Source organism: Lycium barbarum, chromosome 6 (assembly GCF_019175385.1).
Source record: "Lycium barbarum isolate Lr01 chromosome 6, ASM1917538v2, whole genome shotgun sequence".
NCBI lineage: Eukaryota > Viridiplantae > Streptophyta > Magnoliopsida > Solanales > Solanaceae > Lycium > Lycium barbarum.
Window position 1 is genome coordinate 118,235,427 of NC_083342.1, and position 72,089 is coordinate 118,307,515.

General features: G+C 37.3%; 4 protein-coding genes and 1 pseudogene across 4 annotated transcripts; 4 read left to right on the plus strand and 1 right to left on the minus strand.

Annotated features, from left to right (window-relative positions):
- Window positions 1-20,493: 20,493 nt before the first annotated feature.
- On the plus strand, window positions 20,494-23,875 carry LOC132645819 (pentatricopeptide repeat-containing protein At1g02150). Its single transcript, XM_060363033.1, has 2 exons — window positions 20,494-20,988; window positions 22,188-23,875. The coding sequence occupies exons 1-2, from the start codon at window positions 20,584-20,586 to the stop codon at window positions 23,421-23,423; spliced, it is 1,641 nt and encodes a 546-aa protein (XP_060219016.1). The 5' UTR covers window positions 20,494-20,583; the 3' UTR covers window positions 23,424-23,875.
- Window positions 23,876-28,565: 4,690 nt separating this feature from the next.
- On the plus strand, window positions 28,566-29,562 carry LOC132644495 (uncharacterized). Its single transcript, XM_060361089.1, has 3 exons — window positions 28,566-28,664; window positions 28,749-28,926; window positions 29,192-29,562. Exons 1-3 carry the CDS (start codon window positions 28,566-28,568, stop codon window positions 29,560-29,562), a joined length of 648 nt encoding a protein of 215 aa, XP_060217072.1.
- Window positions 29,563-38,360: 8,798 nt separating this feature from the next.
- Window positions 38,361-40,960, plus strand: LOC132645820 (cyclin-U4-1). Its single transcript, XM_060363034.1, has 2 exons — window positions 38,361-38,756; window positions 40,446-40,960. Exons 1-2 carry the CDS (start codon window positions 38,416-38,418, stop codon window positions 40,738-40,740), a joined length of 636 nt encoding a protein of 211 aa, XP_060219017.1. The 5' UTR covers window positions 38,361-38,415; the 3' UTR covers window positions 40,741-40,960.
- Window positions 40,961-54,803: 13,843 nt separating this feature from the next.
- LOC132600071 (tyramine N-feruloyltransferase 4/11-like) lies at window positions 54,804-56,231 on the plus strand (annotated as a pseudogene).
- A 436-nt stretch (window positions 56,232-56,667) lies between these two features.
- LOC132644497 (ankyrin repeat-containing protein BDA1-like) lies at window positions 56,668-57,370 on the minus strand. The gene is made up of 3 exons (XM_060361091.1): window positions 57,238-57,370; window positions 56,815-57,149; window positions 56,668-56,748 (listed from the first exon to the last, which is right to left on the minus strand). The coding sequence occupies exons 1-3, from the start codon at window positions 57,368-57,370 to the stop codon at window positions 56,668-56,670; spliced, it is 549 nt and encodes a 182-aa protein (XP_060217074.1).
- Window positions 57,371-72,089: the final 14,719 nt, after the last annotated feature.

Below are 72,089 nucleotides of genomic sequence, written 5' to 3' on the forward strand. Positions count from 1 at the left end.
AAAAAAAAAACGCGTAAAACAGACGTCCGAGCGCAAAGTTATGACCATCTAAAGTTTGACGACTTTACAACTAGTTTTTCTCCCTATATGTTGTAGAATTATATTTATATTCAAAATAAAGTTATGTCTTGACTTTACAACTATTTTTTTTTTTTGTTTATTAAAAAACGAAAAATTGTTGCATTTCGCTACAAGTGTAGCGAAATGCACGGCTATGAACAGTGCGTTGTGTGGGTATTTCGTTGGATAACCAACGAAATACCCATTGTGGTATAAAAAAAAAGGCAGTCTATCTAATGACTGCAAAAATAAGCCATTTTGGCTCCGGTCTCGCTTTTTTAGTGTGCCATATCGGGGAGAATTTGCTGCCACTAGATAGCTCTTTTTTTTTTTTTTTTTTTGGTCATTTTGGAAGTTGTATTTCTGTTGTTTAGTTTATGTGCCAAAAGTTGTATGTTTGTTGAAGAGAATCTACTAATGAAAACTACAGTCCAAGTCTCCAAGCGGTTCAGTCAAATGGTGAATGTTAAAAAAAACTAGGTTTTTTTTAGGCTTAATGGATATGCAACCCTCTAAAATTGTCCCTTTTTTCCATTTTGGCACCTCAACTAAGTGTTGTTCTTATTGAACCCCTGAACTCGTCTTGAACTGTGTCCAACAAACCCCCTAAATTTGATCATACTTCTCTAGCATGTATTGTTATATTATCATTCTATATGGCGTTCAGTTAAATAAAACTATTAAAAAGGAAATGAAACGAAATCAGAATTCTCCTAAAAAATCAGACAACTAAACAGTTGAGAGAAAAGAAAAATGGAATTTGAATAAATAATTAATGTTAATATGTTGTATACTCATTCAATATCAGGTATTTATTACAAAACTTATCATGGTCAGCTCAATAAACTAGCAATTGTCGATTTCTTCTTTCTTGAAGGCACAAAGCTGATGAGTATCAACTAGAAGCAACTGATAGAAGCAAAGCATTTTGAAGATTTGCAACTACACCTCTTTGGATGAGTGTTTTCTGATTTTTATTAGAAGCAGAAATTAAATTGGGAATGAAGGTGGAGTACTATTTTAGACATGTGACAAGTTATTCTTTAGGTCATGGATATGTCGGTTTCTGCTGGTTCTGCTCTTTCCACTGCCGACTTAATTAAGAGCTACTCTTTTTTCCATTCTCAATTGCTACTAATCTTAGCTAAAAGATAACATAATTAAATTAGAATATATATTAGCATGTTGCTACATTGAAGATGGAATACTATGTAAATTGGATTGTGTTTGATAGACACACTTGAGGACGAGTTCAGGGGTTCAATAGGAACAACACTTAGTTGAGGTGTCAAAATGGAAAAAAGGGACAAGTTTAGGAGGTCGCATATGCATTAAGCCTTTTTTTTTTTTTGTTAGCTTCTTTCTAATAATCGAGATTGAGAAATGGTGGAGAAAATGACAAAAATGGTCCTTTATGTTCGGAGGTAGGTTCAAAATGGGCCCTTCAATATACTCGAGTCTTGACTCCTGAGTAATATTTAGTCCTTTAATTTTGTCAAAAGTGAGCAGTTTTGTTCCCCGTCAAATATTTAACTAATTTTAATTATTAGATTTAACAGGAACTAGAAATAATATACTTCTTCCGTTTCAATTTGTTTATCTTATTTTCCTTTTTAGTCCGTTTAAAAAAGAATGTTTCTTTCCTTTTTTCACAATTCTTTAATTCCAACTTTTCATATGGCAAGTGTAAGACCACAAGATTAAAAGATATTTTGGTACATTCAACATATCTTTATTTAAGACCATATTCAAAAGTCTTCTTTTCTTTCTTAAACTTCGTGTCAACTCAAATTCAGACAAACAGATTGAAACTGAGGGAGTATTTAACATGAACTCACATTTGGAAGTTCATTTTTGTAGTTTCTTTTATTTTTGGTCTATTTCTAGAATCCAGTACATCTTTTTGAGATGTAGTTTCTGCTACGTTTTATCTGTTTTTGTTCTCTGATGCAATCTTTTGGGGTTGCGGATAGTTTCTGATTTTTTACGGGACTTGCTTAGTGTTTTTTATTGTAAAAATTACAATTTTTATAAAATCTAACAACCAAAATTTGTTAAATATCCCAAAGAAACCAATAATGTTCACTTTTAGCAAATTTAGAAAAACAAGACTTCTGAAAAATATATTTAAGCAATCATTTTGAACCTACTCTTAACATATGGGACATTGTTGTCATTCTCATAAAATGGTTCATAGATTTTTAATAGGACAAATACTAGCCATATTCAAAAGTTAAGATGAGGTCCATTAATAGGAACTTACAATGATTTTTTACGCTATTAATAATATATTTTGATATGTTACGATTTCTTTATTTTTTTAAATTTATTATATTAGACTTGATCTGGGAATATAATTACCTTGTAGTAAGAAATTTAGCTTGATGGTAATGGTAAAAGAATAACTATACATGGTTAGCGTTTAGAAGTTGAACTCAAATTTAAGGCATGATAAATGAATTTTAGTGCGTGTGGTGAAAATATATTTTGAAACGTCAACACGGTTTTGTGGTGTACGTAATAATCATTTTTGCTTGACGCAAATGTTTGTGGTGCAAGGTCTAGCTTGGACAAGTGAGGGATGGCTCAGTGGTTAAGCACATTCACCCACGACCGGTAGGTCCTGGGTTCGAGTCACACCGGAGGGGAAGTGTGAAAACACTATAAATCCTCCTAAATGGGGTGGGAGAAAAAAAAAAGTCTAGCTGACGTGATCAGTCAACTTCTTGTACTTTATTTATTCCTCGATTAAGTATAAATAGTAAAATAAGAGTCTTATTTCTTACTAAATAATATTCAACACTTCAGATACATGCTAATAATCTCTCTCTTTTTTTTTTTTAAAGACTTTCTAATAAAGGTGAAAATCATGATGCTAATTAATGGGGGAAAAAAGGATAACATTTGTAAGTTTTCTAAGTCATGGAATCAATCATCTTTACACTCCTTCGATATACTTTCTATCTCATTTTATATGATAGTATTACTTTATAGGAGACAAACAAAACGTCAGTTTTACCTTTTGTATTATATATATATATAATATTGTTTATAAATATTCAAATAAAGAACAAAAACTAGAAGGTTTAACTTTGTTATTCCGAATTTCGTAATTTCATTTGGAATTAAGAATATATCATGTCTATATATATATAATATTGTTTATAAATATTCTATTATATTTGATGAATATAATAGAAATCAAGACCAAAGACCACTATTATCCTAGCCCCACGGTGGGCGCCAAACTGTTTACCCCGGAATCGGATAATCAATTAAATTTGTATGCGGGTATAGGATATGTGCTTGGATCTTGATATATGTTAGATAGAGAAAATGTGTATGTGAAAGCTCTTAAATGAAGCGGCTAATGATGACGATTTGTTATGATAGCAATGGGAAACACTTGATGTAAGAAACACAATAATAATGGAAATAAACGGCCTTGGCCGAATCAAATATTGAGAGAGAGATTGGATATGTGAATTCTTCTATTATAAGTGTTCTTGGAAAGTAAAATGAACCAACCCCCACAAAGGAGGAAGATATGCCCTATTTATAGTGTCACCTCCATGGGTCTCATACAATGGGAAATAATAAAATAATAATAGCAAGGACAGCTCTGCACGGATTTGGTGGGATTAGACTGACGGCGCCGTCTGACACACGCATGGTAGGTAGTTGACTGCGGCAGGACGCTACTAGCGCGTGGCCCGCATGCAACGGCCACACGGACCAACGGCTACTCGGACAAACGGCCATGAATGCTCGGGTCATCGGGCTTGGATGCTCGGGTCACCGGGCTTGGCCACTACGACAACGTCTAAGGCAGACCTGTCGGTGCCCTTGCCCAGCACCGGCCCAAGCATTGCCCCGGTCAAGGGCGAATAGTATCCCTCGCATTCTCATTCCTTCCTCTGGTTCCTCGTTCCACCGGTTCGCCTCATATCCGGTTTCCACCGTATACAGATAGCCCCCACACTTCCCGGATCTCCGATCTGTCGGAGTAACGGGGAGTGGTTAAACTCCCAAACCAGTGGTTCTGTCATCCCGGCGTTATCTTCGTATTTTAGCGGGAACGGTTGCGTAACGCATCCCCTTTTATCGGCCACGTGTCTCGCCCCTGGTGGTCCACTTCTGTCAACCGCCTTTTTCACGTCGTTTCGAGTCGCTTCGTATTAATGATGGGGATACGTGGCGCCGTCTGATTGGTCGTCCTCGGTAACCGTTCCTCTCTCATGCCTATATAAGGCCCTTCACCCCTTCATTTTACCATTTTCACGCTCTGCATCCTCTCCAACTTCACTTCATTTCTGCGTTTTTCCCATTTGTACCATACTTAATTAACTTCAAACTTGATCTGCTTATTGATTCATTGTTTCATAGTGCGTGCAAAAGAACCGACTTGGTCACCACTGCTGCCGAATATTCTCTGCTCGAGTGTTGCTGTTTTATACTTCACTCCTCCTCGAACCACCAGTTCCTTCGTTTTTCTTAAATTCCTCTCTCGGACCTTCTTTCTTTCCTATTTCCAAGATGTCCGAATCCACTTCCCACGATGCTCCACCGGTGTCGTCCCCGGGGGCCGAGACTGCGTCTCTCGCTAAATTCGAGCCCACGGCTTCGGATGTCATACCGGCTAAATTCAACTTCAACAAAGACCTTGAAGTCGAAAAGCCTTCCTCCGTTTCGGACAGAGGATTCGACGTGAGGCGGTATCCCTCATCTATTACCGAGGAGAAGCTCGATACAGTCCGGGCCGATTGCGGGTGGGACACCCGTCCAGTTCGGGTTTTCGCCCCTGGACCAGATGAATCCGTTACTGACCACCGTGAAGGGTTTCTATACGTTTACACATACCCCTTCACGCTCAAACTCGACCCTCCGGTGGATCCGGTCATCCTCGACATGTGCCGGACTTACGGTGTTACATTGGCTCAGATCGGCCCAAATGTTTGGAGGGTCGTAGCGTGTCTCCGGTCGTTAGCCAACAATGCCGAGAAGGAGTTCACACTAGCCCACCTGACACACCTATACTCCCCGGGGCTGTTCCGGGGTGGCGTAATGAAACTGGCTAAGCGCAGCCGGAATCCATTCTTCTAAAAAATGGATGAAGACAGAGATCGGGGATGGTTGGAACGATACGTCAGGGTGAAGACCGAGGACATTATCCCAGCCGACCATATGCCTTTCCCGGAGAAGTGGAATAACAAGCGTAAGTTTGAAGTCTCGAATAGTTGACTTAGCGTTGTTTCGTCAAATTTCGATCCCGCTTTCTCACTGTTTCTTCCTTATTTTTGTCAGCCAATGGGTACATTCCTCCGGTCATTCGGAATCTGAGTGACTGGGTCACTGTACTTCTCGACCTGTATCCTTACGACGATCGGACATGGGCCCACCTGTCACGCGGCCGGTGGATCGCCCAAAATCATGGTAACATTTTGTTTCCCTTCATGCTCGTTGTATTTCCCACTGTTCATGGCTTTTTCCCTCTCAACCCTTGCTATCGTCTTTGTTTTTCAGGTTTGCCCAAGGGCTCGGTGGCCCCTAGACCGGAATCGAGGACCGCTCCCCCTGCACCGGTGTCCGATTTTGACACGGCGGGTTCTTCCCGTGTTCTTGCCGATGCTGCAAAAAGGAAACGACCTTCCGAAAAGGGGCCCACGCCAAAAAGGAAGAAGGCAAGGAGCGTTGCTCGGTCTTCAAGGGAAGAGACGGAGCCCGGAGGAGACAGTCTCCGCTTTACCTCTTCCTTCTGTCGGCGAAGGTCTCTTGGTTCCAGCTCCACGTTCGGGTGCGGAAGAAATACTTTCACCGGCTCCTCTTCGGTCGATTGACTTTTTCGACATTTTAGGTGAAACTTCTTCGGAAGACGCTCCCCTGCAAAGGAGAAGATCCGGGGAAGCGGCTGCTGCTGAAGCCGACAAAAGGACCGGTCCAGTACCGGAGAGCGAAGCCCCCACAGGCGCTCGTCCGTCTCCCGAGCATGAGCCTGCCGCAACTGCGGAGCCCCCGGCCTTTGCCGAAAATATTGAGGCTGCTCCAAGTTCATCTACTCCGGTTCTGCGGGTGGATGATTTTGACTATATGTTCTCGAGCACCCCTCCTACCGGCGAAGCAGTGGGCTTTGGTCATCTCCCTATTCCTCGAGCCACGAGGCCGGCCAACCGGATCTCCGAATCGGGCGCCAGGGACAGCTTGGTAAATATCTTCCCGGCCCCGAGCGTGGAACCAAGGAGAACCAGATTGGTCGTAGTCACCGTCCCCGAGGACTGCAGCTTTCTATCGCGTCCGGTGGGCGTAGCGAGCTATTTGCGACCCCTTATTTCTGACTCGGACAGGCGCAAAAATGACCGGGCTCACATGGCAGTGCCTCATTAACGAGGGTATGCATGCAAGCAACCGGGTAAGCTCTTATGTCATCCTTGTATAGTTTATATGTGGATTTTATCCTTACTTCGCCTAAGCCTTCTGACTTGTTTCACCTGCAGAGTGTGGTTCTGGTCAATGAAGCTTTCATCCGTGCCCAACACGAGATAGACGATCTTCGAGGGCAACTGGACGCCCAGGGCCGAGAAACGGAGAAATACCAACATCTTCTTCGGGAGAAAGAGGGAGAGTTGAACCGGGCGGCCGTGCTGGCCAACCTTCGGCCTGAGCTTGATGCGGCTAAGGGCGAAAACCGTCGTTTGAAGAGTGAACTGGCTGCTATGACCGATTATAACCGGAGCCTTGAGGCTGACAAAATCGGCCTTAGCCAGGATAAAGCCCAGTTTTCCTTGAGGCTGGATGAGCTCGAGACCACGGTTTCCCAACTCCGGGGGGAACTGGACTCGGTGAAGGCTGATGCTACGGGCTTGGCCGAGAGGAACCGGCAGCTAGAGTCCGAGGTTGCTTTGCTCAACGAGCGCAAGAGGGTGTCTGAGGAAAAAGCCGAGGAGCGGTCTCGGATATGTGAAGGTCTAAGAGCTGAGCTCGAGGGGGCAGTTATTGCCAATGACGGCCTTAAGGCCGAGCTAGAGGCAGCCAATGGTAGGATAAGTGTCCTTGAGGAGAACCGGGCTGATCTGGAAGCAAAACTGGCCAAGGCTGAGGCCGACTTGGAAGAAACCTGGAGAAGTGTTGAGGCGGGCGAGGCTCATATTGCTATTGTCGCCGAGTATGAGAAGTGGAAGTCTCGGCGAATCACCCTCGAGCAAGCTGAGCACGGCCTTTTGGATCTTCCGGCCCTGATACTTGAAGCAAAAAGGATGGAGGAGGATGACAACCGTGCCCTTGGGTCTGAGTCAGACGACTTCGAGCGGACCGAGTCCGAACACTCATCCTCCTCTAGCCATGCCGGATAGCATAGGGCATGTGCTTCATCCTTTGTTTTTGTTTTTTGCCTTTGTAGGATTTTGGTTTTTGATGTAAAGAGCATCTCTTATATATATATATAAAGAATGTCTTTTCCTTGTTTCTTCGTTTTTGGATGTTTGCTATTATTTTTGCCATGATCGTTGGTCCGTTTTAGGACAAGTCGACTCGTAGTCGTTAATCCATCGTGCCCGTAGGTCTTATCCGATATTTTGGGGCCGGTGGCTTATCAAATTTTAGCTTGGATCACTGTGATCTCGTTGCCTTTGCCGAATTTCGACCATAGTACCCGACGTAGGGTATGCGAATGAGACAGTATCGAAATACTGTGGTTATTAACTGGGCAAAGTGTATTTAACAGAAAGCTGTTATCCCAATTTTTGATAACTTTGTGTTTGCAAAATGTTTGTACATATGAGAATTTTAACCCTTTCTTCCTTAGCCGTAGCAAATGTAAAATGGGACACGGTTCGTTATGATCGTTTGGTCCTTACATCGGAGGCTATGGCCGGTGGCCGGGCCTTAGTTTTGCCGTAGCAAAATGCTAAATGGGACACAATTCATTATGATCGTTTGGTCCTTACATCGGAGGCTATGGCCGGTGGCCGACCCTTAGTTTTGCCGTAGCAAATGTTGAGCTTCTCCGTCTGCTTTAATCGGGGTCATCTTCGGTGTGTCATAGTACTCCCCTAGCACTTATTCGATCTCTGAGGTCGGGTGAGTGCTATTATGTCCCCAATCGGAGGATGCGACACCGGGTATCCGGGTACTCGCCCTTCATATTTGTTGAGTAACACGTTGTACTCGTTGCCTCATTAAAAACCTTGTCGGAAAACCCAATTTGGGACAGAATCGTACTAAGGAAAAGAGTACAACACGTGTTTTCAGATCTAGGTTCTAATTTTGTCCCGCTCTTGACTTCCTGCAAAAGAGAAAAGTTAATAAGAGGATACGGGGAGACCATACCTTAGCAATAGTATCTCTTTAGATGGGCCATGTTCCAGTTATTACGCAGATGTTGCCCGCCTATGGACTCCAATTGATACGATCCTTTGCCCGTTATACCGATTACCTTGTACGGACCTTCCCAGTTCGGACCCAGCTTTCCCTCGTTGGGGTTCTTGGTGTGCAAGGTAACTTTTCGAAGCACTAAATCCCCAACTTGGAAATGTCGAAAGTTGGCTCTTCGGTTGTAGTATCTTTGCATCCTCTGTTTTTGGGCCGCTAGGCGGACCGACGCGCTTTCGTGTAGTTCATCTGCGAGGTCGAGCTTCACGACCATGGCCTCCCCGTTTGACTCTCCGATGGTATACCTGAAGCGAAGGGTCGGTTCACCGATTTCCACGGGGATAAGGGCTTCGGCTCCGTAAACCAATGAGAACGGGGTTTCCCCTGTGCTCGATCTGGATGTGGTTCTGTAAGCCCACAACACCTCCGGCAATATCTCCCTCCAATGGTGCTTCAAGCCTTTTCCTCAGATTTTGAATTATCATTTTGTTCGTGGATTCTGCCTGTCCGTTCGCGCATGGTTGATACGGGGTTGACACGATTTTCTTGATCTTCAATCCTTCGAGGAAATTGTTGACCTTGCCACCCACGAACTGAGGACCATTATCACACGTTATCTCGGAGGGGATGCCGAAACGGTAGATGATGTGATCCCATATGAAGTCGATGACTTCCTTCTCTCTTATCTTTTCAAAGGCCTGTGCTTCAACCCATTTAGAAAAATAGTCAGTCATAAACAAAATGAAACGGGCCTTACCTGGTGCCTGAGGTAACGGACCCACAATGTCCATTCCCCACTTCATGAAAGGCCAAGGTGAGATCACCGAATGCAGCAACTCCCCGGGCTGGTGAATCATCGGAGCATGCTTCTGACATCCGTCGCATTTTCGGACAAAACTTTTAGCGTCTTCGTCCATCCGATTCCAGTAATAACCGGCCCTGATGATTTTTCGAACCAGAGCTTCCGCACCGGAGTGGTTGCCACAGGTTCCTTCGTGTACCTCTCTCATCACGTATTCCGTTTCTCCGGGGCCCAAACACTTAGCCAGGGGGCCGAGGAAAGAGCGTCGATACAATTGGCCGTCCACTAAGCAAAAACGGGCGGCCTTGGTTCGTAGTGACCGTGATTCCTTCGGGTCATTCGGGAGCTTTCCGTCACGCAAGTAGTCGATGTACTTATTGCGCCAATCCCAAGTTAAGCCCATTGTGTATATTTTGGCGTGTCCGCTTTCTATGGTCGTGTTTGATAAGTGCACCGTTGCCCCGGGGTCAATTTCCTCCCCTTCGACCGAGGATCCTAAATTTGCCAACGCGTCGGCCTCACTGTTCTGCTCCCTCGGTATGTGCTGCAAGGTCCATTCTTTAAACTGATGAATCACCACTTGGGTTTTTTCGAGGTACCTCTGCATCCGTTCGTCCTTTACTTCGAACACGCCGTTCACCTGGTTTGCGACCAAAAACGAATCGCACTTTGCCTCGATTATCTCGGCCCCCATGCTTCGAGCCAATTCCAAACCTGCAATCATAACCTCATACTCGGCTTCATTGTTAGTCAATTTAGCAGTTTTAACGGATTGTCGAATGGCATCCCCGGCTGGGGTCCTAAGGACAATCCCTAGTCCGGAACCTCTAAGGTTCGAGGCCCCGTCCGTGTGTAGAGACCAAATGCCCGTGGTCTTTCCCGAAGTCAGCAAAAGTTCCTTTTCGACCTCGGGGACCATTGTTGACACCTAATTTTGGCTCGACGTGCTTAAAATTAACGTTTTGGGGGGGCCCTGATTCGTTAAAGAGCACAAAATACATTTTTTACACATTTTTACACCTTTTCAACAATTTATTGATGATTATCATTATTTTGGGAATTTTATCAATGTTTTGTCATTTTTCAAGAATCATTATTTTGCACATGTATAGCGTAATACTACCATTTTTGTGCAATTACTAATTGCTTCTTAATTTTATAGCAATACATTTTCATATCTTGCACATTAATATTTATACATGTATTAATTAATTATATTTTAGTGCAGTCCGATAGTGCAGAGAAAATTAGAGCAATTAATTTTTAAATGCAGAGCAAAAATTCGATCAAGTCAAGGTCTCGTCACCTTTTTAAAAGTTGACAACATGAGGTGATGGGTTGGGGACAAAGGGGTATGGCTCTATATATTTTTTTTTGGACAAAAAAGAGGTCTTTGTTTATATTATAAGAAAAGGGTGGGGTTAATTTAATTATTGAACACACACACACAACACTTGAACACTCAGATTTTTTTTCCCTCTCTTCTAAAAACCTAAAACATTTTTCTCCTCCCTCTCTCTTTCCAGCCGCCGCCGCCGGAGCTCCGAGCTCCAGCGATGCACAAAAATTATCTCCACACCACCACGACAACACCTCCATCAACCACCATTGCCCCATCACTTCGTCTCCCTCTCTCTCTCACCCACGCCACCGCAAACCAGCACAACCGTTGACTCCACCTCATGGGAAAAAGTGTCATCTTTAGAAGACCAAAAAAAAACACTTAATAAAAATCCAATCCAAAGGTGTGTTATGGAAGCACCCATTAGATCAGAACCGTTCATTAGTTTTCCGTTTAAGTCACGGTGGTGAAGTGGAATCAGACGGTAACTGTTTATTTACTGCATGTGGTAAATCAATTGGGTTAACAAAAAACGGTGTCGTATGCTAAAGATTTGAGGAAAAGGAGTGTTAAGAGATCCTTGGAAGATCTTGGATTGGTTAGTAGTGAAGACAAAGAAATGATAGAAAATGCAATTAGGAATATGTATTGTCCAGATATGAAATGTGGTTGGGGTATACATGTTGTTCAAGAAATGAAAATGTTAGCTAAGAAAAATGATAGAGATAATCTTGATTTGGCTATTAATGAACTTGTTCAGCTAGGGATGCAAAGAGAATTGGCTGCTGAGTCTATATTCAAAGAGAGGTGCATAGCTGTGGGTGATGGGCCAAGTTGGGCCAAGTACATGTCGATCTCTGGTTCACCTGATGATGAATATGATATCATCACTTTGCAGTATACCGAGGAGGGTTTATTAACTGTTGATGAGAATATTGATGGTCATGCGGCTATATTTGGAGACGATATAGCGATTGAGTGTCTTGCAACTGAGTTTAAAAGAGAGATCTTTGTGGTGCAAGCACATGGATTTGATGCAATGGCCGATGAAGAAATTTCCGTCGATTTCCAAGGCCTTCCATGTACAAAGACGGGTTTTTATTTTAAGTTTATTCATTATTTCTTTAATTCATCCGATAGTTATTTATTTTCTTACTAACATTTTTATTAAGTCTCACGCAGGTATCCGGAGTTACTTTTTGAAGATGACACTCAAAAGAAGTTCAAATCGCTTCTTAAATTCTCTGTTTATATTTTTTACATTCTTAAATTATACAAGCATAAAATATAGTGAAACTTTACTTTTTAGGGTGCAGGTTGGTGGTATTTATTTATGATCTGTTTAGGTGATTGAAATGTTATGTGTTTTAGACAAATCAATATTAGGCATTTAATTTTGTAGCTAATATTCCTATAGTTATCATGTTTTGCTAGAGTTTTAATTCAATAGCTTAGCACACTTAAGTGAATAAATAGGGTGATTTGCCTCAATATTTAGGTTTTATAATATACTTTCATAATTAATTGATTAGGCGTACATACTTAGCTAGTTAAATTAGTTAACTCACTTCGAGTGCAAAATAATTTCATGCCCATTTTTTATACCTTTGTCACATACCCAAGCTTCTAAGTTGCACATAACTTTTTTTTTAATAATTATTATAACACATATGTATAAAATACGTATTGCATGATTATTTATGTGAATACTCATATTATTCTTTAGTCTAAATTCTATTAATTTTTGTAAATAATAAAGCCTTTTTACACATCCCTCGTATAGTTAAATTGGTCCAGCCGGGAACCACATTTGTGGATTCTGAAGGATGCCTAACACCTTCCCTTCGGAATAATTTGAACCCTTACCTAGAATCTCACTTATTTTCGTAGATCATGTTAAGCTGCATATATTAATAATTTATAGGTACCCTAGTATACCTTAAATGCTAGGTGGCGACTCTGTACATAATTAATTATTTCAGAGCTCCATAAGTTGTGCTTTGTTTAGCCTTTGGTAAAAATAGGGTGCAACAACCATAGCCGGGGTAAATTCTGCTACAAAATCGGCCAAGATTTGGGATTTGATGGCCGTTCGAGGTTTATACTCGATATCGTAACCGCTAATCTCTACAGCCCATTTTGTTAATCTACCTGACAACTCAGGTTTATGCATGATGTTTTTTAAAGGGCAAGTGGTCACTACATATATGGGGTGACATTGGAAATAAGGTTTGAGCTTTCTGGAAGCGCTTACCAGTGCTAATGCCAACTTTTCCAAATGGGGGTAACGAGTCTCTGCATCCCCCAAAGTTCTACTTACATAATAGATAGGGAATTGCGTACCTGATTCTTCTCGGACCAAAACGCCACTTACCGCCATTTCGTAGACAGCTAGGTAGAGGAAAAGTGGCTCATCGGCCTTTGGTGTGCGCAGCAACGGGGGGCTAGACAAGTACCTCTTCAACTCTCGTAGGGATTCTTGGCACTCCGGTGTCCAAACGAAGTCGTTCTTCTTTCTGAGCAAAGAGAAGAAACGATGACTCTTGTCCGAGGACCTCGATATGAAACGACTCAGCGCTGCTATCCTCCCGGTGAGCTTATGTACCCCCTTTATGTTGTTCACGACCTCGATGTCCTCGATGGCCTTGATCTTGTTCGGGTTGATTTCAATTCCCCGGTTTGACACCATGAACCCCAGAAATTTACCAGACCTTACGCCGAAGGCACATTTCTCCGGGTTGAGTTTCACGTTGTATCTGCGGAGTACATCGAAGGTTTCCTGCAAATGCTTCAAATGGTCCTCTGTTTCCAGGGACTTAACAACCATATCGTCAACATAAACTTCCATTGTTTTCCCTATTTGTTCTTCGAACATTCCATTAACTAGGCGTTGGTAAGTTGCACCGGCATTTATTAGTCCGAAAGGCATGACGTTATAACAGTAAGTCCCATAACGGGCGATGAAGGACGTTTTCTCTTGATCCTCCGGGCGCATCCGGATTTGGTTGTACCCGGAGTAAGCGTCGAGAAAACTTAACATTTCATGTCCGGTCGTCGCATCGGTCATTCTATCGATGTGAGGCAATGGAAATGAATCCTTCGGGCATGCCTTGTTTAAATCCTTATAATCGACGCACATTCGAAATTTGTTACCTTTTTTGGGCACCACCACCACGTTAGCAAGCCAATCCGGGTATTTCACCTCCCGGATGGAACCTATTTTTAAAAGCTTTGTTACCTCGTCTTTCACGAAGGCGTGTTTTGGTTCCGCCATGGGCCTTCTTTTTTGCTTCACCGGGGGAAACTTCCTGTCCATGCTGAGTTTGTGTGATGCTATTTCTGGTGATATACCTATCATATCTATATGCGACCATGCAAAGCAATCGACGTTAGCTCGAAGAAACTCAATTAATTTGCGCCTGAGCTCCGGGGTAAGACCCGTGCTCAGGTATACCTTTATGTCCGGTAAGAACTCGAACAGGATGATCTGCTCCAGCTCCTCTACGGTAGATTTGGTCGCGTCCGAGTCATCCGGCATGACAAAGGATCTGGGTATCCCGAAGTCATCTTCTTCATGCACTGGATCTGGCCCGGTATCCATTGGTTTCTATTGGGGGACCTCCCCACCGGTTACACCCTTATTTTCCTGAGCCGGCTCCTTGGGCCGGAGCGCCACCTCCTCTACTGCGAACATTTCCTTTGCCGGGGGCTGCTCACCTCAGATGGTCTTCACCCCCTCCGGGGTGGGGAACTTCAGCAACTGATGCAGTGTTGAGGGAACTGCCCTCATGTTATGTATCCAAGGTCTGCCCAATAACGCATTATACTTCATGTCGCCCTCGATCACATAGAACACCGTTTGCTGAATGGTTCCATCTGCGTTCACGGGCAACGAGATCTCTCCCTTCATAGTCTCGCTGGCCATATTGAACCCACTGAGTACCCGAGCCACCGATACGATCCGATCTAGCAGCCCTAGCTGTTCGACCACTCTCCATCGATGAAGTTGGCCGAGCTACCTGGGTCAACCAAAATACGTTTAACCTTAGTTTTAAAGATGAGTATAGAAATTACCAGTGCATCATTGTGCGGCTGAATGATGCCTTCCGCGTCTTCGTCATCGAAGGAAATAGAGCCCCCGGTTGAATGGTCTCGGATGCGTTTTTCACGAACAATAGAGACCTTGGTCCGTTTCATTATCGGCCCCCGAGGGACGTCGATACCCCCAACTATCATGTTGATTGTATGCTGGTGTTCAACCGGTTCGACCCTCCGATGAGCTTCCCTTTCCTTGTAGTGATTTTTGGCTCGCTCGCTCAATAGATCTCGGAGGTGGCTGTTTTTCAATAACCGGGCTACCTCCTCTCTCAACTGGCGGCAATCCTCAGTTTTGTGACCATGGGTTCCGTGATATTCACACACCATGTTCAGATCCCGTTGTCCCGGATCTGACCTTAGTGGTTTCGGCCATCGCACATCTAAGACGCGGCCGATGGCCGAGACAAGATCCGAAGTACTAACGTTGAAGTTGTACTTCGAAATCTTCGGTGGACCCTTATTGCTGGCGGAACTTCCAGCATCACTCATGAACGAGAGCCCCCGGCTGTTTGACGGGCGCTTGATCCGCTTGCTACCTCGACCTGAGAGGTGGCTCGGGCTTTCCCTTGACTTTTCCGACCTGAAATTTGGCCTCTCCGAGTGGGAGTATGGCTGAAACCTTTCTTTTGATGATTCGGACTTCGTTTCGTAACCCTTCCTCGGTTTCTCGAAACCTCTATTCACTTTTAACTTTACCGAAGAGAGCTCGAGCTGATCATCCTCCACCTGAATCTTCGACTCATACCGATTGTGGACATCGGCCCATGTCACGGCCTCGTATTCCAGCAAATTTTCTTTCAATTTGGCAGAAGCAGCTGAACTTAGCATGTTGAGCCCCTTTGTGAAAGCTTGTGCGGCCCATTCTTCTGGCACCGGGGGGAGTTCCATCCGTTCCCTTTGGAACCGGTTGACGAACTCCCGCAATAGCTCATCGTCCCTTTGGGTTATCCGGAAGATATCGGCCTTACGGGCCTGCACCTTGATGGCACTGGCATGTGCCTTTACGAAGGCACCGACGAGCATTTCGAAAGAAGTGATCGAATGCTTGGGTAGGTGGTCATACCACGTCAACGCTCCCTTCGACAGAGTTTCCCTAAATTTTTTCAGCAACACTGACTCGATCTCATCTTCCTCCATATCATTTCCCTTTATGGCACAGGTATATGAGGTCACATGCTCGTGCGGGTCCGTTGTGCCTTCATACTTCTGTATATCGGGCATTTTGAACCTCTTCGGGATCAGTTTCGGGGCCGCACTCGGTGGAAAAGGCCTTTGAATGTACCTTTTCGAATTCGGCCCCTTCAGCAAAGGTGGAGTCTCCGGTATCTGGTCCACCCGAGAATTGTATGTCTCAACCCTCTTTTCGGTTGAATCTACCCGTTTCGCCAAAGTTTCGAGCATCTTTAGAACCTCGGTAGAGGAGCCAGCTCCAGAGCCGTCGCTCTCGACCATTCGTGCCTCGTTTCTTCCGTTGTCGGCAGCACCCATTGCCTTTTCCGGCCCTGCTTCACCCTTTCCGTTCTGCAGCCGGGCAATTGTTATTCCTTGCTCGGCGATTGCCGCTCTTTGTTCCTGCAACATTTCAAAAATCAAACGTAAGTTAATACCGTCGTTTGGCGCGTCCGGTTCTCTCCGGCCCCGATCCCGGGACAGTGTAACGGAATTGTGTGTATTTAGAGGATCAGTGGCCGGTAGGGCGGCATTCTCTTGATCCACAGTATTTTGCCGGTTGAGTCCCTCTCTTGAATCGACGGGGTTCGGGTCAGCGGGGTTCGGCAATGCCCGTAGTCCGTTTCCTTCGTTTTCCGCCACAATCTCGGTGTTATTGACATGACCGAATTGTTCGATGTCAGCCATTTAGTCCGTTTTCGCAGAAACGGGCAGGGACGTTTTTGATTTTGATGAATATAATAGAAATCAAGACCAAAGACCACTATTATCCTAGCCCCACGGTGGGCGCCAAACTGTTTACCCCGGAATCGGATAATCAATTAAATTTGTATGCGGGTATAGGATATGTGCTTGGATCTTGATATATGTTAGATAGAGAAAATGTGTATGTGAAAGCTCTTTAATGAAGCGGCTACTGATGACGATTTGTTATGATAGCAATGGGAAACACTTGATGTAAGAAACACAATAATAATGGAAATAAACGGCCTTGGCCGAATCAAATATTGAGAGAGAGATTGGATATGTGAATTCTTCTATTATAAGTGTTCTTGGAAAGTAAAAGGAACCAACCCCCACAAAGGAGGAAGATATGCCATATTTATAGTGTCACCTCCATGAGTCTCATACAATAGGAAACAATAAAATAATAATAGCAAGGACAGCTCTGCACGGATTTGGTGGGATTAGACTGACGGCGTCGTCTGACACACGCATGGTAGGTAGTTGACTGCGGCAGGACGCTACTGGCGCGTGGCCCGCATGCAACGGCCACACGGACCAACGGCTACTCGGACAAACTGCCATGAATGCTCGGGTCATCGGGCTTGGATGCTCGGGTCACCGGGCTTGGCCACTACGACAACGTCGAAGGCAGACCTGTCGGTGCCCTTGCCCAGCACCGGCCCAAGCATTGCCCCGGTCAAGGGCGAATAGTATCCCTCGCATTCTCATTCCTTCATCTGGTTCCTCGTTCCACCGGTTCGCCTCATATCCGGTTTCCACCGTATACAATTGTGTTGTTCAATTGTTCACAATTTTTTAAGGATGGTCACAACATAACCTGATACTATTTCATTCCACCTATCTTGTTAAATTGTACACAAATTTTGTTGTCAGGCCACAACTTGGTATTATATTCATTCGACCTATCTTGCTTTGTTCACAAGTTTTGTTGGGCACCCGACACTATCTTCATTCTACCTAATATTCACAAGTTTTACCGGATGGGAAAATCTTGCTAGTGTTCAATTATTCACAAGTTTTGCCAAGCGAATTATCTTCACTTTATCTACACAAGTTTTGTTGGGCACCCGACACTATCTTCATTCTACCTAATATTCACAAGTTTTACCGGATGGGAAAATCTTGCTAATGTTCAATTATTCACAAGTTTTGCCAAGCGGATTATCTTCACTTTATCTATCTTGTTAAATTGTTCCCAAGTTTTGTCGGATGGAGAAATCTTGCTTATGTTGTTCAATTATTCATATCTCTAATTAAATTCTTTTTTATTCTTTAGTGTATTACGATGCATAGATATTGACTTATTTATGCACATATCCAGTTTTGTTGCTAATCTATGTGAACTTAACTAGTTAGAAGTCTTATACACTGAAATATGATTTCAGCTCCGTTGAGTGTTACGTATATATTAACACAAAATTGAAAATCATTCTGAGGAAAAACTCACGTCATCAGTTGATCTACCTATCTCTGTTTCAATTTCTTCATTGTCTTTTATTACTTCAGTTTTGATCTTATGGATCTAATATATGAAGCTTGATATATATAAGAATAAGGCACTGTTACCCCCTTGAACTTTGACTAAAGTTGCAACGACACACCTTACCTATTCAAGAGTCCTATTACCCCCACTAAACTTTTTTAAAACGGAATAATTACCACCATAAGCGCTGATGTGGCAAGGTGAGTGTACTTCACTCTCTTTGGGAGAGTGAGAAACATAAAATCTGACACGTGTCATTTTTTAATTGAGCACTTCACATTTGATTACACCTAATTAATTATCATTAAGGTTTAAAGTTTTTTTATAAACTGATTTTTTTTAAAAAAAAAATGTGGAAAAACGTACCAATGGGGCAAAAAGTCATGATATATGACCTGGTCAATGATTTTTTTTCATTTTTTCAAAGTCTATGCTTAAAATCAAAGAGAAGAAAATTCCTAGTAATAACTCTGACAGTAACTCATTTCTACTTTATATAATCACTAAATACCCTTAGTCTATCCATACTCTCACTCAGATATTCATCTTTTAAAATGGCAAGTAATGGTGCAGCAGTGCAAAAACCATCAGTCACTTCTGCTAATCCTCCTTCCCAAACTCAGCCTGATGAATCAAAACAAATCCCAAATCTGGAAAAAGACCAACCATTTTCCTTCCAAATTACATGTCCATTTAGTATCCCTGCCACCATTAAATCAGCAGCAGCGCGAATCATAAAAGACTTGAGCGAATTCGGGATATACTATGCTGAATTCGCGTGGATAATCCTTTTCATCATGCTTTTTCCTGAACGTAAGGTTTCATTAGTCTATTTAATTGCCATGAAGGAAGTGACAATTTTGTATTTGCTATTGCTTCGTGCAGTGGCCAATTCTGTCCTATTTCATTGGCTGATCGAGTTCGATACTAGGCCTATTGTCCTGCCACTGTTAGCCATTGGGACAGTACTTGCTCTTATTTTCACTGATGCTGGAATCCATCTTTTTATTACTTTCGCTTTAACGGTGCCTATAATTTTGGCTCATGCAGTTCTGTGTATAGCAGAGGATTTTTCTCTGAATGAGGAAATTACTGATCCAGAATATGAACCCCTTGTCTCTACTGTGTAAAATTAGGCTAATTTTGTTGATGATTTGCTGCAATAAAGTCAAGGATGTTGAGTTTGTGAACTTTTTTTGCATGCCATATGGGGCAGAATTTGCTGCCACATGATAACTGTTTCTTTTTATTTAGTCCTTTTAAATGTTGTATTTTTGTTCTTTAGTTTATGTGCCAAGAGTAGTATGTGGTTGAAGAGAATGTACTAGTAATACAAACTACAGTTCAAGGGGTTCAGTCAAGTGGTGAATGTTCAAAAAAATATCATTCCTTTTTGTATAATTATGTGTCAAATGTTGTATGTAACAATCAATCACCATAATGGCTGCCTCAACCCTGCCATTCGTCATTATGCCTGTAATTTTTTTTACACCATTAGGTCAAGATAACCTACAATAACAAGTAAATTTCAGTAGTAAACCAAATTTGATAACCTATAAAGTAAAGTAACTGATTAAAATACATTGATGGTAAAAAAAAAATTACATTGTCATTTCATATTACTTTAATTGATAAATAATTTAGAGTTTAAATTATATACACCGACGATATAAGAATTATTTAGCATTAAATCACTTAAAATTAGATAATTGTAAGTACCGCAATTTAATAAGTATTGATTAATATAACTAACTTACCATAATAAGTTAAATTACGCTTATGATATAAACATTATATACATTATCTTTCAGTATATATAATTTAAATTCAATTATCTCCTATAACTAATTAAAATATATGGATATTATAGAAATACTCTACATTGTATATAAATATAACTCTAATTCATTTCGTGATTAGCTCTTGGTCTGAAATGCAAAGAAACGAAGGTTTCAAGGACTCATTCGAGATAAAACAAAACCGAGAGGATCACTCTTGTCACTCTTATCGTTGCATGTTGATAAATAATTTAGAGATTAAGTTATATACAACGACTACAAAAGAATTATATAGCATTAAATCACTTAAAATTAGATAAATCTAAGCACCTCAATTTAATAAATATTGATTAATTCTAGTAACTTACCATAATTGGTTAAATTACGCTTATGATATAAAAAATATATGTCGTGCGGTATATATAACTTAAATTCAATTATCTGCTATAACTAATTAAAATATATGGATATTATAAAAATAGTTTACACTGTACATACATATAACTTCAATTCATTTCATGATTAGCTCTTGGACTGAAATGCAAAGAAATGAAGGTTTCAAGGACTCATTGGATATGAAAGAAACTCGAGGGGATCACTCTGTCACTCTAGCATACAAATTCTTCAGGTCGACATCTTATCTTTTACAAAACCAAAAATTTAAGAGAAAAAACTCCGCACCTCCACTTTCAAGAACTCCCATTTTTGTATCTCAAAACCCTACAAACCCCAAAAAAACATGCTTCTACAACCCACCACCACCATTAAACCCCCACATCACAAAACTGAAAACCATGTTTCTTTTTCATCATCCCTTTCTTATTCACTCTCTTTCCCATATGGGTTTTACAATTTTGGTGGTGGTTTTACTAAACCCCTAACGTGCCCAAAAAACCATTCAGTTATTATTAGTTGTTCCTCAATATCACAGGTGCATAGTTATGGGACTGTTGACTATGAGAGGAGGCCAATAGTGAAATGGAATACTATTTACAAAAGAATATCTATGAATGATGGACCAGAAAGAGGCTCTGTTAGTGTGTTGAATCAGTGGGAAAATGAGGGGAAAAAAGTTACAAAATGGGAGCTTTCTAGGGTTATTAAGGAGCTCAGGAAGTTTAGACGTTATAAGCTTGCTCTTGAGGTAGCAAATTTATTAAAGTTTCCATTTTTTTGTTTGTGGGTTTTTATCTGATTATTGTTTTGTGGTCTCTAGCTACCTATACTTTAATTTCTAGGTTGAACCAGTCAAATTTTTAGTTTTTTTGGTTGCTAAGTTGATTTGCTTGGATTCTTCGGTTTGATATAAAATAGTTGGAATTATGTGTATGTTAAGGATAAGTTGGAATTAAACATCATAAACTTGCTGTTGTGTGCCAGAAGTTGCATTCCCCTAAATTTTGCAATTTCATCGAAATAAGTGTCAATGGCATGAAGAAACTTCTATTAACAAAAAGTTTGGAAATTAGTGAAAATTATCATCCTCCTAATTATGTAATGATGTGCATGAGTGGCCCAAAGTTGCGCACTTTGAATAATATATTTCTTGAGAGCTTGTATGAGATGTTGTTGCAACATGTTCTGAAGTGAAGATGCAATCAAGATATAGTACTGCAAGTCTTAGACTGTATCTATGGATACCAAATCTTTGAAGGTTATGAGAGTCTTTTTGCTTATTGCATTGAGGCGATGGGATTATCTTGTGATTATTTTTATTATCTCATTCTGTTTCACTCAATGTGCAAGGCACTGTTGGAATTTACCTTCTTGGATTTATCTTACTTGAAGCTGTTGTTTTTGTTCACCTTAATGATGTCCCATCTTACTTTGTCTTCACCTTATCGGAAAAAAAATGGTGGCTTATCTTATTAGTAGCTCTATCTAGTGGTACCAGCCAAGGAACTCCCTCTTTGCAAGCTACTTCATTTGAACTGTTTACGGATGGATGCATGAAATTGCACTGATCATTGTGCAGTGTGGACAATATCCTATAAGGTTATTCTCTATTTGGTGACCAAGTGAAACTAATGATTAAAAGAAATCAAAATCTGGACATGTTTATCACTCTGTGTACCAAATGCGAAAGTCTGAAACTTGAAAACTTCGAATGAGTATCAACAGACTTCTTGTGGTCAGGACTTGTCAGCCAGACTGGATACAAATGTAAATTGGTATACTAGAGAAATGTGCAATTTTTCTGCCAGTCCTATGATAAGAACTTGATTAATTCTCCTTGTATTGAGTTCTTGATTCCATTAAGTTCTCATTTAACTCATTGAGTCCGCTATATATCTCCATGAAATGCAATTCCGTTGGGGCTTAACTTAATCTTGTATCCTGCAGGTGTATGAGTGGATGAACAATAGAGCAGAGAGGTTTAGACTAACCACCAGTGATACTGCTATTCAATTAGACCTGATAGCAAAAGTACATGGAATATCAAGTGCTGAAGAATACTTCGTAAAGTTGCCAGACACCTTAAAAGATAAGCGGATATATGGGTCTCTTTTAAATGCCTTTGTGCGGGCTAGAAAGAAGGAGCAAGCTGAATCTTTACTTGATAAAATGAGAAACAGAGGCTACACTGATCATGCTCTTCCATTCAATGTGATGATGACACTCTATATGAACCTTAAAGGCTACGACAAGGTTGAGTCAGTGGTTTCAGAAATGAAGGAGAAACAAATTCCATTAGATATATATTCCTACAATATCTGGTTATCATCATGTGGATCTCAAGGATCTATAGAAAAAATGGAAAAAGTACTCGAACAAATGAATCTGGACACTGAGATCAATCCAAATTGGACTACATTTAGCACTATGGCTACTATGTACATTAAATTGGGGCAGTTGGAAAAAGCTGACGACTCTTTGAAAAAGGTTGAGAGCAGAATCACAGGTCGTGATCGAATTCCATATCACTATCTCATCAGTCTCTATGGTAGTCTTGGTAAAAAGGAAGAGGTTCTCCGGATTTGGGAAACCTACCAGTCACAGTTCCCAAATATTCCAAACTTGGGTTATCATTCTGTAATATCTTCTTTGGTGAGGTTGGATGACATTGAAGGTGCAGAAAAGATATATGATGAGTGGCTACCTGTTAAGGTGCACTATGATCCAAGAATAGGAAATCTTTTGCTGGGTTATTATGTGAGGAAGGGTTTTCCGGACAAGGCTAGTGCTTTCTTCGACCAGATGGTTGAAGCTGGAGGAAAGCCAAACTCAATGACAATGGAGATTCTTGCTGAAGGACATATCAGGGAACGGAGAATATCTGAGGCGTTGTCGTGCTTGAAGGATGCTGTTTCAACTTTGGGATCAAAGAGCTGGAGACCGAAACCTGCAACTGTATCTTCCATTCTCAGGCTTTGTGAGCAGGAAGAGGATACACAAAGTAAAGAAGCCCTGTTGGTGGTGTTGAAGCAAGTTGGGTGTCTTGATGATGAAAAGTACATGTCATATATTCCATTATCAAATGGTACATTTACCAGTAGTGAGTCAGAAATAGAGAAGGATACATCTGATAATGATGAAGGATCTGAGATACTGCTCGACCAATTGCAAGGAAGCTTGTGATACTTTTTCAATCACTTGCAACGATTTTTCCAGGTACACACATTGGGGGATAATGCCTCATGAAATCGGATTTTTGGTATGTCGATGCTCGAGTAATGTCTGCGTACATCTACCCTCCCCAGACCCCACCTGCTGGGACTATACTGGGTATTTTGTTGTTGATGATAATGATGCACGAGTAATGCAAGAGTCCGTGTAGAGCTGAGAAGCAATATATTTATGAAAAACACATATCTACTGATTTTGGTTTCTTTTCTTAGGTTTATGAAGATCCATTTCCCTATATATGTAGTTTATTGAACATCTAGTAGAAGTGTATTGTTTTAGCTTCGCCAATCAATACACATATTTTACCAGGGGTGTCAACAAGTGTGTTGCAGGTTTATTTGTAAATATGAGAATTGTGCATTAATCTATTTGAGGTTCAGCTAGAAAATTTCATTTTCTTTCTACACATTGCGTTATGTCACCGACTCATCGTGTACTCTTGAAATTCTCACAAGAATTGTTTTCCCAAATGTTCCTCTTTCTGGTTTCTCTGTTTCATGGATGAGGATACTTTGCACCACTGTATATTGGCTGCTTAACAATTCAACTATAGCTTCTGATGACTTCAACATATTTTGAGGTTTCTGCTTTGCAATGTCTGAGAACAGTTAATGAAACGGGAAAAAACGTTTTTCTTTCATTCCTTTGTAAGTTCTTGCCAATTCCAGCAGTTTGGTATTGACGTGTGGTTGATTGGTTTTCTGTAAGTTCTCGACACTTCGAATTCAATTAAGGATCAATCTTAGAAACTTGATAAAGTGAGAGGCGCAAGCGCGCGTTCATGCTGATGGCCAGTAATACATAAACAACTGCGTGTGGCTTCTAAAGAGATAGATAGTTTCGGTGTTTCATGACAATTATTTTGAGTATAGAAGAATTAGCATATGTTGCTGCTATCTCCTAAATACTTGTACTAGACTTTGTACATAATTTTCTTTCCTTTTTCTTGTACAGTGAGTGGGCTCTTCCAATGGAAATACTTTGTTCATGCTATTTCATTTCTTGTAGAACAACATAATTTATCGTATGAAAGATTCTTGTAATGGGGCTAAATGTTTTACCTACAGTTTCAGGCACACGTCATAGACAAACTCTAAGGATCCAGTTGCAAAAAGGAACTAGGTTGATGACTTTATACAGTAGAAAGATTTCAGATGCCAGACTAGCAGCATTTACTTATCCCCACACTTGAGGTAGTGAGGACTGAGGCCTAGATGTAACACTAACTGCTGCGACAACTAGCACTGTGTGTTACTCTATTTTGTCGATACGGATGAAGGAAAAGACTTGCCCCTACATGCACCAAAACAATAAGTCACGGACTTATATGAAAACAAGATCGAAAAAGGAAACAAGACTTACTGTGTTTTGTCCAATATATTTCACAGAAAATATATTAGATTGTTCATAATAAGGAGATTATTTCAGAATAAACGGCAATATTTAGGTTCGAGTAGAAGCGAGGTCAGTAGATACCTTAGGAAGCTTGCCAAACCCGTAAGCAAGTTCCCTTGTAGCTTCATCTTCATCAACTGCTCAGTCTTTCATTTCAAAAAATCAAACTTTGGATGTCACGCACTTTTTACCATGCCTTTGTTTTTTCCTTCATTCATTTTAGCAGTTACATATTTTATGGTTTTATTCCGATCCATGGTGATGGAAGTTCAAGTTAATACCCTTATTTATCTACTTTTGTCAGAAAATGTAAGCAGTAGTTTGTTAATGTCAACGACAGAGATGCAACACTAATAAAATGTGTGATATTTTTAGACCAATCGTTGAGCCCCACCACAAGGAACAAACCAAGTTGGGGTATCATGCCAAGTTATACTCTCGACAAACTAAGCATTAAAGGCTTAACTTTAGGACTCAATTCTTCGGTAGAAACATATAATAGTAGTAGCTAATACAAGTGATAGGAAAACCGTCGGTGATGGCATCATTTTCATTATCATGTGGCTTCAGCCACATTCCGGTGGCATGTTTTGCTCGTGACAAAATGAGTACAACACGCCAAAAAGGAACCAGCCCTGCCTCTTCAAGAAAGCTTTGCTTGGTAGGCGCTGCCTACTCACTCGGACAATGGTCTGAACACGAAAGTGTGCAGTTTGCCCTATTTTCGTTTACAAAAAAATAATTTAGTTATTTTGACGTAATAAAGTAAAAGTTGAGCGACTATCGGTTAAATTAACACCTAAATATCTATAGATGGTGCTAACAAGTAATTTAATTTGAATTAAAATATGACAAGAAGAAGAAAATATATTGAATCAAAATGGAATTTCCATAAAGGAAAAGGTGGTAAAAGTAAAACAGAAAGAAAATAAAAAGATGCAGAAGGCTATTTCAAGGTGGGCGCTGGGTGAGGCCCATGGTTTTGCGGAATGATATGGACGTAGTTTTCGAAAATATATTTTTTCAAGACAAACAAATATCTATGTTTGTTTTGCGAATAAATATTTCGGTTTTGGAACATACTGTTTTTGTCACTTATAATTCCTTTGGAAAATGGAACTTTAATTTAACTCTTTAGAATTCAAGTTGCATACGTTAATTGGTGGAGCCGCAGTCCCTTTCCCTCTAAACGCATTTGAAGCTAGAATGATATATACACTTTTATATTTCAAAATTTCTAAGTTTTATTGTATTTTAATAGAATACTCTTATAGTATTAACATGACATATTAAAAATCACGAGCTACTTGTACTTGTGGGTTGTGGCATGTTATAAATATTTAAATTAACAACAACATACACAATGTAATTTCACAAGTAGAGTCTGAGAAAGGTAAAATGTACGTGGATCTTACCCCTGCCTTTTTGGGATACAGAGAAAAATTTAATTTATTCATTGTAATTTATTTTTTTAAAACTTTACGTCCAATCAACAATATCATATGCTACAATAAAACAGACTATTATTCTGTTTAGACTAAAACATATCATTGTGACATGACTATTAAATTCAATAATCACACTCACAGACATAGATACAAACAAATATTTGGTGGGGAGGGATGCGGGAAGGCATGAGAGTAGGGTAGCCATGAGGGGATCACAATATCATATGGAGAGGACAGGACACATTGGTTGAAAATGTATCACTTACAAAGAAGCTAATGTATGTAGATATGTTTGTATAAAGTATTGTATACTCTTAAATTTTATAAATAGAGTAGCCCAAAAATATGGAGAACCTCTCTCTTACAAGACATGTTAGCTCTTGTTTCACTCCAAGGCAAAAACTGCCCTTTTCTTAATATCATTTTTCTTTTGGTGGGGTCGGGGATAGGTACCTATTTTAGTGTTTTTCTTTAAAAAAATTATTTTATGATATTCAGAACGCACTGCCAACTAATTTGAATTCGAACGGATACGTCCAGCAAAGGAGGTAATTAATCGCTCCTTATCAAGAGTTTTTCCCATCCTTAAATTCGAATCAGACCTCTGATTGAGAGTGAAGGAATCCTAAATATTCCTAGCTCAATGATGTTAAGTTGTTTCGTTTGTGGGAAGTTATATTGATCTACTTTAAGGGTGACATTTGAAATTTAAAAAGAAAAGTTCTTCTTGTAATTTTTGGACTTAGAAACCATAAGTATACCGTGACTTGCAATTTTTTTACAAAAATGATTATTCATTTTAATACAAAACTAGTTAATTTTTTCATATGTAATAATTTGGCTAGCTTAACATACTTTATCATTTAGATTTGTCTCCGATAAGAAAATGTTACTAGTATTTAGTTTAATTAATAGCAGTTCATGTGGATCACAAAACAACCTTATTCACCTGTGCAACGTGGAGGTGGGGCTTTAGTCCCAACGTCTTATGATTTTCGTCTAAGATAAAAGTTTTTGGAATCCAATTACCCATATAATCCAGCTCTATGCTTGGATGATTGTATATTATGTGAACGTAGATCACTAGATTATTGTAAACGACACGAAACCCTTAAGAGTTGTACGTATTGTACATAAGAACATTCAAAAGGTATTGACAAGCAAAATCTTTGGTGAGAAAAGTGTAATTTACAATTAATTTTAACTTAAATTTTTTATTACACTATCAGCTCACACAAATGATATTTACAGGGTAAGTCTCCTTAAAATGTGGAATTTATTTGAAAATAAGATAGGTTACCTGCTGCAACAGGTTATGTGACATGATCATAAAAATGTTAGATATTTTAATTAATTAGGTTAGTTTTTGTTTTCCTTGTTTTATGGGTATGTGGCCTATTTCCAAGCTACTGGAATCGTGTAGTTAGTGGACTAAGTAGGTTTGTTTTAATTTCCCTTATGGCTAGGGGCAGATCTAAAGAGGGCAGAGGGTGTTCACCCGAACACCCTCGGCAAAAAATTACAGTGTATATATAGGATAAATTTTCTGTATTTATGTGCATATATTAACTTTTGAACACTCTGAATAAATTATATTTAGCTTCTTCTTATTTTCCGAACCCCCTGAATGAAAATTCTGGATCCGCCACTGCTTATGGCTTAGTGGGTGAGATTATGTAGGATGTGAATTGCCTTTATAAATGGCTAGATTTATTATTTCAGTTATTAAGATAAGTATTTTACCTCCCAAAAAGCTTTGTGTGTTTATCTTGTTTACTTTCCAGATTTCTAATAGTGGTATCAGAGCCAGTGAGCGTGCTTCAATTGTGAGTTTGTGATGGCTTCAGAGAATTTTGTTCAACCTGCCATTCCCCGCTTTGATGGTCATTATGACCATTGGAGCATGTTGATGGAGAACTTTTTGAGGTCCAAAGAGTTTTGGGCAGTCGTTGATGGTGGGTTTCAAGAACCTGCCGTTAATGCTGTTCTAACAAATGCTCAAAAGACAGAGCTTGAAGCACAGAAGTTGAAAGACTTGAAGGCAAAGAATTATCTTTTCCAAGCCATTGATCGTTCAATATTGGAAACAATTCTTTGCAAGGATACGTCAAAGCAAATTTGGGACTCCATGAAGAAGAAGTATTGGGAAAATGCAAGGGCAAAGCGAGCACAACTTCAAACTCTATGAGGTGAGTTTGAGACTGTGCGTATGAAGCCGGGAGAGTCGGTGTCGGTGTACTTCTCACGCACTATGGCGATTGCGAACAAGATGCGGATTCATGGAGAGACTCTGGAAGACGTCACCATTGTTGAGAAGATCCTACGGTCCATGTTGCCAAAATTTAATTTTGTTATCTGCTCAATTGAAGAGTCGAAAGATCTGGATACTCTTTCACTTGATGAACTACAAAATTCTTTGATGGTTCATGAGTAGAAAATTGTTCAGCAGGATGCAGAAGAGCAAGCACTGCAAGTAACAACTTCCTCCAAAGATTCTAGGCGTAGAAGGAGCAAGTGGAAGGGAAGAAACTCAGACAAAGCTGAAGAGGAAATAAAAAAAAGAATGGTCAACATGGTCGTGATCAACGACACTTGTCCAATGGGAAGGCGAGGTTTGCAGATAAGTCGCATATTGAGTGTTATAGGTGTCACAAGTATGGCCATTATCGTTCTGAATGTCAGACAAATCTGAAAAATGTACGGGGAGAAAACTCTAATTTTGTAGAAGTAATTGAGGAGGAGGTCTCTTTGTTGATCGAGAGTCAATCCTCAGAAGAATACCATACAAATTTATGGTATTTAGACACGGCTATAGCAACCATCTGTCTGGTGAAAAATCTGCATTTTCTGAATTGGATGAAACTTTTCGCACAACAGTCAAGTTTGGGAATAATTCCCGCATTGCTGTCAAAGGAAAAGGGAAGGTGAAACTCCGAACAAAGTCTTCATTTATGCAAATTATCTCTGATGTTTACTTTGCACCAGATTTGAAAACAAATCTTATCAGTGTGGGTCATCTTCACGAGAACGGCTACGATGTGTCTATCAAGCATGGAATTTGCAGAATTCAAGATTCTAATCATGGGTTGATTGTTGAAGCTAAGATGACTGCAAATAAGCTTTTCTCACTTGATATGCAAAATATTGGCTCTACCAACTTTTGTTTTTCAACAAAGTTGAATAGTCAAGCATGGCTTTGGCACTACATATATGGGCATTTGAATTTCGGAGGAATAAAAATGTTGTAGCAAAAGCAGATGGTTTCTGGTCTTCCTAATTTTGATATTCCTGCAGATATTTGTGAAGATTGTGTCGTTGGAAAGAAACCCCGCGATAGTTTTCCCAAGGGTAAAGCATGGAGAGCTAAAAAGCCCCTGGAGATGGTGCACTCGGATATTTGTGGACCAATAAACCCAATATCCAATGGAGGAAAACGTTATTTTATAACGTTTATTGATGACTTTAGCCGAAAGACATGGGTTTATATTTTGCAGGAAAAATCTGAAGCTTTTATAAGTTTTAAAAGCTTCAAAGCTCTTGTTGAGAAGGAGACAAGATGCTCCATAAAGATTCTTTGTACTGATCGTGGAGGGGAGTATCTTTCACAAGAATTTATAAATTTTTGTGAATCTCATGGGATACGTCGGAAACTTACAGCAACATATACTCCTCAACAAAACGGAGTATGTGAGAGGAAGAATAGGACAATCATGAATGTTGTGCGGAGCCTTTTGCAAAAGAGCCACGTGCCAAATTGTTTTTGGCCTGAAGTAGTTTGCTGGAGCGTGTATGTTTTGAATAGAAGTCCTTCTCGTGCTATTCAGAACATGACACCAGAAGAAGCTTGGAGTGGACAACAACCAGATGCTCAACACTTTAGAGTATTTGGTTGTATTGCATTTGCTCATGTTCCGGATCAGAAAAGAACAAAGCTCGATGACAAAGCCAACAAGTGTGTTTTTCTTGGTGTTAGCAAGGAGTCAAAAGCTTACAAGCTGTACAATCCCATTAGCAAGAAAGTGATTATCAGTCGTGATGTGGTGTTTGACGATGATAATTTTTGGCCATGGGAAGAAAAGCCAAATAACCAACAACTTCCTTTGGATCTTGATGAAGAATACAAGGAGCAAGGGCAACCAGTAGCTGATGTGGGTGCTTCTACCTTGGTGCATCAAGAAGGCATTAGTTCCCGACCTCAAAAAAATCGAAAACAACCAACATAGATGGAAAATTATGAGGTGAGTGGAAATGATCAATCTGGAAATGAAGATTCACTTATATATTTAGCTTTATTTTCTGGTTATGATCCCGTAAGATTTGAGGATGCCTCTAAAGATTTGAAGTGGCAGAAAGCAATGGATGTTGAGATTGCAGCAATTGAAAAGAACAGTACTTGGGAGCTTACTGATCTTCCAAAAGGGCAAAAGGCGATTGGAGTCAAATTGGTTTATAAAACCAAACTCAATGAATCTGGTGAAGTTGACAAGTACAAGGCGCGCTTGGTGGTAAAAGGATACAAGCAAGAGTATGGTGTTGATTACAAGGAGGTCTTTGCTCCGGTAGTCAGACTTGATACCATCAGATTGGTGTTGGTATTGGCAGCTCAAAACAACTGGCCAATTTATCAACTGGATGTAAAATCGTCCTTCCTACATGGAGAGTTGCAAGAGCATGTATATGTTGATCAACCACCTGGTCATGTGAAGCATGGAAGTGATCGTAAATTTTATAGATTGAAAAAGGCATTATATGGCCTAAAACAAGCTCCTCGAGCTTGGTATAGCCGCATTGATGCTTATTTCAATATGGAGAACTTTAAAAAATGTCCATATGAGCATACACTTTATACAAAAATTGAAGATGGGAAGCTAGTTATCGTATGCTTATATATAGATGATTTGATTTATACTGGAACTGATCCCGGATCATTTGAAAAATTTAAGCAATCTATGATGACTGAGTTTGATATGTCCGATCTTGGCTTGATGCATTATTTTCTGGGCATTGAAGTTAAGCAATCTGCTAGTGAAATTTTTATTTCACAAAAGAAATATGTCCAGGAAACTTTAGAGAGGTTTGGAATGCAAGGTTGCAATTCTGTCACGACACCATTAGAGTTGGGACTGAAGTTGGAAAAGAATCCTATGGGAAAGCAGATTGACAACACCTCTTTCAAGCAAATCGTGGGATGTTTGATGTATCTAGCAGTCACCAGACCTGACATAATGTATTCTGTTAGTCTTGTTAGCAGGTACATGGAGCACCCAAAAGAGACTGATTTGCTTGCTACTAAAAGAATTCTCAGGTACTTGCAAGGTACCAGTGATTATGGTATTTTATACAAGAAAGAAGGCAAGTCAGAGTTAATTGGCTTTACGGATAGTGATTTTGCTGGAGATAAAGAAGACAGGAAAAGCACTTCGGGTTATGTGTTTATGCTTGGATCTGGAGCTATATCATGGTGCTCCAAGAAGCAACCAATTGTTACGTTATCCACCACAGAAGCAGAGTTTGTAGCTGCAACTGTGTGTGCTACTCAAGCAATTTGGTTGAAGAAGGTATTGGCTAAGCTTCATTTTTAGCAACAAGAACCAATTCTGATTTACTGTGATAATGGTTCAGCAATTAAGCTTTCAAAGAATCCGGTATTGCACGGGAGGAGCAAAAACATAGATGTCAAATTTCACTTTCTGAGAGATCTCACGAAGAAGAAAGTTATTGATGTTGTCTACTGTAGAAGTGAGGATCAAGCAGCTGATATCTTTACTAAGTCGCTCAAACTATCAACATTCAGAGAGTTAAGGAAGCTACTTGGAGTTTGCACTTTAAGGGAAAGCTACTGTGAATGATGTTATTAAGCTGAAAGTCGTAGACATATCAGTTTAAGGGAGGGTTTGTTAGATATTTTAATTAATTAGGTTAGTTTTTGTTGTCCTTGTTTTATGTGTACGTGGCCTATTTCCAAGCTACTGGAATCGTGTAGTTAGTGGACTAAGTAGGTTTGTTTTAATTTCCCTTATGGCTTAGTGGGTGAGATTATGTAGGATGTGTATTACTTTTATAAATGGCTGGCTTTATTATTTCAGTTATTAAGATAAGTATTTTACCTCCCAAAAAGCTTTGTGTGTTCATCTTATTTACTTCCCAGATTTCTAATAAAAAATTGCTCACTAACAATATATAGTAGAATTTAAACTTTATACAATTTAAGATCACTTTCATTTAGATGTTCTTTGTTCATTAGCTATGGTTTAACTATTCACAAGTAATAAAACATGCGTGAAAAGAGTCGAAAAAAATGAACCTTTCTTCTTTCTAGCACATTTTTCAATTTTGTTTTTGTCTTATACCTTTATTTAATCTTGATTTATATATCACCTATATAAGTTTCACCTTTATCTTGCTATAAGAACTGTTCATTCGTGTAACTTTTGGAGTGAAGTTCGCTAATTGAAATACTATACTAGAGTTTTGTTGTTTCTCTTTTCTATTTGAACTACGTTAAATTTCTTGGATGTAACAAATGTTACGTACTGCTATAATTTTTTCAAAGAATTATTAATTGTTTAGCAGTAGAAACAATCGAATATTCTATGTACTAGAATATTCAGTTTTTAGTTATAGCAAGGATCTAATATTTTAGTTGTAAGAGTCTACTATTTTTTTTTTTTGTGGCTATTTAAAGTCATATTATTATTAAAATTTTAGAGATAATGTTTTCATTGTTGTTTGCATCTTTTCAAAAAATCCTATCACAATTGATCAATGAGAGCCTTCCTACTTTGCTTGTTCAGTTAGTTCTTGCTATGGAAAAAAAAAAAAAAAGTACGTATACTTATCCAAACAATATCACCACTATTATATCCGATGAAGTAAATAATTGTACCATGTTAGAAAGCAAATATTATAATATTGCTATTAAGAGATAATTGGTTCTTAATATATATTTACCTCAAGAAAAGGTAACACCAAATTAATGGTGAACCGTTGGCAAATTCTTAAAGAAAGGTAGTAAAGTAGTTGCATAGTTGGCCTTATATATACTCTTTCATCTTTTTAATTTCTAGTAACCAACTCGTTATCTTCTAATGACAAATTCTGCCAAGGTAGTAATGTCTTGTCTTAGTAACTTATAGGTACCTGAAATTATAGAATAATAGATGGCAGGTACAATTATTTATTAATTTGAAGAGTGTGCTCTCATATTTTCTTTCTGATACTTTCTGTACATCTCAACTATTTCCTCAAATACTTATTTTCCTCGACCAACATAAATGTTAAATATCTCTAACGAATATGCTGCGATCTACTTAAAATGTCCTTATCACTCTCTTTTAAGACAACGTACATGAAAATGAAATGATTCATAAAATTAAGGTTGAGAACCAAATTGTCACATTCTTTCCAGTTTGTTATTCACCAAATTTCTTAAATCCCATCAACCTTGGGTAATAGGATTGATTTACCTAATTTAGAGGAACAAACTTTCTTTTGGTAACAAAAGTTTTATTGGTAATATTTATTACAAATAATCACTTTTTAGTGGCCGGTATTGTGAAATAGTCACTCATTGTTATGGAGTTTAAAATTATAAAGACTGTTTTTTACAAGAACAAAGCCAAAAAGAGATGGTGGGTGCTATTTATACAGTTTTTACCGCATCATAAAAATTATTCCATCTACTAACCAAAATATTTTCTTTACCCCTTGAGCAAAGAAACAAAATATTAGCAAAGGAGTAGTGTAGATAAGATAACGGGGATACGGAATTATCAATAGACAATATTAAGAGTGCAAAATATTTATACCGTCAAATGTCAATATATAAGTTAAAGTCATTCACAAAAGATTTGACATTAATGCTCCAACATTGATGGGAATATGTAAATTTTTAAAAGTGATTTCTAGTAATAGACTAGACATGGTGCCAGTAGACAAAATGAGCACAAACATGCACCTTGGTTTTTTGTGAATAACCAAGAAAATGTACCTTTGCCAACTATGGCTTATAGGGACAAAATTACATTGACATGAACCTCGCGAGTCCGGAGTCAAAATGACTTATTTTTGCAGCCATTAGATCAAAATAGGCTGCCTTTTTTTTTTTATACCATAATGGGTATTTCGTTGGTTATCCAACGAAATACCCACACAACGCACTGTTCATAGCCGGAATTTTTTGTTGCATTTCACTACACTTGTAGCGAAATGCAACAATTTTTTTTTTTGTATTTCGTGAATTAATCAACAAATATGAACGAAACTGTTTTTTTTTTTTTTGCATTTCGTGAATTAATCAACGAAATATGTGTGTTTTTTTTTTTTTTTTTGCATTTCGTGTATTAAAAAACGAAATAGGATAATTTTTTTTTTTTAATTTCGTTCATATAAAAACGAAATTGGAATATATATATATATATATATATATATATATATATATATATTGCATTTCGTTGGTATATCTACGAAATAGTAATTTTTTTTTTGTATTTTGTTTATTAAAAAACGAAATATGAAAATATTTTTTTTTTGTATTTTTGTATTTCGTTTATATAAAAAAATAGGAAAATAATTTTATTTTCATTTCGTTTATATAAAAACTATATATATATATATATATATATATATATATATATATTTCATATACCAATGAAATAGGATAAATATATATATATATATTTTGTATTTCATTTATATAAAAACGAAATAGGAAAATAATTATTTTTTTTCGTTTATATACCAACAAAATATATATTTATATAAAAAAAAAAAAAATCAATTTCATTTTTATATAAATGAAATACAAAATATATATATATATATTTATCCTATTTCATTGGTATATATATATATATATATATATATATATATATATATATATAGTTTTTATATAAACGAAATGAAAATAAAATTATTTTCCTATTTTTTTATATAAACGAAATACAAAAATACAAAAAAAAATATTTTCATATTTCGTTTTTAGATGAACGAAATAAAAAAAAATTCTTATTTCGTTTTTTAATAAACAAAAAAAAAATAGTTGTAAAGTCAAGACATAACTTTATTTTGAATATAAATATAATTCTAAAAAATATAGGGAGAAAAACTAGTTGTAAAGTCGTCAAACTTTAGATGGTCATAACTTTGCGCTCGGACGTCCGTTTTACGCGTTTTTTTTTTTTGAACTTGTGTATTTTTTCGAGATCTATGCGGACAAACGGCCATAAGGCGGTTTGGGCGAGCCGATTTTAAAAAAAAAAAACAGCTTTTATCCCATTCAATTTCAATTTTCCTCCAAATTGGCGTGAAATTTTCAGTTTTATTTACTTATAAGATGATGATACGCAATAGATTTCAACGTAAAAATCTCGGGGTAATGTAGTTGTGAATGTCAATTTCACTTCTGCAGTTTCAATTTTTGAAAATAAAGCTGACTAATTTTCTCGACATATAAAGTTGACTAAAATAACTTTACAGTCAAACACTAAGTTTTTTCAAACAAAACTTACTTCGGCCACCTTTTCAACACCTAAAATGACGATCCGAACGTCTACGTATCCTTGATGTATTGGGCCTACATTACTGTACGTAGAAAAAAATATCAGGTTCTATATAAAATATTGACGTTTCGGAGTCTTGACACACGACTAATGATTGGTCAAGGTATGGAGAAAAACACTAAGTGTTGCAAAAAATAAAGTTGACCAATTTTTTTTTTGGTACTGTTTCTATAACGCAGTATTTTACTGCGTTATAGAAAAAAAAAATTGGTACTGTTTTACTGCGTTATAGAAATATATATATATATATATATATATTCCAATTTCGTTTTGATATGAGCGAAATAAAAAAAATTCACATTTCGTTTTTTAATAAACGAAATACCAAAAAAAAAAAAAACTATTTCGTTGATATACCAACGAAATGCAAAAAAAAAAAAAAAAAATATATATATATATATATATATATATATATATTTTCCAATTTCGTTTTGATATGAATGAAATAAAAAAAATTCATATTTCAAATAAAATAAGAGAAATAAAATATATATATTCCTATTTCATTGGTATATAAACGAAAAAAAATAATTATTTTCCTATTTCTTTTTTATATAAATGAAATACAAAAAAAAAATATATTTATCCTATTTCATTGGTATATGAAATATATATATATATATATATATATATGTATTCCTATTTCGTTTTTATATAAATGAAATACAAAAATACAAAAAAAATTATTTTCATATTTCGTTTTTTAATAAACGAAATACAAAAAAAAAATTACTATTTCGTAGATATACCAACGAAATGCAAAATATATATATATATATATATATATATATATATATATATATATATATATATATATATATTTTCCAATTTCATTTTTATATGAACGAAATTAATTTTTTTTATCCTCTTTCGTTTTTTAATACACGAAATGCAAAATATATATATATATAATTTCCTATTTCGTTTTTTTATTCACGAAATGCAAAAAAAAAAAAAAGTTAGTTTCGTTCATATTTGTTGATTAATTCACGAAATACAAAAGAAAAAAAATTGATGCATTTCGTTGATTAACTCACGAAATGCAAAAAAAAAAAAAATATATTTGTTGCATTTCGCTACAAGTGTAGCGAAATGCACAAAAAATTCCGGCTATGAACAGTGCGTTGTGTGGGTATTTCGTTGGATAACCAACGAAATATCCATTGTGGTATAAAAAAAAAAACCCAGCCTATTTTGATCTAATGACTGCAAAAATAAGTCATTTTGGCTTCGGACTCTGAACCTCGTTGTATATTCTATGCTTTGTTTTTATTTTTATTCTGCTCTTTATTTCTCTCTTTTGTGGATCTAAGATTTATGTATAAGATTTTCTAATAAGAAAATCCGGTTTATTGTTTAAATAGGCTCAATAATATAATTTGAACTTTGGTGGAGAGAGATCTAATCGCGCCGATCCTAACATGATCTGTTGGACATATTATCTGTTTAAGTGATTTCTTTTTGGATCCTTTTTTGCCCACAAACTTATTATTATGGCTGGAAAAGCAAGAACATTGTTGTAATTAAGATGCAAAACAAAATCCTAATTATATAACCTAATTGCTCATAGAATCAAAACACATGAGAGATCATTTTGAAAATGGGACCTACACCAACAGTCAGGAACACTAATCCACATGTAATCACATGATAAATCGAAAAGGCATGCCCATCACTCTTTCCCCATTATCATTTTTTAACAGTTTTTCCACAAGAAAGGGAAAAAAAGGGCTTATAATTAATGACTTTTTAAGTCTTCCAAAAAAAGGTAAGTACTCAACTCAACCAACCTACCTTTCCCTCTACCGAACACTTGAGTTCAAATTAAAGAATCCAAATCCAACTCACTCCCATATAAACTTTCAAGCCTAAAAGACACCCCCAAGAATAACATTCACGAAACAAAAACAATAATTCTTTAAAAAAACAAATTTTTTATTTGTAATCTTAGCACTAAATGTGTAGTATAGCAATCAATATATTGGAGCGAAAATCATAGGAGATTAGGTTTTCAAATCCAATTAGAGAACAAAAAATGAGAACTAATTTAGTCGGCCATCCACATTGCATGAGATTCCAACATGAAAAACATATGTGACTAAAGTCCGTGTGACTAGTGAAGTCAAGGATATCGAAATGTCATGTTTAGGGGTACTTAGGACTAACATTAGTTCGAGTGTGCACTAAATAAAACACGTCAAGTTTAGGGGTCTCCATGTATTCCACAGAAAAGAAAAAAAAAACCAACTTGGACTTAAGTGTCATATTTCAAATTCATACGGCTATATTTGCAACTAAATTTACCCACCAGAAGTAACACCCAACAGTACAGGTTGTTACTCACAAGAAGTAAAGCTAAATAAACTACAAACAAAAAAACAAAAAGCAACAATTCTTTTTAATAAAAAACAAAACATTCAGAAAAAAAAAAAAAAACATCACGTATATATTACAACATCTAAACAACACATTACACATCCAACACACACAAAAACACCTCTTTTCTCTCCTTTTTCCTTTCTTTCTCTGTACCAAACAAGAATGGCAGAACTGGAGATTCAAAATCAAAACTTGATGCCAAAACTGATAGATTACTTGTCTTGTTTGCTCCAAAGGGTAGCTGAAAGTAACGATATAAATGGCAGATTTCAACCACAGAAGATTTCAGTTTTCCATGGACTAACAAGGCCAAATATCTCAATTCAAAGCTATTTAGAGAGGATTTTCAAGTATGCTAATTGTAGCCCTTGTTGTTTCGTTGTTGCTTATGTTTATCTTGATCGCTTCACTCAGTGCCAGCCTTCTTTGCCAATCAACTCCTTCAATATTCATCGCTTGCTTATTACCAGTGTCATGATTGCTGCAAAATTCATGGATGATATGTAAGTTCATTTGCTCAATCTCTCTAATTTTTCTTTTAAACAGACTACTCTGTTTTACATAATTAACTAGACTATAAAATTCAGAGTCGTAGTTAAGATTTTGAATATATTAGTGGTTCTGAATTTTAGGAAAAGACAGCATAATGGGTTTTGGTGAAATTATAAAAACAAATATTATAATGTTTGAGTTAAGGCTATCAGGTATAATTCATTCTTGATCAGCTTTTTTGCCTTCTAGAAATAGAAAATCATCGATCATCATTTTTTCATTGAATTGAGACAGGCTTAAGTAGAATGACATTGATAGCGACAATTCATATATATAGTCGATCTCAATTTGTTTGGAATTGAGTAAAAATATAAAATAATAATTTTTAAAAATATAAAATAATAATTTTTTAGTTTTCTTTTCAACTTGAAAGGGTTGTTGAATTATAGACTTATTTTTGGGTTTTGATTTAGCAGAGTATTTTCATAATTTCGGAAAATTTTGTGGATAAACGGAGTATTTCCATAGTTTTATATGGATTTAGTATTTCTTGGTCATTGATATATTGAATTGGCGAAAAGGAAAAAAAGAGAAAAAAAAAAAAAAGAGAACCAAAAAAAAAAAAGGAAAGGGAAAAGAAAAGAGGCAACGTATTTGGAAGTCTTAGTTGTAGGCCTGTGCACGAATCGGTTCGGTTCGGTTTTGGCCATCATCGAGTTGAAATTTCGAATTTCGACTTTCTAAAATTCTCAATCAAACTCGATCCATTCTAGGTTCAATTTGATTCGTTTTTTATTATTTCGGTTCGGTTACACAAATCGATTTGTTCGGTTTATTCGAAAGTTTAACAAGCAACTATTTCATTTCAGTTTTAGAGTAAACATAACAAAAAATAATGAGATCCTAAACTTGCAGCCTTATAACCAAGACATTAACCAAGAAAAACCGATAAACTTGCAAGCATAATAGCATATAAATAGCAAAACAAGAGTTTGACAACTTGTGCAAGCATACAAATCCCCCAACACCACATTACATATACCAAATTAGTCATATTAATCACTAGTGGCATATAAATTCGGTTTGTTCGGATCGGTTCGGTTGATAATTGAAGCAAACCGTATCCGAACCGTTAAACCGTAATATTTTACAATTGCATTTGTAAATCGAAATCGAATTGTATTATCCAAATTAAATTATCCGAATTGTTTCGAATCGGTTCGGAAATTCGAATTGAACCGATTTGTGCAAAGGCCTACTTAGTTGTATAATCACTATAACACACTAGACCTTGGATATGCATAGGAAGTTGCATTAAGTATTTCCTTTTTTCTTTTTACACAATTGTACAGTAATTTATTTAAAATAAGTGATAAAGCATCTTATATAAGTCATTAATGACTTATAATAATATTCTTATTAGAACTTACCAAAGACTTAATGATTGGTTAAGAGCTCAATTAATGGCAACACTGTGACAACTTGCTTGCTCCTTTTCTTTTGAATTTTTAAAAATCAAACCCCACTTTCAAATACAGCCACTCAATTCTCTAGTTGCATGGTCAAGATTACACATTCTCATTTGAAAGCTACATTCAATTGATGACCCTTCATCTCTTCTCAAAACTTTAATCACATAATATTTATGAAAAAAAAGTGTAAAGTGTAAGCTGATTTTGTTATCAAATTGTATTTTATAGGTACTACAATAATGCATACTATGCCAAAGTTGGAGGAATCAGCACCACAGAGATGAACTTTCTTGAAGTGGATTTCCTATTTGGATTGGGTTTTCACTTAAATGTGACTCCCACTACTTTCCAGACTTATTGTGCATATCTTCAAAAGGAGATGCTGTTGCTCCGGCCACCACCAAAGAATTTAGAAGATTCCTCCTTAATTATGGGAAGATCATCAAAGCTTCAATATATTTGTTTCAATGAAGATGACTCGTCTGCGCAGCAGCAGCAACAACAACAACAATTAGTCGTTTAAGATCAATTAAGTAGTCTTGTTAATGTAGTAATCAGGTAGGTTTAGGGTCTTTTTTTATAATGGGGTTTAGGGGTTAAACCTAAAAATTGTACTAAAAAAAGGATGTATGGTTCTTGTAGTTTGCTTTGGTTTTCCTATTTTCTGTTTGGCGACATTTTGGGGGTGCTTTAGAACTCTTGAAATGAAATGGTATGTACAGATGGGTGCTGCTTTTGCTTTACAGTCTGGCCAAAAAGTTATTTCTTTATTGTTTTCCGTTGTATTAGATAATTCTTGCTATCCAAGTCAAGATTCCAGTGATCTGTATGATGAGGACACTGTCAAAAACACAGGTTGGCATGTTTATAGTTCATACAGAGAGTTGCATAATTTTAAAACATGAAGTGCTCATGACATAGGCTTCTCTCTCTTTTTTATTTCCCACTTTAGAAATGCATGTTATAGTCATATCACATATGAGTGTCTCCCCATGAAAAGTTTGGTGGTCACGAGAGACACCTTGAGCCGAGGGTTTCATCTTTTGCTATTGAGAATTCAATTGAAATATCCATGTGGTTTTACGGCTTATTGAGACTAATAATATGTATAATTAAAGAAGGTTATATATTTTAAGTTATTAACTGATCCACGTGATAGACACTCGAGAACATGCGTAGAAACTAAAAGTGTACGTGTACGTGCTCAATTGAAACAAGTCGTCGTTTAAATATCTAAATGAAATATACTAGCAAGTTTAAGGGATTATCTATTTCACCAAAATTTTAATTAAGTACGTATATCCATAAACTTTATTTCATTTAAAAAGCAATATTAATATATACATTTGACTAACAATAATCGAAAAATAATATGAAGTAACTAAACACCACTTTGTCATAGGAGCAACATTAGAACCCCCCGACTCCATATCCAATAATTAGCACACATGTTGTATTATGATAATATGCCGATAGCCCGATACTACTCACATATTCTGTGTAGGTCACTGAATTTGAACTACAATATAACAATCTTTGAAATAGTGTTCTCTTTGTTACTATTGATCATCTAACGTAAAAATAACATTCACTGACCACTTTTCAACTGTCTTTATAAGAATCACTATCATGAAACTTTAAATTGACCTGGAACCAAATGAGTTCAACGCTTAGAAGCAGATGGACATTGTTTTACATTGCAAGCATTTCTTATGCATGTAATAATAATGACTCCTACATGGAAGAACTTTAGCATCGCTCACCGAAAATACAGAGAAAAAAATAAAAGGCATAGTTTATTAAGAGACACCGATGAGGAAAGGGACATAAAAAGGTGAGGAAGAAGAAGTATGTGGGCGACATTATATTGACAAATATAATGCACTTGAAGAGGGTTACTAACAAAGTGATAAAGTGAAGTGTGTGTGTTATGGTCATTTCTGGTAGTAAAGACAAGTGAAAACACTTGACAGTTGTATTTGATTCTGGGCAGGGAACATACTGCATGTGCAATTAATTGTAATTGAATAAATGCTTGTGCATGTGACCACTTGAGACTGACATATTTTCTCTCTTAAGTGTTCTATTCTCTTCTTTCTTACCTTTCAATATGTCCTGTATCTGTTATGTCGTTATCATCTTTCTGGTACTTAAAGGGAAAATAGGGAGCTAGAATTCAAAATCAACTTGTCATAATATTTGGCTGTCTAGTATCTAGTATCTACGTACGTACAGCTAAAGTACTCGAATTTGCAATTTTGTTAAGAAAACATTGGCTAGTATTTTGAGCTAATTTAAGAGGTCAACAACCCTTTTCCGACAATACATAAGTTTATCATTTTCTTGGTAGTGATAGTATCTGAAGTTCAAATTTAAGTCACATTATTTAGTTAATCATTTAGTTGCCCAATTTTTTTAGACGAAAGGATGTAGAATAAGAAAGTTATGTGTAACTCATGAAAGATGATGGTGATTTGTTTGACAATCCGAATATTATTTTTGCAGTAATTGTGTTAGCATGTTTATGTCCGCATTTATGATCATATATTAGACAGCTCTGGAACAGATTCTATTGTTGCTTAAAGGAGTCCATTGACTTGGCATGTTATGCAATCATGAATATTTTTATATTAAGTTTCCACTTATTACGTGAAGACATGAGGAGAGCAACTAGTCGATTTGTTTACAATTACATTAAATGGAACTCGAATTGATTACCCTTATAACAAGCTAAGCACATGATCAATATCTATGCTCCACCTTGAGGCCAGGAGAGTGTTACAAAATGCATATCATAGACACCATAGAATGAATATAGTACATCCTTTGGTATAAACGTAAACACCGCATATATGTATGGATTCACAAAACTTCTCTTTTGATTCTTTCCTTAAATTATCAGACTTTTAATATATATGTATGTACCTATCGCATTGTAGAATAGAACACAACGAAATTACTATAATACCTGTTCAGTGTGCAAATTGCCATAATTGTAACACATTGAGGGGGGAACCGCTCTTAAGTCTTAACGCCTATTTCTTCCATGGAATTGGACAAATTGAGTGTTCAAATTGCCATGCTTGTGCATGTGACCCCTTGAGAGTTGAGACTGACATATTTTCTCAACAACAGTGTTTTCTTCCTTTTTTTTTTTTTTTTTTTTTTTTTTTTCTGTCCTTTCTTTCTTTCACGAGATTTCAGCCGCGACTTAAATAACACAAAAAAAAAAAAGTTGAACCAAACTAGTACAAAAAAAAAAAAAAACATAAGTAGTATTCACGCACGAAATTCATGCGTTAAAGGACCAAACTGCAAAAACGCAGTTTTGGCCTTTCACGCATAAATTTTGTGCGTGAATGGGGTCATCCAATTTTGTCCCTGAACGGGGTGATCAAAAAGAATTTTGTGGGGTCATCAAAAAAGAACACGCACGAATTTTGTGCGTTAATGGTGTGGCCCTTCTTTTTTTTTCCCGTTACCTTTCCAATCACTTTTTTTTCATACTTTGGGCAAAGATTAGTCATGTTTTAAAATCCCAAAATATCAATATTTTATATAAAACTTAATATTTTTTTTTGCGTACAATAATGTCGGCTCATTACATCAAGTCCACCTAAACGTTTGGATCGTCGTTTTAGGGGTTCTAAAGTGCCCCGAAGCAAGTTTTGAAACTTGTAATATTTATAGGGTTTTTATTTAAGTGTTTTATTATATTTGAATGTACAAATTTAAATATTTGATTTAATAATAATTCATCCAATACGAGAGGTCTATACTAATTAAAAAATAATTCATTTCATTTAATTACAATACTAATTCAAAGCAATACAATAATAAATTACAATAGCAATACAATAATAAATTACAGTAACAATACAATCTTCAAGTTCTAGAGGCTCTATTACTTCGAGCATCAATAACGAAGTAATAGAGCCTCTAGAACTTGAAGATTGTATTGTTATTGTCTCCCGGGGCCTCCTTGTTCTTTGCAGGGGAGTATCTTCCGAAGAAGTTTCACCTGAAATGTCGACAAAGTTGTTGACACCCAATTTTGTCCCGCCTCTCCTCCGAAATACCTATTTACGCTTCTAATATTTTTGGAAAAATTAAAAAAAATATATATATTGTATTTTACTATAATTACTAGCCTCTTATCAATACCGGCGTTCATTTTTCTATTACAGTCACTAGCCATCATTATTATTATTATTATTATTATTATTATTATTATTATTATTATTATTATTATTATTATTATTATTATTATTATTATTATTATTATTATTACTATTCACAATTTTTATCATTTCGGCATTTTACCAGCTTACGCACACGCATCGCATTTATCTTTGCATAATTAAATAATATTGTTTATTTACTGTGGATTTTCGAAATATTATTGCACGGCTATTACAACGCCATTTTTTTTATCTGAGCATTAAGGATTGCATATTTCATATTGAGCAATATTTTAACACAAGTTGTTTAAACAGGTCTTTTATTTAAATTTAAAAGCCAAACTATTTCGTGCATTCGGTCCGTATTTATCGGACTCCAAATCAAAGTCCAATTGACTCCTAAATATTTTTGGGCTTCCGCCGTAGACTCCTCCATTAACCTTTTGTTTTTCTCATCGTCATCTTCCAGGTCGGCACGAAGTGATTGATCATGCTCAAACATGAGGCAAAAAGTGCTCTTTTTTTTTTGTCAGCGGATTTCGCTCATCAAGTTGTTGTTTGATCTGCCGCTGTTAGAACACCACAATATTCGTCTTTTTGGGGTTAATGTTCTCAATGGTGAATCGATCATTCGATATCCTTTTCCTTCTGACCTTCCTCGCGCACATACCATCTTTAGCGAAGTCGGCCCATATTTTTTATCTCAATTTTTAGACCAGTCCATGTTTTTAATTCCCTAGCCCACTCTTTTAATTTTACCCAGTCCATAAATGGACCGGTCCAGCCCATTTCCGTTCAGAAATAAGGGAAACCTTTTAGGTTCCCTTCATTTTTCGCCTCTTCTCCTTCGTTCTTTCTCCGCCTCTCTTCTCCCTCCCATCGTCGCCCATACCTCTCTGACACCCCCACTCCCCCTGCCGCTCCACTCCACCATACTCTGTTCCCCACTCCGTCTGTCACTCCCCACTTCATATTGTCCCCCTCCCCCCCCCACGCTCCTCTCTCTCTTCCTTTTCCGACGAAAACCCTAGTTCAAACCTAAGATTGATGTTATAAATAATGTTTTCCCAAGTCAGTAGCGGGGGGGGGGGGGGGGGGGGGGGGGAGTGAAGAGATTCCCGAAGAGGAAATTCGGAGCCATACAAAATCCCTTGAAAAAATTGAGTTCTTTAGCCCAAAAAATTCTATAGAAATTGAAAGCTTTCGTTTTTGTCGCTAAAAAAAAAACCTCCTAAGCAAAATTTCAGTTTTATCAGTCCTTTTTATCTCTGGGAATCGAGTTTTGAAGTGTTCGGGTGTGAATCGAGGACTCGTACCCACTTCGCTGCACCCGAAGAAGGTAAATTCCCTCCTTTTGAAGTTATTTTAGTGACCGCTGGAATGTTTTAAACTGTCTTTGTCGATTGGTTCGCTTAATTGTATTTTTTGTTTTCGTTTCAATTTTATTCGTAATTATTCTGGTCGAATTAAGCATGACCTGTTTTGTTTGGTTTAATTCTGTGAGTATGTTGGCTTTGTAAGCCAATTTAGATCCATCCGGTGTTTCAAGGGCATGTTTTGTTAAAGGATTAGCTATTGTTCATTTCATCTCTGTGAAGTCCTATATTATTTGATAAGTTTCGTACAGACTTGGTTCCCTGTGATTAGTTGAATTCAAATTAATCCCTCAAGATGATACGCTATCCGCCTATATCAGCTTCAAGGATCATATTTGCATACTTAAATGGCTTAATCTTGCATGTTTAAGGCTCACAGTCTATCTAATTATGTTGATATCATTAGCTGTGTATGAGTCATTAAGTTATGCCACTTGTGAACTAATTAACATCATTAGCAAGAATCATGGGCTCTTTCTCACTATCATAAAAGGATGCCAAATATTACCAAGAATCCATGAGCTAGTGTATGTTTAAGCATAATGTTAAATTGATTAAAGGGTTTATTGTATTCCTTTCCTTTCTTGACAAATATGCTATTGTGTTTGTTTAAGATGAGTTAGGAAAATGAAGAATTATTAAACCGGTAATAATATGCTCAAATGCATTTGAGAGATCTGTTAAAGAAAATAAGGATTAGTTTGTCAAGGCCAGTTTGAAGACTAGATTCAGAGTCAAAAGTTTGTTCCAAGTTAAAAGTGGAAACTGTTAACTTTTAAAATATGGTGTATATGTAAATTGTGTCAAATTCAGGGAACCATTTTAGAATTGAAGTTGACCAGCTAAACCAACCTGTATGATGTTGCATACAGTTTAATAAGTTTACTTTGACTCTGAGAAAGTGTTTTGGTTATGCATGTAATTGTGCTTTGTATTTGCTTTGGTATGTTGAGTTTGGCTTGGGACAGTCATTGATATAGACTGCCAGGATGTCCTTATCTTGTCTTTTCACAGTAACTCAGTTCCTCACCAACCATAGCCTGTTATTTCACTTCATGCTGAAAATATCTCACCTGATGACTTCAACTAAGTTTAGTATGTTCTCCTGCATTGCTTATAGCTGCTTGTCCTCTTTGATTATGTTTGTTGCATGCTTATGCATTTTCCTGAGCCCAAGTTACCTTGTAATATTCATATGATAACTTTGTTTCCTCTTGATATGGGTCCTCTTGAATGCTTTCCTCCCCTCAGCTTCTATTCCAATAGTATACATGCTGTGTGTTTGTCTGTGTGAATCACATGGCCTCTAGGGCACCTCATCTTGATCAGTGATGTTGTCTGCTTCAGTCATGCACCTGATGTCTAGATTTTTCATTCCTTTGTTGTTTTCTTGAGTGATGATAAACATACGACCATACTGTTGGCATTCACTGACACTGAAACAGATTCGATATCGAAGGCATGAATAGTCAATTAGTTGGTGTCTGAAAAGCTGATTTGATATATTTCCTAAGAGCATAACTTGTTTCACATGGCTGCTGCCTCGTTTAGATTTCTTTCAAGTTAACAATGTCTGGCTGTTGGTCTGTAGACTTTGCTTGTGTGTGTGTGTGTCAAAAGCACAAGTCATTGTGTCCTCATTTGAACTTGCAGTGGTCGCATAAAAGATTTTTATGTGCTTATCTGAAAGTTTGTTAAGTAAAAAATAAGTTTAATACATAGGACCTGGTGACTGGTTTAAATACCCACAAAGATTTTAGGAAGATCACTTTTTTTTGTGAATTGGAAGTCAACAGTCTTTTGAGACTGCTGCTATAGTGATTCTGTTGGGATGGTAATACCTCGAAATTATGTGTCATGTTTTGAGTAACTGAGATTAATTTGCCTAACAGCTACTAGGAATCGGAATTGTTGCTTCGCCTTTTTTTTTTCTTTCTTTCTTCCCCCTCCTCTATGTGGGTTTGGTTGTAGATTTACGAGCAAGTATACCACGGATATACTTGAATATACCAGATATAGGCAGTCCTGCACACTGTTAGCATAAGGGAACTTGTGTATTTGGCATGAATCAGGTAGATCATTGGTACAAGTACAAATTTGTAGTCTATGCATGCAGTTGGGTCAAGTCTTGTTAGTTATTTATTATTGGGCCTCCTTTACGTACTAAACTTTCAGTTCATATTGGGCCAGTCTAAATTTGATTTTAAGTGACTTATTTGATTTGAGCCTTCTGTGGGTTGCCTGAATTATTCTGAAACCTTTCTTTTTTCTCCCTGCCTCTATTTCATTCTTGATACACGTGGTATATGTACAACCTATTGATCTATTTCCTAGTTTACAGTTGGTATGTTTCGACCCTATTCTTTGATTATGTACTAATTCTTTTCTTTCCGTTTTATGCATGACCATCGCATATGAGTCCGAGGGACTCGTCCTTCTTCCGCATTCAATGTTGGGCTAAAGCCCAACGAAACTCTTTATCGAGTCAGCCCTATCAGTTGCATAAAAAATAATGTTGGGCCGAGGCCCATACGGCAGCAACAATCTACAGCGGAAAAAGAAATTTTGGGCCAAAGCCCAATAAGCATGAACAGTTCGCAGCAGCTTTAAAATGGGCTGAGCCCATTCCCAACAGCAGCAGTCCTAAAAAATGGGCTGAGCCCATTTAACTTTATTTATGCCTCTGCTTTATTTTATGCCTTTAACTTGTATATTATTTGACTAACACTTTTTCCTTATTCTGTTGTCCCTTGGCTTAGATGAATTATTGGAAATTAGTATGGATAGTTTAGCAATGGGTAGTTAGATTAAAGAAGATTAACAATCAATTCCATAAGTCTATTTTTTTTATGTGTTAAAACTATTTATAATGTCTAATATTATTTTATTTGGAATGATTGATTTGCAAAACAGCACGACTTTATATTTCGAGTTAAGAGAATCATATTTTATTCTTATTATCCTAGAAAATTCCAAAACGTCACTAATATGTAAACATAAATTCAAGTATATTTTATAAATAGCTCTTCAAGTTTGAATCAATCATAAAATTTTAGCGAAGCACAGTTAATAAGAAGTAATGAAAAGGATAAAGAGAGTTTTTATTAGCTATTTTCGTATTTTTATACTCCTAAAATTAATCAATATCCTGGCATTTCAGTTATTTCAAATATTTATTAAACATTGCACAAATTCACATTTTTTCTACTTATATATTAAGCAATCATATTTTTTTAAATAGCATTATTATCTAAAGTTTCGCAACATTTATAAGTTTATTTTAAATGGCATTTGAAGTTTCCTTTTATGCAAATTATTATAATTTCTACAAATCCCACTCTAAATAGTATTTTTATTTAAAGCCCTAGCAACTTTTATAAGTCTTATTTTAAAAGGCATTTAAAATTTTCTTTTTATGCAGATTATTATATTCTTTCTAAATCCTATCTTAAGCAACATTCTTATATTTTCTTAAAAATCTTAACAACATTTCCAAGCCCCATTTCTTAAATTTCAGGCATCTTATTTAAGCATTAATTAATTAACCTAAGTTTGGTCGGATAACCGTAAGTTAACGGATTCTAAAGGATGCCTAATCCCTTCCCTTTAGGATAATATAGAGCCCTTACCTGGAATCACATTGGTTAAGCAGACTATCAATTGAGGTTTAGTTTTAACTTTGCCTTAGTTAACCTCTAGGTGTCCTAATTCACCGTTAAATTAATTAGGTGGCGACTCCTTAAAACAAAATAAATAGGAATCACCAATATGTTGTACTCCTACTTTAACTCCGGTTAAAAATGAGGTATAACAAAAGTCAATCGACCGAAGAGGGGCTGGGGAAAGAATGTCTTCCGCACCTGAGTGTGGAACAGGAACCAAAAGACCTTCACCAGCAGAAGTCAGGAGTGGAACGGAGACAGCCTCCTCCGGTATTGGAGCCACGGAAGGGGATGCGCCGACTCTCCGAATGACGATGTCGGGCTCTGTTTCGTCCCTCGAGGGCCGAGCAACACTCCTCGCCCTCTTTTTCGGAGGGCCTTTTCCTCTTTGCAGCCTCGGCAAGAATACGAGACGAGCCGGCCATATCGAACTCGGGTGCCGATGCTGAGGGCGCACCCGCCGATTCCGGTCTAGGGACCACTGAGCCCTTAGGCAGACCTGAAAATAGAAGATGTTAGCAAAGGTTGGAGGGTGTAATGATCACGGATAATAAGAAAGGCAGTAAACACGAGTGGGAACAGAGTGCTACCGTGATTCTGGGCGACCCATTGACCACGTGACAGGTGGGCCCATGTTCGGTTGTCGTGGTCGTACTGACTGAGGAGTGTCGTGACCCATTCATTGAGGTCACGGACGACCGGGGGAATGTATCCGTTGGCTGATGAAGATAAGGAAAGCAGTGAGAAAATAAAACCGAAGAGTGACAAAACGTATAAAGGCGATAACTCGAAGTACAGGCTTACGCTTGTTGTTCCACTCCTCCGGGAAGGGCATGAAATCATTCGGAATGATGTCCGAGGTCCTCACCCGGACGAACCGCTCCAACCAGCCTCGGCCCCTGTCTTCATCCATCTTCGAAAAGAAGGGATTCCGGCTGGATTTTGCCAGGTTTATTACGCCACCCCGAAAAAGCCTCGGGGAATATAGGCGTACCAAGTGGGCCAACGTGAACTCTTTTTCGGCGTTATTGGCCAGTAGCCGGAGACACGCCACGACCCTCCAAACGATTGGGCCGATTTGGGTCAAGGTCACGTCGTAAGTCCGGCACATGTCAAGGATGACCGGGTCAATCGGAGGGTCGAGTTTGAGAGTAAAGGGGTAGGTGTAAACGTACAAAATGCCTTTCCGATGGTTGGTAACTGATTCGTCCGGCCCGGGGGCGAAAACTTAAACCGGACGTGTATTCCACCCGCAGTCAGCCCGGACCAGGCCGAGCTTATCCTCGGTAATGGAGGAGGGGTATCGTCTCACATCAAAACCCCTATCGGACACCGACGAGGGTTTTTCAACCTCGAGGTCTTTGTTGAAGTTGAATTTAGCCGGTATGATATCCGAGGCTGTAGGCTCGAAGGAGCACTTTGCTTTAACCGGAGATACGGCCTCGGTTCCTGGGGATGAGACCGAGGGAATATCATGAGAAGTGGTTTCAGACATTTTTAGAAATGCGAAAAGAGGAGATTGAGTGGGTTCTGGAAGGAAGTGAGAAAGAGTAAGGGAACAGGCGAACAAAAAAAAAAAGGGGGGGGGGGGGGTGGCAGAACAAGAAACAGCGACACTCGAGTAAGGGCGGTTAGCAAAGGTGGTAACAAGTTTGCTTCTTTTCACGTGGTGTGAGTGATGAATTAGCGGCAAAATTGAATTGAAGAAGAAGGAGTGCAGCAAAGAGTGAAAGAGAAGGGGAAACAGATCGTGAAATGTTGAAATGAAGGAGTGCAGAGCCTTATATAGGCATGGGAAGGGAGCGGTTACCAATGCCGGCCAATCGGGGGAAGCCACGTGTCCCCATAATTAATAAGAGGTGACTCGAAACGACGTGCGTGCGGCGGTTGTCAGAACAGACCATCCGGGATAAGACACGTGGCCGATGGAAAGGGAGACGTGACGCAACCGTTCCCTCCAAAATGAGAAGATAACGACGAGCCAATAGAGTCACCGGTTTCATGATTCATCCACTTCCCGTTACTCCGATAGATCGGTGATCCGGAAAGTGTGGGGACTATCTGTATACGGTAAAAACCGGATATGAGTCAAATCGGAGAAACGAGGAACCGAAGGGAAAAGAGGACGAGGGCATACATGAGGATTTTAGTTCTGAACCGGAGGAACGCTTGGACCGGATCTAGGCAGAGGCGCCAATTGGTCCGGTTTCTTCGTCACCGGACCGGTCGAGGCCGTTAGTCCGATTATCTGTAGCCGTTGGTCCGGTAAAGCCGTTGCGCCTGAGCCACGCTTCGGTAGCGTCCTGCCATGGTCAACCACCAACCATGCGTGTGTCAGACCGTATGGCCAACTTAATCCCACCAAATCCGTTCAGAGTTGTCCTTGTTATTATTTTTTAATGACTTATGTTGTACAAGGCCCATAGAGACAACACTATAAATAGAGCATATCCCCCTCCTTGGAGGGGGTTGGCTTATTCATTTTCAAGAACACTTGTAACATCAAAGCATATATATAAACTCTCTTAGAGTATCATATCCGATTGATACAACTTGTTTTCGTCTATCTTATATTTCTCCAATCAAGCATTGAACGTTTTACTAGCTAATATTCGTGTCCATAGCAAATAGCCAATCATTAATTACTCGGAAATAAAACCTTCATACGTTTCATTTCCCTATAATATTGAGATCCAAGCACATATCCTATACCCGCATACAAATTCAATTGGTTTCCCAAATTCGGGGTAAACACGTAGTACATTTAAATTTCCTGACATGGTAGTATTCTTAGTTTTAGTATGTTTAGTCTAATTTTGGAAAGAAAACAGATTTTTACTATATTCAATGGGCCAACTTCAAATAAATGGAGCAGAGGAATGGAATGGAAACAAGAAAAATGAAAGAAACAAAATAATTGGATGCCAGAAGAACCAAATATAGTACTCTAAAACAAGGAGAAAGAAATTATAGTCCTTTATCTTTCCCTTCCCATTGTGAAACAGGACGGGTGCAGACTGTAAAGAACGGGAAGGTAAACTTGGTTGCGGACACAGATTGGGCTTTTGCGGGTCTATCTTCATAAACTTGGTTCGCATTGATAGGTAATGTTGTGTAGAAACAATTGTGATTAGCTTATCTAATGCGTTGCTGCACTCTGTTTATTTGAATTTTCAAGGGTATGTAGTAACTAAAATGGTTCTTGGTTTTTTAATTACAGTGGTGAAAAAAAATGTGTGCATTGAGAGCATAATATTTTGATAAAATTATTTAGGATGGCAAGGGATAGATATAAAGAACATCCAGAATATGTGTTTCATCGCCAATTCCTGTCGGACAAGACAAAGGATGGTCGATGATACAATATACCTACAGCTAAGGAAGTTGTGGGATTAATAATTGGTGATCATACTGATGAAAACTTCCAGTAAGATGTTATTTTAGAACATCGGAAAAATGGACTTCTAAGAATCACGGACTTGCACTCAAGTTTTATTTATATGACTTACCATTTATACGCCCTTATGGAGGAGATGGATATAGGGTTGGAATTCTCTTGGCAAATGTAATCAACTAAAGTTACATGAAATTTACTGATGAGACAATTCTACTGCTTCAGGATGCAACAAAAATGAGGGCCACACTCTTTTACAGGCCGATAGACTATTGTAGCAGTACATAGTGTATGGTTACGTGACAACTGACGAAGAAAGAATTCGTTATTTTCATAAGAATAAAAAGCTCAGGGCTGATCTTTTTCTGAAATGATGGATGTTATTATTTGAGGTGATTCTGATTGTTTAATGATACGAAAAACTATTATATTGCCTTCGTCATACAACGAGAGACCTCGATATAGAGCACAAGATTATGGAAATGCAATACCTATTTGTAGGTGGGCTGAATATCCTGATTTATATAAATCACAAGATTATAATTCATTGAACTCAAGTGCTCTTAGTATAACAACAACTAATCAGAATAAAAACTTTTGTAACATTATCTTATATGATTATCCGTGTTTCAACAACACAGGCAAACTTGAATACAAGTAGCAGGTCTAAAAATGCAGCATTCTAAATGTAACAAGAAATAAGAAAAATAAAATTGGATGGTCCGTGTCAAAAGAGGTTATTCACAACCGCGCAAAGCGCGGGTTAATTACCTGGTAATATATAATTGTAACACAAGGAAATAAATAGTACTACTGTACAATGTGAAAGGAGCAGGGCTCTTCTAAATATTGTCCTAGATCAGAAGCAGTCAAATGTGGACAGGTGGTATTGTCTCCTTGTTGATGTCTTTTAGTTAGTTTCCTTGAAGTCTTATTAACTTCCTGCTTTTCAACCACAACCCTTCATGGTTTTCTGATTGGTGGAAGAAAGTAGAGAATGCTGTACAAGGGTTGCAAGTGTCATCAAGGATGGTCAGGGCTTCAAGTCTTCATGCCTGTTATATCTGGATGAGTGGAAGCAACTCAGGCAAACAATTGAGGAAGTATGTGTTACTGTTAGAGACTATGTTGATGTTTGGGCGGATGCAAGCAAGAAAATGGGGAAGAGAAGAGTATTCTCAGAGTTTCTCAAGCTCTTGGACACCGAACATTGACCTTTTTGATTAATGTGCTTTTGGATTCTAATTCTGCTATGTTTAAATGGATATGTATATTATGTTTAAGGGTTTGAATGTAGTTTTAATTTGAACTACAAGTACTTTTAATTTTAAGATGTTTAAGTGTTTGAACATAGTTTATGATGTTTAAGTGTTTGAATGGACAATGTTTAAGTGTTCAAGTGTTTGAACATTGTTTATGGTTGTTGTGTTGCATTGTTGATGAATTGGATGACTGTTTTGGTTGATGAATTTGGTTATTTGAAAATTGGCAGATGGGATGTCAAAAACAGGCAAATGCTGGAAAAAAATATTCTAGATTTTCGACCACAGGCCCAGATATTTCACAATTTCGACCACATGTGGTCGAAATTGTACCCAGAAAAATACAATTTCGACCACGTGTGGTCGGAATTTAGCAATATGGTTGCCAAATTTCGACCACATGTGGTCAAAATTGTGAAAATAATTTTTTTATATTTAAATATAAATAGTGTTTTCGACCACACGTAGTCGAAAAAGTTAAATATATAATTTAATATAAAAATAATTGTTCGACCACATGTGGTCGAAAATAATTTTCCCTTAATTTCGGTAGAATGTGATTGCAACCACGTGTGGTCGAAAAAAAAATTCGACCTACCTGTTAGCGACCTACGCGTGTGGTCGAAAAATTGGTCGAAATAAAGGCCTTTTCGACCTCGTGTGGTCGAAATTTTTAGTCGAAAATCCCGATTTTTTTAGTACTGGATATATATGGCTGCTCCTCAACCACCAACTATATCTGAGTCAACCACTGATTCCTCACTTACGATTACCGAGCAGATCTACACACGTGTCCGTCTCGCAACGAAAGCTGATATCTACCATATGTACCAACTCTTTTACTAAATCCATGCATACCATAATATAGGTCAGTTCTACAAAGTTACTGAGTCCTCTTTAGCGGACTTTCTCTTTAAAGAAAACCCCCTTCCGCTTTTCTACGGCCCATCTGTACTTCTACTTGAAGTCTCGCCAACCCCTTTTACCCAATCCAGGCATACCATGAACCACGACGGGCTTAACCCCGTCCTTACAATGTTCGACCTTAAATTCCCCGTTGTGGAGGGACAAGCAGAAGAGTACAGGTCCAAATATGATGACGGGAATGATAAACGAGATGTGTTCATCGCGGGATTCACTTTCTTTTACGCGAATTATTCGTGCTTCGATGACAAACCGAGATTATATTTCTCGAGTCTTTACTTCAGTGAGAGTTACAGAAAGTTGGGAATGGGGAGATTGTTGTTCGGCACTGTTTCTTCCATTGCTGCCAACAATGGGTTCGTTTCTGTGGAGGGGTTAATTGCAGTTTGGAATAAGAAAGCTTACGACTTTTACGTAGATATGGGAGTTGAAATATTTGATGAATTTAGGTATGGGGAATTGCACGGTGAAAATCTTCAAAAGTATGCTGATAAGGAGAATAATGCTGAAGGGAGTTGTTAACAAGAATTTGCTTCCTAACAAGAATTAAGAAGCACTACTTCATCCTGACTACATTAAACAGCTCGACTAATAAAGGGAGGAATTTCAAACTTTGGCGCCTGTTATTGCCAGTACCTAAGTTGTCGTCTCACCAAACACTGGGGCGGATTTATCTTGGGCGAGGAGTGTCACGTGACACTGCTTAGTCGAAAAAATTTCACTAAATATGTATATAAAATTGAAAAGCAAAAACAAAATAAAGAAATATATTGAATAATGTGACACTACGGAGCTTCATTTTGAAGTCTTAAAACTTAAAATGTTTGCACCTCGTCTACATAGGAGAGGGAAGTTAAAAAAGCACTATACCATTTAGTCTACATATATTTTTATTTACTTTGTCGATAACTAAAGATTTTTGTTATAGACGTTGCTGCTTTCTAGTTGTTGTGCTATTTATTTTTTCTTTTCTTTTCCTCTTTTTTTTTTTTTTTTCTCGCCAACAAAATTGATTGAAACGATTGGGGAATCAAATGAATGACGAGTTTTTTAGTGATAGTTTGGTGCACTAAAAGTGTTAAATGTTATTTTTAATGAGGTTAATTTAAATATATTTCAAAAAATAAATACTCATGAGAAGAGTTATAGCAATATACGTGAGTTGTGTTTTATTTATATTGTACTCTTTTTTTTTTAATATGACTTTATAGTGCTTTATTTATTTCTCAATATAAAATTTGACACCGCTTATGGAAAACATGTGTTCTCGCCCTTCTTTCTTTTCTTCGATTTTAGATGGTAAAAAAGAGAATGGAATTTCCGATCTTGTATCCAAAGTGCGGTACCCTTCACTGGCCAAACACCACCCGGAGGACTAAGCACAGCCTGATAAGTTGCTGTTGCAATGAGAGTACTGCTAACACAAGCAAGGTGTTCCTCACACTACCAGAGGAATATTTAATACTCGTATCATACTTAAAATAGTCGAGCAATTCTTTAGCTGGTGATCTTGATCTGGTTTTTTCATTAACAAGAATCAGCGATGTAGTTTGTGATTCTCTATCCTTCACTGCTCCAGCCTCCCTAAGCATCTCTTCTATTTCCCTCTCGCCCACTTCACTTTGAAATAATCCTAAAACATCCAGAGGCATTAGATCCCTCTTGTTTTCGAAGAATTCACCTTCACTGCATTCGTAGGAATAATTTGCTCGCGAAGAAGCCACTTAACTACCTAGTTGACCAAAAAATTAGCAATTTTGTATAAGATAAACAAGACAAGTAACAGAAAAAAATTAACCTCATATTGTCTTCTTGAGACTGCAACGTGCAATATCATGTTCCCCTGGTCATCTTTTTTGTTTAAGACGTCCTCTTTTTTCAGTTTCTTGAGGTGTTCCACCAAAACTTTAAAGGCCTTGAATTGGTGGTTCGTTACTGCCAAGTATGCTGTCTCATTTCGAGCTGTAAAATATGTAATGCAATCAGGAGAAGCTGTAGTAAGTTCTGTAATTACTTGAACTCTTCCCTTGATAGCTGCATAACGTAGAGGAAACCTTTGTTCTCTTCCTTTGATCTGGCAAATATTATGCTCTAAATTTAGCAGCTGCATTACTATATCCATATTCGCATTAGCTGTTGCAATATGAAGTGGGATAAGGGCTTAGACCATCTTGGTTAAGTTTAATCAACTCTCTTGAAAATTAAATATGTCCTACAGTACAAGCAATATGAAGAGGATTTTCTCCACCAGCTAATGCAACAGTGTCCGGTAAAAAGAGGTAATCTTTCAAAAGATTGTGCAAGTATTCTGTAATCCCTGTTCTTGCAGCTTCAAATAATAACCTTTGATCCATTCTTTTGAACCATCCAATAAGAAAGATGCTTTCCAGAAAGCTTTAGCTTTCTTTTGAGCTTATATACAGCCAGAATTGTCTGCAGTTCTGTTGAAACGATCTGTTAATTTGCTTAATGGATTAATTAATTCAGGTCAGTTTGACTTGTTTAGGATGAGAGCGATGAGAGCTTTCTTCTTGAATTGAATAATCGAAAACCTCATTATTAAGTTTGAGTCAGATCTTAAAGTGACATCACTCAGACTCTTTTTTTTTTTTCTTTCCAACAGGTAATGTTAATTTAAGTGTCTATTTCAAGATGGAACGTTTATGTTTTAGAAGTACTAGTTACCTGTTTTGTGTTGTGAAGACCTTAATGAAAAAACGAATCAAACCAAGAAAATGGTCTTTGTTTATAAGGTAAGATTTTATTAAAAAACGGTATCAAGATGATATTGTGAACGTACAAGGAAAAAGCAGGCTAGACTACATTAGAAACCTTAGTCTAGCATGTCCACCATGTTATCTAAATTCATAACAACATTCCCATCATTCCAGTAATTCAAATGGTGCAAACAACTATATTTCACTGCTCCTCTTTGCCTTCAAAACACCTCGAATTTCTTTCTTTCCATATTGTCCAAGCTATGCTAAGAGGAATAGCTCTCCAGATCTTCTTTAGGGATGCATCAGGATATGTAGTTTCCCAACACTCTTTACATGTAGTTTTATAGGACTTGTCCAATTGATTTTTATTGATTTGATTTGGTTTATGAATTCATAAAGCCGGCATAATTGGTTTGATTTGGAAAATGAAAAAATCAAACAAAACCACCTATGTACACCCTTAGCTATCTTGATAAGGTAAAACTAATCTGTCTGTCCTTCCTACTTTATCCCTACCAAGCAAAATACCAATATGGATAGAGTTGAAACCTGCATTGCATGTATAATTCATCATTTTATGCCGATTTATTCTCTCCTTTTACCCTTTCTAATTCTCAGTCAAACTACTCTTCCAATTTTCTGTGCTAGGTAGTAATATCATACTGACTTAATTTAAACATCCTTTAATTTCAATTTGCAAGATGGGATTATATAATTTCAATTTTTTGTGCTAGGTAGTCCCACATTGTTGACCCCAATACTCCGTGAACATATAAGAAGGACTTCCTATTTTAGTTGCAAGTCTTTCTGTTAGTACAATATATAAGGTTCTGGTGACAACCTTAAGTTTCACTCTTCACAAAATTCTATATTCACTGCAAAATAGATTTGATTTGACTTTTTATTCTGGGCATCTGTCTCTTACTGCTTCTTCGATTATTTGTCCCAAGCAAAGAAACCTTATGACATTCTCGGGGGGATAAAAAGGAGGAAGAAGAAATAAACCTTATGACATGATTTATCACTTCAGGCAGATTTTCGTTCACCATTAACACAAATATTTATTCATTTTTTCTCCTTTTTCTTGCATTTACACATGACATGATCTCAAACGAATTATCCTCAAAAAAATTGTGCTAGGTACTAGTGCATGTCTATTTTAAACGTCCTTTCATTTTGTCAGAAGAAAATATGTTTTACGCTGTGTATATAAATTAAATTATTTCGTATTTGCAAGCTGAAATCAAGAACCACATGGTTGATTGACCCTGTTATTGTGAAAATGATTTTGCTGGGTAGGCAGATAAAAGAAAGGCTTAGCATTGCTTATACTTTATAGCAGCGTTTTCAAAGGCGTTCGGGGCAAGCCAGGGCGAGTCGGGGGGCGGGGTGTATCAAAAACGCTCCGGGTTCAAATAAAAGGCGTAGATCCATAGGGCGTACCCTAGAATTTGGGGCGTAAGTCCCCGGCGCAAAAGCGTAAGCCCCGAAATTTGATTTTTATTGTTTTAAAAGTATTTTTGCTATAGATTATGATTTGTATTATTGGTGTAATGATATTTATACTTTATGTTAACATGTTTTCATATTGTAGTGGTTTTTCATAAAATATATAAATAAATAAAACAACTCTCATAAAAAATAACATTGCCATAAATAATTTTTTTTCAGATAATTATGTCTGAAATTGGTAAGATAAAGATTTCATAACACTATGTTTATGAAGCAACTTTATATATTTTCTATCATTGCTCTTACACTTTTTGCCCTTCTCTTTCTTTGAAATATATAAATAAAAATCAGTGCAAATATTAGTTGAGGGTGGACAGAACTAATAGATGTGGAGATTGATGATGCAGCGGATGAAGATTTCATTTTAAAGGTTATCTAGCCTATTATCATTTTTTGTATTGTCACCTTTCTCAAATAAGAATTATAATAATATTTTATATTATTGGTGATTTATTTGAAGGGAAAATTTCACTTATAAATAATTTATTGGTCAAAATTACATATTCATAGCCCATATTTTAAATTACAAACCTACAGCCCAACATTTCATGGCTCAACTTGAATATTCACCTTTATACAACAATATGCAACTTTATACACCTACTATAGACAATGTATACACCTTTTATAAAAGTGTATAATAATGTATAAGCTAGTATACAATATTATATAAACTTTTACAAGAGGTGTTTATACATGAGAGGGTTTATACATAATGTACAAAGGGTGTTTATACACACTTCTACACCGTATAAAAGTGTATAATAGTGTATACAAGTGTATAATAGTGTATATGAGGTGTTTAAACACTTACCGGAACCCTAGATCTGGCGACGGCGCAACCACCATCGACGGGAGATCTGGTGTAGAACGGTGTAGATCTGGTGGTAGATGAAGAAGACAAACTTCTCCACTGGAGATCTAGCGCCGTACAGCGAAGAGGACGCCGGCGACGACCTCTAGAATCTTCTATTCACCTTCACTTTCCAGCCATATTCTACCTCCGCCGTTTTCTATTACTTACCGATTACTCAGGTGATTTGTTCCTTGCTGGAGTTACGGCATTGATCGGCGTTCTCCGATCTGTCTAAGGGTTCTTCGGCGGCTAACATAAGTAAAATATAAAAAAGGGGCTAAACCGGGTAAATATTTTACCCTAACTAACATAGAGTGTAAAATTCCCTTATTTGAATTTATTCACTGAATTTTGAAGAAAATTTTACTTTTGCTTATTTTTAGTAATAAAATTATAAAATTGAAGATGCATGAGATATACACGCTATAGATCTATGAGACTTACGCCTTGTGTCTCGGACTTACGCCTCACCCCGTGATGCGTAAAACGTCTCGCCTCGCGCCCCCGTTTCTTAAAACACTGCTTTATAGCAAGTCTTTCCTTAAGTTTTGCTTTCTTAAACCTTATTAGTACATGATTTATATATCATTTCAGGAGATTTTTGTTCAACATCAACACAAATATAAGACGAAAGGTTCTGTTTATATTTTTCTTCTTCTTTTCTGATTGCATTTACAGATGTCATGATCATCAAACAAAGGAAATTAATTTTCATTATCTATGTATACACATTAATTTTTCCTAACTGCAAGCTGAAAACAAAACCACATGGCTGATTGACCCGGTAATTGTGCAAATGATTTTTTGCTAGACAGATAAAAGAAAGACTTTAGCATTGTTTATACTTTATAGCAAGTCTTTTCTTAAACATTATTGACGATAAGAGCAAAGCTGGCTCACATAATTATTCCTACTACTTTTCTATCCTTCTTAAAAAAAAAATGAATGTTGTTAATCTATCAATTGTGACAACTACTTCACGTATTAATTTAGTATTTCAACAATAGTATAAGAATAAGATAAAACGTCGTTAGTTACTTAGTTGGAATGATTGATACTAGTCAACTACCATATTAAGTGTGAGTGAGATCTGAAAGTAATATTGGTCAGACCTTTTTTCTAGCAAGCACTGTTAATTTAAGTGTCTATATGATAACCGTGTTTCAAGATAGAACGTTTACGTTTTGCGAGCACTACTTACCTGTTTTGTGTTGTACAGACCTTAACGAAAAACGAATCAAATCGAACAATCGATTTTCATTGGTTTGACTTAGTTTAGGAACTTTTAAAACCGACATAGTTGATTTGGTTTGGAAAATGAAAAAGTCAACCCAAATCTACCTATCTACAACCCTACCTATCGTTGATAGGGTAAAACGAATCTGTCTGTTCTTCCTACTTTATCCCTACCAAGCAAAATACCAATATGGATACAATTGAAACCTGCACTGCATATATAATTCATCATTTTATGCGGAACAATCAATCAAACTATTCTTCCTATTTTTTGTGCTAGGTAGTGATAAGTTAATTTAAACATCCTTTAATTTCAATTTTGCTACGATACTTTGTCTTGCGATTTATTTATTTTTTAATTGAGCCGGGTTCGAACTCAGAACCTCGGGATAGTTTATGCATAGGGAAAAAATTAAAGACCAGCGCCTTTGAAGGGAAATCCGTGCAAAAAAATGCATAAGTTACGCATCATGATATCCACAAGTTATGTCAGCGCCGTTAAACAACTTGTGCCCATAAGTTCGATTCTGAAGGATAAAAATTAAATCCCAACCCATTTGAAGGGAAAATGACCTGATAATACTACTTAAAGACTCTATATTACAAAACATAAGAATACTTTTCCTTATTTACAAAACATACCAATAAAATTACAAAGTATACCAAATTAGTTTTAATGGGATACCCACGATTTTAGGCCTCTTTTAAGGAAAAGAATCTGATTTTAAATGTGGCTTAATTTTAGGATAATTACCAATCAATTTCTTCTTCTTTTTAAAAAGATATCTCTCTCTCCTTCCATGATAGACACCATTTTCAGACCTAAAATTCATCTTCTCTCTTAGAATAAATTTTCAAACCAATATTACAAAGTATTTTTTGTCACTGACTTGTGTATTAATTGTATATAAAATTGGTTTGTATCGTTTTGAGATATGTGTGATCATTGTGTGTTTGAAATCTTTATATATTATATAAACTGTAGTTTTCAAAAATGTTGAAAACTAATATATGTATGACATGTGTATGGAATCTGCTATATATCATTTAGATATATGTGGTACAATGTGTATGAAATGCGAATAAATTCAATATAAATTAGTCTTAAAAATGTAGAAAACTGATATGTGTAGGGAATCTAGTAACGTATTATACATATATACTTTCTCATAATCTATAAATACTTTGATAAGATTTTATACAATTTATATGTACTTTATCATAATCAAAATATACATACAACTTTTATACATATTTCATACATGAAAATTATAATGAATTTATACAGTTATACATATTGCATACAAAAATTTATACATATTTATTTTCTGGTGTACGAACTTTGTGCGGAAAAGGGTCAAATATACCCCTTTACTATTGGAAAAGGATCAAATATACCCCTCGTATACCCCTCCATCGTTAAAGTTGACCAAAGTAAACATGTGGCATTGATATTTGGTGAGGTGGACGCCATGTGGCATGCCACCTCACACCCCCAACCCACATCTTCATTACCACAAACTATCTTCACCATCTCCGCCGGCGCTACCACCCATCTCCGCCATACAATGGCAACCAAATAAGCTATACTTTTTAGTTAAATTTTAAAACCAAACAAAATATCATTTTTAAGTTAAAAGCATCTAAAAGACTTGTTAAGATTATCTTTTTGACTATTCAAACTAGTATTTAAATTTTAAAATAATACAGTAATAGCAACGTTCTTTTGGGAACAACCCGAATATTAGTTGTAATTTGTTGGCTACTCAATTAAGTAAGTACTCCATTTTCTCTGTCCAACAGTTTACTATTAATATTCGCTGTATCAAAAGTTTTTTTTTTTTCTAAAGAACAATCGAGTTTACTGTATAATAGAAAACTAAACGGACAAAAGAGATGGGTTAAGCGCGGCACCGGCGGTTGTTATTGTATGGCGGAGATGGTGAAGATAGTTTGTGGTAGTGAAGATATGGGTTAGGGGTGTGAGGTGGCATGCCACGTGGCGTCCATCTCACCAAAATGTCAATGTCACATGTTCACTTTGGTCAACTTTAACAGTGGAGGGGTATATTTGTGCCCAAAGTATAACAGTAGGGGTATATTTAAACTAAAAGTATAACGAGGGTATATTTGACCCTTTTTCAATAGTACAGGGGTATATTTGACCCTTTCCGGAACTTTGTATGGAATCTGATTTGTATCAATTACAAATTTATTACACATATTTTCTCAAACTTTATACATACTTTGATTATATTTTATATAATTTAAATGTAATTTATCATAATCAAATACACATACGATTTTTATGCAGGTTTCATATATAAAAATTATAACGAATTTATACGGTTATACATATTGCATACAAAAATTATACATATATGTTTTCTGGTGTATGAAATTTGTACATAAAAATTACTGATTAGAATGGAATTTTTGAGTAAAAGTTGAAGAAAATTAGGGAACAATATCTCTTAATTTTGAATGGGGAGAGAAAAATGGATGAAATAAAAGAACAAAAGTTGGAGAAAATCAAGGAACAATATCTCTTAATTTTGAATGGAGGGAGAAAAGTGAATAAAATAAGGAAAGCAAATTATTTAATGTGTTTTATTTGTTTCTTTTTAATTTACCTGATTCGTATAAATTTTGTAAAAAATCTATTGATATATTTTGTAAATCGAAAAGTATCGTCGTGTTCTGTAAACATACCTTCTTACTGTGTAGATATATGTTTTTTGCCCAAAAATTAAACACCAGTCCATTTGAAGGGTAAACCGTGCAATTACTTCCATTTGAAGGACAAAAATTAAAGATCAGCCCATTTGAAGGACAAACCCTGCAATTTCTTCTTGTTTATAGGAATCTTTTCTTCAGTTTTGCTTTCTTAAATATTACGACGAGAGCAGAGCTAGCTCACATGATTATTCCTACTCTTTTTTCTATCCTTTTTTTTTTTTTTTTTCCAACGAAAGCTGTTAATTTGTCCATGTTTGAGCCAACAGTGACAACTACTTCACTTATTAATTTAGTATTTCAACGATCGTATAAGAATAAGATAAAAGGTCGTTAGTTAGAATGATTAATACTTGTCAACTACCAGTATTAAGTGTGAGTTAGATTTGAAAGTAACATCGCTCAAACCTTTTTTTCTAACAAGTACTGTTAATTTTAAGTGTGTATATGATGACCTTATTTCAAAATAGAACGTTTACATTTTACAAGTACTATTTACTGGTTTTGTGGGGGTAAAGACCTTAATGAACAGACGAATCAAACCGAACAATAGACTTTTATTGGTTTGATTTGATTTATGAATTTATAAAACCGACATAGTTGATTTGGTTTGAAAAATGAAAAGCTTGAACCAAACCATACACCCCTAGCTATCATTGATAGGGTAAACTAATCTGTCTTTTCTTCCTACTTTATCCCTACCAAGCAAAATACCAATATGGATACAATTGAAACCTGCACTGCATATGTAGTTCATCATTTTATGCCGATTTATTCTCTCTTTTTCACCTTTCTAATCCTCAATCAAACTATTTTTCCTATTTTTTGTGCTAGGTAGTAATATCATACTTAGTTAATTTAAATATCCTTTAATTTCAATTTGCACGATTGGTTAAAACTAGATAAAACTCTTAAATTGCAAGCTTGCAGAGTCTCACGTTGTTGACCCAACTACTCTGCGGATGATTCCACGGGCGGTGAATATATAACAAGGACTTCATATTTTAATTGCAAAGACTTTCTTAGTACAACTTTGTCTAACATTATTGACAATGCCCATCCAATCTCAGTTATTCATGTTCACATAGCCAAAGCATATGAAAGTCTCTGTATTGACTGATTCTTTATTATCAAATATTGACAGTCAACTATCAAAATTTTCATTTGGATCTCAAAGTAATGACTCAAATTAATTGATAGTCAATTATTCAGATTGTTGGTTCATAACTGAAAGTAGTGGAACTGAGATCTTGACAACTATATAAGTGTCAATATGTTAGCGTAATGTATCAACAACCAAAAACAAAAAGTAGCATAGCTTGAGACAGATCAAATTATAAGTCTCATTCTTGGAAGGCAACACATATAATGGCGGACGCTCTGGTATCTCTACTCCTGAAAACTATTCCACAGCTGCTCCTCGAACAAGCAACCATACTTTCTGAGGTAGCGGGCCAAGTCAAGTCCATGGTTTCATGGCTACAACTCATGAAAATATTCCTCGAGGAGACTGCGAAGAAAAGGAACGATGGCATTGTTCAAGCGTTGGTGGAACAAATCCGAGAAGCTGCTGAAGAGGCGGAGGACGCCATTGACACGTACCTGGTCAAGCGCTTAAGGCAGCAGCAGCAGAACTTCATCGGAAAGATTGTTCATGGTCCTGACCATGTAGCAACCATCAACAAAGTTGTGTCTAAGATTGAGAGCATCAAGAGGCAGATTGATGACATCAATCGGAACAAAGAGCAACTAGGCATTGACTTGGCTGAAAATGTCGATGATTCTCAATCAATAGCCGAGCTGAGAAGACGCAGAATTGAAGTAGAATAGGTGGACGTGTGGGGTTCAACAACTACGCGTGGCAACTAGTCGATCACTTGCTTGACGAAAGGAAGCTTGATGTTATTTCCATCATCGGCATGGCTGGTTTGGGAAAGACTACTCTTGCATTAAAGGTCTTCAAAGACCCCCAATTGAGAGATCACTTCTCCTGTTGTGTGTGGCATCATGTTTCTCGAGAATATAACATCAGAAATCTTGTACTTGATCTTCTGGTACAGGTGACAGATATCACGCCTGTTAGGTGTGGAATTGGCCAAACAAGTCAATTCTTTTGTTCACATAGTCGTGATGTAAGCGCTTACCTCATAATAATTGTGATGTAAGCGCTTACCTCATCATAGGAAATTCATTCCTATAAATAGGTAGCTTATGGTTCATTTGTAAGATATCATTAAGATCATTTGCTATACACATCCCAAGAGAGAAAAAAAAAACTAAGAGAAATACTCTTAGTGAAAGGCCTAAGTAAGAGAAGGTCTGTTATATCCCGTATTTTTGAACGTCGGATTATTTGTAAGCTGAGGTGGGGCCCACACATCAAGATTTTTTTTTTGGAACATGTGACAAGCTATATGAATCACATATGTAAAGTTAAACACAACTCATGAAGGACCCTTGGGCCAAATCAAAGTGGAAGCCCTCCAAACGAATATTTTTAAGAAAACGTTTCCGGGTGACCTGACTTGGAGGGGAAAAAACGGTATTATAAGTTTGGAATTTGGAAAAATACCAAGAGATAGAAGTTATAGATAATTGAATTAGCTTTCCAACCATAGGTCGTGGGTTCCTAGGTGACGTTGGTACAAGGAGATATGGACGTTTTAAGGTCGAAAGGTCAGTGGGCTAGGCCCAACTCGGGACCAACCGAATTGGCCCAAAAAAATGAAAAGAAAAAAATTTAGGCCCAAGTTTGAAGGGAGGCCGGCCAAGCCTTGGCCCAAACCCACAATATGAAATTGTCATGTGATTAGTCATGTGACAATTATATTAAAAAGGGGTCTTTATCCTTTTGAAGCTTCAAGAAAAATTAGATAAGGAGAAGACAAAAGATGAAGAGCAAGAGAAAGGGGCCATTTCGGCCAAGACCATGGAAATTAGGTGCTTTAAATTTTATTCCAAAAATTATTTTCTTGTAGTATTTCCACTAATTCAAGGGTCCTCTACAACATAGTATAATTGTTTCGGAAGATAAGTCATCCGTTTCATTGTTTCCGCACTTTGGCCAAGTGAAGAAGTTGAAGAGAAAGGGTAAGATTTAATTCCTTTTTATGTGTTATGAAGGTTTGGTTTATGTTGTGGGAAGTAGAAAGGGTTAAAATTCATGAAAATATGGAAGTTGCATGAATATATATATGTATGAATGTAGCCGTGTACATGTGTGGTTGTGTAGTCAAAGATGAGTTAATTTTATGTTGTATTCTAGTTGTGGTTATGGTGAAATTCATATTGAAAATGAAAGTTGATTGAATTGATTGAAGTTGGAACTATATGTATTGGCCGAGTGGTATATTGAAATTGGAATGGGAATGAATTAATTTTGTTTAATATGTTAGTTGTGTTGTGGTGATCCTTGCAATGTAAATGAAGGTAAAATGATATAAGTTTGCATTGTAATGGAATGTAGAAGTTTGTGTCATTTTAGTATGATTTTATGACATTATGGAAATGAAGTTGTTAAGGTGCAAATAATGATGATTGTTGATGTAATAGGAAGATGGAAACATGTTATGAATAAGTATGTTAAAGATTAGAAGTTTTGGATGAATTATGACTTTGGTGGAAAGTTTGTATATTTTGTATATCTTGTGAATATTTTGTGGAAATGATATGAAATGCTTCCAAATTATATTGTGATGATCTAGATTAATGATGAATGTGAAACCATCGAGCTTGGTTTGGAAATTTGAAGTTGAAATGGAAGATATTGCACTATGTTGGAAAGGGAACTAGTTGTGCCATATTGAGTGTTTTATAGTGATTGTTGTTGGTGGTGGTGTTGTTGTTGGGTTGTTGTTGATTGTTTTGGCCGAGTTGAATTCTCGGGGATGCTATATGTATAGGGGAGATGCTGCCCAAATTTCTGTAGAAAAGTGTTAACTTTAGATTTAGGCCTAAAGCCTTATGGTTAACATTTGGTAAATGTGACCATTTGCAGATTTTGGACGAAACGGGAAGTGAACTTGGAAAGGCGTAAAGTGCGTAAAAGGTATGTAAAGCCACCCCGATTCTTCTTTTGGCATGTCCTAGATGTACTAGGATCGGATTCACGCCTCGGAGCATATTCTGCTCATCGGAATCCGCGTCTGAAATTGTCACATTTTCGTTCAATAGAATTGAACCCTTTTAGTATGCTTTAATGAAAAATTATGCAAAATTTCTCCAAATCACTTAGGAAGTTATGGAATGCCCTAGGACCTCTGTAGGTGACCCCATAAGCTTAATACACGTAATTTGAGCCCGCCGCTTTGGTTGTCCCGAGGTGGGCCCGCTATTTCCGATTTTACCCTTATGGTCCTTTGTAACTTGATGTCAAGCAATTTTTAAGGAAACGTCTTATCTACTTTTCCAACTACTAATGATGCTTATTCGGGGTACTATATTGAGTCTCTGTAAAGGTACGATATTTTGTATTGCATTTAGTTCCACTATTCCCACTTTGCTCTCTTATTGTACTATTGCCTTATTTTCGAACAATATAAAATGAAACGTTTTAACTATCCTTTTAACTACTAAGGAAAATTGTTTTAATGATTCCCTCGAGTCTGGTAAACTATTTTGGAATATGAGAATGACCCCAGAAGGATTATTCTTCCATAACTCATTATGACATACGACATACACCTACTATGATTCTGTCCGACTTCATTGATTTGATTTGTCATTTCGATATGCCTCATTGAGTCTCTGGAAATCTATGATATTTTTGTTGCATTTAGTCTCTCACTACTCCATTCGTGGATGCCCCAATGTTTTTCACACTGAGCCCGGGCCAGGATATGTTGTCAAGCGTATTCCAATGCATTGTTCGCCGTGCCTCGATGTGAGGGGGCAGGTATATATGTACATGGGTTTTGGAGTATGCTGTGCCATGTACACACATTCTGATATGATATGATCTGATATGGCCATCTGATATGATATGATATGTTATGTTACGGGGTTATCCCCTACTCTGTTCCTTATGTATAGTGGCACCAGCGTCGGGGGGTGGCCACGTTCTGTTTCACCGAGCCCTTGGCAGGGGCCGGACATGATATGGTATATGTTTCTGAACACACTCCTCATGTTTTGAAAATATGCATTTGATACTTCGGATGTCACACTCACTTCTCTGTAAGTTCTGTTTCGGTTATGATCTTGTTCCGTATTGGGACCAGGTACGACATATGTTTTCAACAAATACTATTTATACTTTATGATCAGCATTTTGCTAATCTGTACATTTTGTCCATTTTCTGTACCTTCTACTTTGATTATGACTTTGTTTACTACGTTCCGTGCTTTACATACTCAGTACATATTTCGTACTGACCCCCTTTATTCGGGGGCTGCGTTTTCATGCCGCGCAGGTACAGAAGACAGATTTGTTGATCGCCTTCCTAGGACATCTATTCTGCTATATTGGGAGCGCTCTTTTGTTCAGAGCCTGTATATTGGTACAGTCTGCCGCTATATTATATATATGTATGCGATTCAAGGGTATGACGGGGCCCTGTCCCGTCTTATGATTTTGTTATGATCTGTAGAGGTCTGTAGACATACTTGTGTGGGTTCTGTATATGTTTGGGTATGATATGATCTGTGACAACCTCATCGGCTTCCATGTACGGTGTCGGTTCATTTATGGTTATTATTAACGCCAAGCGACTTCTATATTTTAAAATATTCTGTCGTTTACTAATTTGGGTTATTGGGTACGTTTGAGTGTCCAGCACAAACACTAGTCGTGGCCTACGGAGTTGGGTCGTGACAAGGTCTTTGAGAGAATTTTCTGTGGTAAAATTCTTGAGTGTAATTGGGATTGGGGTTGTGAGGTTGAGTGTTGTAAACACTTGTAATATTTCTTCTTTAATAAGATCTGCAGCAGCAACGTGGACGTAGCTCTCACATTGAGAGTGAACCACTATAAATTTGTGTGTGCTATTTATTCTTCACTTACATCACGGCGTAAGTAGGTTCTGTCTAAGGAGGTTGGTATTTAAGTGGTCCAGCTGTGACCCTCCAATCTTTCCTGGGAACCTGCTTACAAAGGTCGGATTTGGGATTTAAATCCTAACAACTGGTATCAGAGCAACAGGTTGTGTTGTGATTTAGAAACGATGGGAGGCGAAGATGGTACGACGCACGGCATCGGTAAATTCGATGGTACAGACTTTGCGTTCTGGAGAATGCAAATTGAAGATTATTTATATGGCAGAAAGCTTCATGAACCTCTGAGTCCGAAACCAGAGGAGATGAAGCAAGCAGATTGGAATCTCCTCGACAGACAAGTTCTGGGAGTCATTCGGCTGACGCTGTCAAAGAACGTTGCTCACAATGTGGCAAAGGAGAAGACCACTGCAGATATGATGAAGGTATTGTCTGACATGTATGAGAAACCTTCGGCAAACAATAAGGTATTTCTCATGAAGAAACTATTTCATCTAAAGATGATGGAAAATGCTCATGTTGCTGCACACGTAAATGAATTCAATACCATTGTAAATCAATTGTCATCGGTAAAAATTGACTTTGATGATGAAGTGCAAGCTCTAATTTTGTTGGCATCCCTACCAAATAGCTGGGAGCCAATGAGAGCAGCGGTTAGTAATTCTGTCGGCAGTGACAAACTAAAGTTCAATGATGTTAGGGATCATATCCTTGCTGAGGAAGTGCGCAGGACAGATTCTGGAGAGGCATCGACGAGTTCTGCTTTTAATGTTGAAAACAGAAGCAGAAATTATGACAGAAACTACAACCGAAATAGGGGCAGATCGAAGTCAAGGAATGGCAGGGGTCAATCCAGACCAGGACGAACATTTGATTGTTGGAACTGTGGAAAACCAGGTCACTTCAAGAAGAACTGCTGGGCGCCAAAGAAGGAGGACAACAAGGGGGCTGGAATCAACGTTGCTACGGAAGACATTGGCGATGCGTTGTTGCTATCGGTTGACAGCCCGATAGACTCTTGGGTGCTTGACTCAGGAGCGTCCTTTCATACCACCCCACATCATGATATAATGACAAACTACGTGGCTGAGAATCTCGGCAAAGTTTATTTAGCCGATGGAGAGCCGCTAGACGTTGTTGGCATGGGAGACATTAATTTGAAGATGTCAAATGGATCCTCGTGGAAGATTACAAAAGTTAGACATGTTCCAAAGCTGATGCGAAACCTGATCTCAGTAGGTCAGCTTAATGATGAGGGATATGATCTCAACTTTGGTAATGGGTCTTGGAAGGTGGCGAAAGGTGCTATGGTAGTTGGCCGAGGAAAGAAGATTGGCACTCTCTACATGACGGCTAGCTGTCGTGATACTGTTGCTGTGGTTGACAACACAAAGAAGACAGATTTGTGGCATTGTCGGCTTGGGCATATCAACCAGAAGGGGATGAAGCTGTTGGTGACAAATGGTTTAATTCCGGAGCTGAAGACGGTGGACCTTCATACGTGTGAGAGCTGCATTCTCGGAAAACAAAAGCGAGTAAGCTTCTCAAGTGCAGGCAGAGAATTGAAGGTCGAAAAGCTAGAATTGGTGCACACAGACGTGTGGGGACCTACCACTGTACCCTCCCTTGGAGGATCACACTACTACGTGACCTTCATTGATGATTCAACCAGGAAGGTATGGGTTTATTTTATGAAAAATGAATCCGATGTGTTTAGTGTATTCAAAAGATGGAAAGCCATGGTCGAGAATGAAACAAACCTCAAGTTGAAGTGTTTGAGGTCCGACAACGGCGGAGAATACACTGATGGTGATTTCAAACGGTACTGTGCCGATAATGGGATCAAGATGATGAAGACTATTCCTGGAACGCCGCAACAGAATGGAGTAGCCGAAAGAATGAACCGAACGTTGAACGAGCGTGCTCGGAGTATGAGAATACACTCTGGACTGCCCAAGACATTCTGGGCAGATGCAGTCAATACCGCGGCCTTCTTAATTAACCGAGGACCGTCAGTTCCCT

Coding starts and splice junctions, on each gene's coding strand:
- LOC132645819 (XM_060363033.1), top strand. CDS start 20,584: ATGCTTCTACAACCCACCACCACCATTAAACCCCCACATCACAAAACT. Junction 20,989..22,187: donor GTTATAAGCTTGCTCTTGAG/GTAGCAAATTTA, acceptor TGTATCCTGCAG/GTGTATGAGTGGATGAACAA.
- LOC132644495 (XM_060361089.1), top strand. CDS start 28,566: ATGGCGATTGCGAACAAGATGCGGATTCATGGAGAGACTCTGGAAGAC. Junction 28,665..28,748: donor TGTTGCCAAAATTTAATTTT/GTTATCTGCTCA, acceptor GTTCATGAGTAG/AAAATTGTTCAGCAGGATGC. Junction 28,927..29,191: donor TTGTCCAATGGGAAGGCGAG/GTTTGCAGATAA, acceptor TTCGCACAACAG/TCAAGTTTGGGAATAATTCC.
- LOC132645820 (XM_060363034.1), top strand. CDS start 38,416: ATGGCAGAACTGGAGATTCAAAATCAAAACTTGATGCCAAAACTGATA. Junction 38,757..40,445: donor GCAAAATTCATGGATGATAT/GTAAGTTCATTT, acceptor TGTATTTTATAG/GTACTACAATAATGCATACT.
- LOC132644497 (XM_060361091.1), bottom strand. CDS start 57,370: ATGGATCAAAGGTTATTATTTGAAGCTGCAAGAACAGGGATTACAGAA. Junction 57,150..57,237: donor AAATCCTCTTCATATTGCTT/GTACTGTAGGAC, acceptor ATATTGCAACAG/CTAATGCGAATATGGATATA. Junction 56,749..56,814: donor TCTCAAGAAGACAATATGAG/GTTAATTTTTTT, acceptor TTGGTCAACTAG/GTAGTTAAGTGGCTTCTTCG.